The 61,851-nt window shown below is 53.6% G+C and overlaps 1 protein-coding gene across 2 annotated transcripts; it reads right to left on the minus strand.

The window, feature by feature from the left end:
- Window positions 1–4,311: 4,311 nt before the first annotated feature.
- On the minus strand, window positions 4,312–51,544 carry CTNNBIP1 (catenin beta interacting protein 1). 2 transcript variants are annotated; one of them, XM_059135468.1, is made up of 6 exons: window positions 51,313–51,544; window positions 30,419–30,503; window positions 28,638–28,774; window positions 25,709–25,827; window positions 25,118–25,208; window positions 4,312–6,684 (listed from the first exon to the last, which is right to left on the minus strand). In XM_059135468.1, exons 4-6 carry the CDS (start codon window positions 25,802–25,804, stop codon window positions 6,626–6,628), a joined length of 246 nt encoding a protein of 81 aa, XP_058991451.1. In that variant the 5' UTR covers window positions 25,805–25,827; window positions 28,638–28,774; window positions 30,419–30,503; window positions 51,313–51,544; the 3' UTR covers window positions 4,312–6,625. The 2 variants fall into 2 exon arrangements, with proteins under 2 accessions (XP_058991451.1, XP_058991450.1); XM_059135467.1 differs by lacking the exon at window positions 28,638–28,774 and having other exon boundaries at window positions 51,313–51,542.
- Window positions 51,545–61,851: the final 10,307 nt, after the last annotated feature.

Below are 61,851 nucleotides of genomic sequence, written 5' to 3' on the forward strand. Positions count from 1 at the left end.
TGGGGGCCTTGGGGCTCAGCGGTTCCCCTGTCCTTCCTGTTTGCTCCGAAGCAGAGCTGGCTGCAGTGGGAAGGAGCCTCTGGCTGTGATGGGTTTTTTTTAACCACTTGATCATGATCAAGGATTTAATTTTATCCCCTTCTCTGGCTGGCTCGGATTCTATTTGGAGTTTAAGCACGAGCCAGTGAGCAGGAGGGTCCCTGGAAGACAGGACTCCCACTCCCAGCCTCGGCAAGGCCCCTCCTCGCCCGTCCGATAAGACAAGGTCCATCTGGGGGACCCCGGCAGCCCCGCAGGTTGGTGCGAAGGCTGCTGGACGGCTGCAGCTCCCCTCCCCCCACCCGCCTCACAAAGCTGCTCAGCAGAGGGAGAGGTCCTGGGTGGGGGGGAGCAGGAGGTAGCTCTTCCCTCAGCCTCTATCAAGGGCTCATCTCAGCTCTTTCTTATTTATCAAAAGAGTGTTTAACAGGGGTGCCTGGGTGACTCAGTCGGTTTCCCGTACTCTTGGTTTCAGCTCAGGTCATGATCTCAGGGTCATGGGATCGAGCCCCACATGGTGGGGCTCTGTGCTCGAGGGGAATCTGCTTGGAATCCTCTTTCTCCTCCATCTCCCTCTGTGCCTCCCCCTGCTTGTCCTCGTGTGTGTGTGTGTGTGTGTGTGTGTGTGTGTGTGTGTCTAATAAATAAGTCTAAAAAAAAAAAAACAAAAACCCACACAAAGCAGCATTTAACAAGCACTTGATTGGACCTGGGGCCAGGTTCCTCCCCTCCAGGTGGAACACTCATAGGCCTTGCTTTGAATGACTTCTAAGTAGAGAGGACAGGGGTTGGAGGGAGACACCGGTCACATGACTTAATCGCGCCCTTACGTGCCGACCACCCACTGTGGGCAGGTCTCTGCTAAACTCGTCACTCACATTGTATCATAACCGTCAGCCACAGGCTTATGGGATAGATGTTCTCGTTCCTGTTTTTCCGTAAGTTAGGAAACTAACTTACGTGCCCCAAGTCACGCCGCTGCCAGGTGGCAGGGCCAGTTCTTGATCCCAGCAGCCAGCCTCCAGAGGTCTCACTGTCTTCCTGGCCCCCCGCTGCATGGACATAGAGACTTACACTGTGGGATTGAACAGTATAAACCAGGTCAAGAGAGAATCATGTTTATCTAGGGCTTTACTGGATTCAAAACTATTTTTGGGTAGAATCTGTCAAAGGTACAATGGGTTTTATTATTATTCCCATTCTACAGATGAGAAAATTAAGGCTGAGACCTGCCCACGAGTACAGAGGTCACAGTAGGGAGGCAGGGCTCCTAGCTTCGCCTGCAGTCCCCTAATTCTGAGCTCTTTCAGTGACCTCACATGGGGACAGGTGTCTTTTGAGGCTGGACTGCCGGATGCTGGCCAGGGGCCGTGACCAGGAGGAGGCGGGGAGAAGTGGAAGAGGAACCTGTTCTAGAAAAACCAGCTCAGCCTGGAGAACTGCCAGGCCCCCATGTGAGGCATCAGAGTGGACAAAAAGTAAAGAACAGGAGTTTTGATGGCCGGCTCTGGGCAGCAGCCGGGGCACCGCGAGTTGCTGGGAGGCCAGCGTCACACCCGGGCTGGAAAGGCAGCGGCTTCCCCCCCAGAGCTGAGGGCCGGCCTGAGGCCCCAGCACCTGCCAAATATTTCACAACCTGAGGTAGCCGGACACAACGGGACTTGGGGAACAAGGGCAAACCCCAGATTGGTCCTGGGGTCCCCGAGAGGCCACCGGGCAACCCGGTGATGTGGGGTTTACTCTCCCTCCCCCGCTTCCCAGTCAGAGTAGTGGCTGCAAGCATGGAGTCTGGGGTCAGACAACCGGGTCCAAGTTCTGACTGAAGCACGCTGACTGTTCGCAGACTAGGTAACCCCCACGTCCTCATCTGTGAAATGAGGAGAGCACCGCACTTCCCTCACGCACGACTGAAGGCGCTGTATGTGGAGCGTATGTTCCCGCACCCAGGTGGCACCCAACACGCGTTTCCTGTGTTACTAGAACGGGGACGAGGCAGTCACCTGCATAAAAGATGTTTGTGAAAACCCACCTCCCTCAAGGGCCAGCGCCAAGGAGGAGGAAAGGCTCAGAGATTCTGGGTCTGAAGTCACCTTCCCGGGGCGGTGTATGTGGGGTGGGGCTCCCGCAGGTGTGCAAACAGGGAGGCCGCCTGTTGCACACTCTGCGGCTTCCCTGGGGACTCAGGAAGAGGCCCCGGGCAGGGCAGGGTGTGGCTCAGCTCCTGTCACCAGCTCCCTGAGCCCCCTTGCCTAACTGGACTGGCAGGTCCCTCCGGGAAGCCATCCGCGAGGCAGCAGCTCCGATGTCAAGGACGAAAGTGAAGACAAAGCCTGGCTGCTCTTCAACAAGCAGTTCACTGCCCCTACCCTTGGGGAGGCCTTTCTTTCAATGAGGACTAGCAGCCATGGTCAGCCCCAAACCTCCCCACCAAATCTCCTAAACACCCAGTTATTGCCCCAGGAAAGGGAGTTCCTTCATTGGACAGAGAATTGTTTCTTCACCACAGCCTCAGGTCGGTCTGGGACGATTTCATCTTCTGGGAAAGCGGTGGGTGCCATGGGTAACAGGCCGACTGAGAGGGCAGGCGGGGCAGATGGGTAGTGATGGGGTCCCCTGGGGACACCCCCACCTTCGAGCTCCCGGCCCTGGAAGCTGGCTCCTGCCCCCAACCACCGAGCCAGGTGCCACGGAGGGATCAGTTTCCCTGCTACAAAGGGTCCCGTTCAAAGGCTAGTGCGGTCCGGATTCTCCCAGCTGCCAGGCACCTGCAGGGACAGGCAAAAACAGCCCTTCATTCCCAACCGCCCTTCCCCCAGGGCTGGGAAACACCAACAAAAGGCAGGGTGCCCTGTCCGCCCCCTTCTCAGCCCATCCCTGGCCTCCCCCAGACTCAGCCTGGCCCCCAGCTGGTCTCAGTCCCCAGCAGTCCGAGTGCCACCTGTTGTCACTTCTGGTTACCGGCTGTCTGGGCTGAGGGACCCTCAAAGACTCAGCGTTGCCCCCAGTGTCTTCCCTTGGTCTGCTGAGGTGTCCCGACTCCTCTTTCTTGGTAGCCTAATTCCCATAAGATAACCCTGCAGGGATGCCTCCCTCCCTCCCGGTTTCAGTTCCAGGTTTGCTGCAGGGGGCTGGGTGGTGGCACCAGAGCCAGCCAGTCCCTCCCTCTGCTCGGTGGCTCAGCTTAGAAGAGCAGATTGGCTCCGAGGTTAACTCCCCAACCATGCAGCTCAGAACACAAATAATTTACCTAACGTGAACCCTTGATGTGTCTTGGTGATGTCTGGCTAATACAACTATCTTTTTTTGGTCTATTTCTCAAGACCCTCCTTCCTGGAAAGGGAAGTTACAGGGAAAAGCAGGCCAACTCAATGTAGAGATGAATGTAAGTTACCTGAAGGTGGAATGGGCTGTCTTGTGAGGTAGTGAGTCCTCCATCCTAGGGGGGCATTCAAGCAAAGGTTAGATAAGCCTTTTTTAGAGCTGTTTCAGAGGTGACACTGCATGGGCTGCCAGGCAACCTCCAACACCTCTCCCAGCACTGAGAGTGAACGATGTGGATTATGCCATCCGTCCTCATATTCTATGAACCCCACGGTGTTTAGTACCCAGTGAAACTCTTTGAAAAGGAAGTAGAAGCAGTGAGTCCATGTAAACAGCAAAAAAAAAAAAAAAAAAAAAAAAAAAAAAAAAAAAAAAAGTCCTAAAATGGGATGATGAAGGGTGGAAATGAAAGATTCTAGAAAATGCTTCCAAAGCAAAAATTCCTAAAGGAGAAATGATTTCAGCTTCTAAACTTGAAAATACAGCTGAATACCAGCAAATCTCCCATTTCTGGGGTGACGGAAGGACCGGATAGCTTGTTTGGACTTGTGTTGCAAGCAGCCTGAGACCACTGCCATCACACAGGATGCCGGTGTGTAGGGTAGAAAGGAGCACCTTCTAGGGTGCTCGGCATCTGCTCTGGAACAGAGAGAGGGCGAGGTCACCTCTGAAGACTACTGACCTGTCCAATCTAGGATGATATTTAGAATCTCCAGGTCCAAAAGGGGTCTCAGCCTTCTGTGGCCCTGCCAGCTAGGCTGGGGAGACCTTGGAATTCTTCCAAAGCCTGAGTTCTGCTCCAGGTCGCAATTAAACCAGCAAACATGGTGTTTTCAACCCTCCTTGCGGTGCCTCCTTGAGGAGAGAGGGCCCAGCTTCAGAGCCCATGTGACGTGGGGAAAGCAGTAAGTGCACCCAGTTCTGAGGGACATAACTCAGCTCACACACCAAGCTATTAAAAATCTTTATTGTTAATTTTTTTTCTCCAACAGATATATTTTTCATTGAAATATGGAGCCACAGCAACACCTTCACTTCTCCCGTTCAGACAGATCTCGGCCATCGCTGTTTTAAGTGGCAGGCCCGTGACCTTGACGAGGGCAGGCTGGGGCAGAGTACACACCACTGGCCAGGACATGGACCCTTTACGGGAGCTACAGGTACGAAGAGGGGGCAGATGGCAACACGCCATTGATGCCTGCTGGCAGATGTCACAGCCTGGGAGAGGGCACTGGGAAAAAGCTCCCCTTTCCCCAGGGGCTCAGCTGGGGCTGCAGGCCACGGAGCTGGGAGTGTGTTTGCGGATGCGCACACGCGCCACGGCTCCTGCAAGAAGATGCCGTCAGGCCCCTGCTGGAGTCCCCACGGTCCTTGTTCCCTGGGGACCAACAGTCTTTGCAGGGTAACCTAACCAGGTCAGCTGACCAGGGCCAGGGGCCCACGTGTGGAGGTCAGGGTCATGGATACTATGACACGCAAGTCCTCCTGGGGCAAGGCCCAGACGATGCTCAGAGCACAGCACGACCGCCCACATGGTCCTGAGGCAGCTCCTGTGATCCAGGACAGCCCTAGCCCTGAGAAGGGGGAGATTTCGCTCCTAGGGTCTTCTCCTGGCTCGGGATACCTGGGGCAAAAAGAGGGCCTCAGCCATTTACTGTCTCGGAGGAGGGTGGAGGCCCCCGTCCCTGAGGCCTGCATCGTTCTCCGCCTCCCCTCCTGGGTTCCGCTCTGGTGAGAGATACAGGGAGAAGGGCAGGCTAGCCCCAAGCGCACGGGGAGGACAGGGGGGGAAGACCCGGGGCTTCTTCCAGCCCTTCACATACGGCTGCTCGGCAACGTGTTTCTGGGGACCTGGCTTGAGGGCCAGCGGGGTGGGACCCGCTCAGTGATGGCGCAGCCAGCTGTCTCAGGTGGCACTTCATAAATAAACGGTGACTCTGTCCATTCCAGGCTGACATGGAGAGAGACCCTTTTGGAGGCGGTGCAGTGAGGGGCACCGGCCTGGGATCCGAGAACTCCGAGGGCTGGCTAGGCCCTACTGCCCAGCGGCCCACACCTTGGGAGCCTGGCTAGCGGAGGTCAGGGCTGGGGGTTTAGAGCCAAAGGTCTCCCCGGCTTTGTGGGCCAAGCTTTGCGAGGTTCTGGGCTCCCAGGCAGAAACCTCTGCTGCACTGTGGAGTCTCAGGGCTGGGAGCAGCTCCTGCCCTTTACAGGAGAAGCCCCAGCCGTCCAGAGCGGTGCCCCTCAGCTGAGCACCGGCAGCCCCAAGAGGCCCAGATGGGGATGAACAACTCCCCACCCCCACCCCCGTGGGGAGCTGGCTGCTTGCCAAGCCATGGAAGCGATGCCCGTAAATCCTGCCTGGTGGTCACCTCTAAGCTCTAGCCTGTGCCTTCAGGACGGCACAAACCTCCTCGGGGGCTCTGCTTTCCAGCTGTAGACCCTGTATGAGGTCTTGGGGGACCCCTGGCCAGGGCAGCCAGGTGCGGTCATTAAAGCAAACACACTCTCCCGGTGGATCCCCCACGGGGCGGGGGCAGCCCGTGGCAACGGGAGTCATGGATGAGCCAATGAGAAACCAAACACACATCTCAAAAGCCAATCAAAGGCAAACACAAACAAAACTTGGGGAAGCAGCAGCAAGCTTTGTGTAATAAATATTGCAGAGCGCACTTGGTTTCTTTCTTTCTTTTCTTTCTTTTTTTTTTTTTTTTTTCCTTTTCAAGTCAAATATAACAACCAATGTCCCGAACCCTGTTTTCAGCATTCAAAAGAGAGAAGCTGTTGCTATCAGCAGAACACCTGCAGCCAATCAAAGAAAAAAACCATTTCCCACTAGCCGGCCAATCAAAATCCTTTTCCAGTTTAAGCAGCCAATCAGGACTCTTCACATTCCTAAAAAGTGACCTAAATAAAGCACCAGATCTCGGAGAGCTTCCTGGGAAGCCATACACCGAGGCGCAAATTAAAAAAAAAAAAAAAAAAAAAAAAAAAGTCAGAAATAAAAATAAAAGGTGTCTGTTGGTCAAGATTTAAAAATAAAAGGGTTTCTTTCTGCAGCCAATCAGGAGTCCGTCCCTTCAAGCCAATTGTAACTGCACCACCGGTGGCTCCCTCGATGCCAGCCCTGCTGAGTGACTGTGGGGCGGGGCGGGGTGGGGGTGTAAGGGCAGGGGGAACCGGGAAGGTCATCTGCCGCCACTCAGCTGGTCGAGGTCCTCACAGATCTTCTGGCAGCTTCCAGGGTGTTCCAAGGGGTTCACCGCTATTGCCTCCGGTCCTCCGTCTCCGACCTGGAAAACGCCATCACCACATCCTCGGCACCTGCAGATGGGGGCGGGGAGGGAAGAACCGTCAGACCCGGCACTGCAAGGCGGCTGGGGCCGTTACAGCCTTGTCGGCCCTAGTGTGGTCCTCCCTAGTCCCCAGTGCTTCCACGGCAGCCCACCTCCTCTCTGGGCCTTCCGGATAGCCTGGACATGCAGGCAACCTGCCCTAGGTGGCAGGAGGCTGTCGGGGTGAGGCTGGCTCAGGGCCACCCACTGACAGGCTGCATGACAAGAACCCAGGGCTGCTGGTCCTCGAGCGGAGCTCTGCTCATATCCCTTGCTCCAAGGTCACCAAAGTCAGGGGCACGAGGAACCTCCATCTTTCTTGTCAAGGCTTGTGTCTTGATCCCTTTGGACCATTAGGACTTCCAACAGCCAGCCCGCTTTGCCCAAACCCAGCACCTGCTCAAAGGAGCACAGCCGGGCCCATTTCCAGCCTGCAGCCAGCCTGGCTCCCACCGAGATAGATAATGGCCTGCATCTTTATTATTGTTATTTTTAATCATGGATTTGAGATTCTGGTCCAGACGCTCATGAAATCACTTCCTTTGTCTTGTTTTCCGTAAGACAGGCTCTGATATGCAGCCAGAGAAGGCGAGAGGGAGGAGGGAAAGAGCTCAAAACACTGACCGGCCCAGCCTCCCAAAGCCCCGGGTGCAGAAGAGCCTGCAGGCCCCGCCCCGCTCACAGGCCCTGGCCCTCCCTGGGGCCTGCTTCTGTCTCCCCTCACTCTCTCTCTGTCTCTCTTTCTTTATACAGTATTTGTTTTTAAGAAAAAAAAATTTATTTCCAAGTCATTTCTGCCCCCAAGGCGGGGCTCAAACTCACAACCCCAAGATCGAGTCCCGCGCTCTACCCACTGGGCCAGCCAGGCAACCTTCCCCTTTTTCTAACGCAGAGTTCTTGGTCACGCCCTGAACAAGAATCGGTGGCCTGCGGCCTTTCTGCCATACTTCCCTTCTGCACCGCAGGAGGCATTCTCCCCAGCAGGGGAGGATGGCAAGAGCAGACCCAGGAAAGGCCACAGAAGAGGGGGCCAGTGTGCTTGGCCCCCCGCATGTGAAACAGTTTGGGAAGGGCCGCATCCTGCCCCGGCCCCAGGTGAGGAGTGGGCTGGTTTCCTCCACACCATAAAGGGGGCCTCCGCCTCCTCCTAACTGCCCTACCACACCAAGAGCTGGCGGAGGTACCCAGCAGTGGGTGCTGCAGAAGGAAGGCTCGTCCACAAGGACATAACATCAGAGATGGCTTTCACTCTGGCCACCAGAGTGCTGCCAAGGGAACCGCCCAACCCCGCCCAACCCCCACTAGCAGCCCACCAGCACAACTTCCCTTCTTGAAAATTCCTCAAATTATCTGACTTCTTGGGATGGGGGGGGTCCTTTGCTTGGGAAGCCCTACAAATCCTTCCCCTATCTTCTTGGGAACATTCTGTTCTCACCTCGGTCCTAGGACCACGAAATATCACTGCAGGCAGAATTTTCCTAGCAACCACAGATTCCAAGATGACATCATACCCTGCCGGCAGCTGAGCTGGTCACCTACCAGATGCCGGCTCTTCCTGGGCGGGCGCCGCCTGCCCAGCTCGCTAATCAGAAGGGTCTGGCGCGGGCTGGGGAAGGGGGGTGGTGGGCCATGAGCAGGAGCAGCCCACCTGCTTCTTTCCTTGCCTGCTCCGTGGGCTCTCCCGCAGGGACCTTAGGCCTCTATACTGAGCTGCAGGCACAAAAATAGCATTGGCTGCTCTGAGAGGGAATAGTGCGCCTGCAGAGGGAACAGACCAGGGGCTGCGACTCCCCACACCACAGCCTGCCTGGCCTGTGTACCGGGGCTACACTCTGAGTCAGGGAAGGAAGCGACCTCCTCTCACACAGAGACTCTGAGGACTCCAGCTTAGGGAGACACCTGAAGTGGAAGATCTGCCAGAGCCCCCCGGTGCCACAGTGCCAGCTGGTCTCCTGTTCCCGGCAGGGGTGGGGAAACCGGGAGCTTTCATTTTTAGAGCCTCCCACTCTGCTGCTGGAGCCGGGGCGGAAAGGGCCCACAGAGCTGCTGCCCATCCTTGGGCCTGCTCCGTTCCCAATGGACTTGCCTTTTCCAGCCCTTGCCAAGAGGGGACAGGCCCTTCCAGGGCATGGTCTGACCCGTCCTTATCATCAGCTGGCCCGCACTTGTCATTCCACCAGGGCCTGACTGGGAACCGTGCAGGCCTCTGGGCAAGGATGTTGCTTTTCTCTCTCCTCTTCTCCATGCAGTTTGGGCCGGCAGCCTAACGGGGAGGGGGCACTGCTCAGTGAGCTGCGGTAACTGAGCTCTAACCGTTTTCGAGCTGGGGGCCTCAGGCTGGTCCCGACAGTCCCTCCTTCTTCTTTAAAGTCCAGTATGTGGCAGCTCCCTTGGGTGCTGTCCCTGCTGGCCATCACAAGGCTCAGAACAGGAAGGCCCAGCCCACTGCCTCTAGGCTGTCAGCTAGTTTCCGGGCCCATTTTACAGATGACACTGCATCCATCCCATTGTTAGCTCTGCTGGCACCGCCCGGGCTCCAGCTCCGAGCTACCACCCAGCCCTTCCCACCTGAGGCAGGTGAGCGCGGGAGGAGAAGCTGAGCAGCCTTTTTTTTTTTTTTTTTTTTAAAGATTTTATTCATTTATTTGACAGAGATCACAAGTAGGCAGAGAGGCAGTCAGAGAGAGGAGGAAGCAGGCTCCCTGCTGAGCAGAGAGTCCGATGCGGGGCTCGATCCCAGGATCCTGGGATCATGACCTGAGCCGAAGGCAGAGGCTTTAACCCACTGAGCCACCCAGGTGCCCCTGAGCAGCCTCTCTTGTTCAACACTGTCTGACCCGCCGAAACATAAAGATAGGCATCATGAGAAAAGATCACACACACACACACACACACACACACACACGTGCGTGTACACATGCACGCACGTGTCTCTTACAAATACAGATATTCATAACACCTGTGATATGCAAAAATACTCAACAAAGTACTAGCAAACGACACAGCAACAAACAAACAGGATTCCATACTCTGAACAAGTGAGATTTATCCCAGAAATACAAGGGTGTTTTAACACCTGAAAATCAACTAATGTAACACAGACTAACGATAGGAAAAAAGGAAGAAAAACCATGCAACTGTCTGAACAAGCAGAGAAAACACATCTGACAAAATTTAACAGCCCTTCATGAAAACATGCTCAACACACTAGTAACAGACGCGAGCTTCCTCAGTCTGATGACGGGCATTTACTAAAAACCCACAGCTGTTATCATACTTAATGGTGAAAGACTGGAAGCTATCCCGTTGGAGATTAGGAAGAAAAGGATGTCCTCTCCTGCCATTTCTGTTCAATGTTGTGTTGAAAGTTCAATTCAGGGCAATCAGGCAAGAAAAAGAAGTAAAGGCATCCAAATTAGAAAGGGGAAGAAGTAAGCTCAATTTGCGGACGATACGGATGTTGTATATAGAAAATCCTAAGGAATCCACTAAAAAACTATTAGAACAAATAAAATTGCAGGACACCAGATCAATATACAAATACCATTTGTATATTTCTATACATTAGTGATGAATAATCTGCAAATGAAATTAAGAAAACAATTTCATTTACGATAGCATCAAAAAATAATAAAACACCTAGGAACGAATTTAACAAATGGAGTATGGAATTTGTACTTGGGAAAGCGCAAAATGTCACTGTTCAAAAACATCCCTGAGAGAAATTTGACACTGAAAGAAATCCTGCGCTCTTCACAGAAATTGACAAGCTGCTCCTAAAATTTGTAGGTTACTGCAAAGGATCCAGAATAGGCAAAATCCTCTTGAGAAGGACCCACACTTTTGGATTTTGCTACAGCAAACAAGACACCGTGGGACCGGCTAAGGAGAGACGTGTAGGCGGCGGAACAGAACAAAGCGTTCGGAAAGAAACCCTCCCACTTAGGTCAGTTACGTTTTGACAGAGGTATCAAGACATACAGAGTGGGAAAGAAGTGGACCGAGGGTTCTGGGGCAACCGGATCGTCCCATGTCAAGGTGAAGCCGGCCCCTTACCTTGCACCGTATACAGAAATTCCCTCAAAAGGCACCAACGACCCACATGTAAGTGCTACGATTATAAAACTCTTACCAGAAAACACGGGAGTAAACCTTCGTGACTAGGAAATGATTTCTCAGGCATGACACCCTAAGCATAAGAAATAAGGGAAAAAATTGGGCGCCTGGGTGGCTCAGTGGGTTAAGAAATAAGGGAAAAAATAAACTGGGCTTTCTCAAATTTAGAGACATTTATGCTTCAAAGGTTACTACCAAAAAGGTGAAAAGGTCGGGGGCGCCTGGCTGGCTCGGTCAGAGGAGCCTGTGACTCTTGATCTCAGGGTGCTGAGTTCGAGCCCCACACTGGGTTTAGAGATTACATAAATAAATAAACCTTAAAAAAAAAGGCCTTAAAAATAAAATTAAAACAAATTACAATGAGAAGACTTACTATTTAAAAAAATGGGGGGTGCCTGGGTGGCTCAGTGGGTTAAGCTGCTGCCTTCGGCTCAGGTCATGATCTCAGGGTCCTGGGATCGAGTCCCGCATCGAGCTCTACGCTCAGCAGGGAGCCTGCTTCCCTCTCTCTCTCTGCCTGCCTCTCTGTCTACTTGTTATCTCTCTCTGTCAAATAAATAAATTAAATCTTAAAAAAAAAAAAAGTGGAAAGGCGGGGCACCTGGGTGGCTCAGTGGGTTAAAGCCTCTGCCTTCAGCTCAGGTCATGATCTCAGGGTCCTGGGACTGAGTCCCACATCGGGATCTCTCTCGGGGGGCCTGCTTCCCCCCTCCCTCTTCCTGCCTCTCTGCCTACTTGTGATCTCTCTCTCTGTCAAGTAAATAAAATCTTAAAGATAAAAAGAGTTCCTAGGGAAAAAAAAATGGAAAGGCAACCAATAGACTGGGAGAAAATATTTGCAAGTCATACGTCTGTTCAGGGACCAGTACCTAGAATACATAAATAACACAGCTCCATAATAATAAAAAGTCAACTCAATTTTTAAAACGGGCAAAGAACTTGAATAGAGATTTCTCCAAAGATGTAAGTAAGAATGGTCGGCAAGCCCGAGAAAAGATGCTCTAGATCATTAGTCACTATGGAAATGCAAATCGAAGCTACAATGAGACACCACTTCACACCCACTAGCATGGCTGGAATCAAAAAGTGACAATGACAGGAGTTAGGGAGGAGGAAGAGAGGCTGGAACCCTCATACATCGCTGGGGGAACGCCAAATGGTGCTCCCAAGCCCACTCTACCCTCAGCCTTCCCCACCTCGGTGACAGGCCTGCCATCCTCTAGCTGCTCAAAAACCCCAGGAGGGGAGTAACTGCCTGATGCCCCACCCCCACCCCCGTCCTGTGTGCACACGCACCCTCGTGTGCACACACACACATACCCTCTGCGTACAGCACATCAGCAAATCTACTGGCTCTACTTCTTTTATTTTTTTTTTTAAGATTTTATTTATTTGAGAGAGAGAGAGACAGAGACAGAGAGAGAGCAGGGTGGGGAAGAGGGGGAGGGAGAGAGAATCCCAAGCAGGCTCCACACCGAGCATGGAGCCCACACAGGGCTCGATCTCACAACCCCCAGACCACAACCCTGGCCAAAATCAAGAGCCAGACACCCAACAGACTGAGCTACCTGGATGCCCCTCTTGTTTTTTTTTTTTTTTTTTTTAAAGATTTTTTATTTATTTATTTGACAGAGAGAGATGACAAGCAGGCAGAGAGGCAGGCAGAGAGAGGGGAGGAAGCAGGCTCCCTGCTGAGCAGAGAGCCCGACGCGGGGCTCGATCCCAGGACCCTGGGATCATGACCCGAGCCGAAGGCAGCGGCTTAACTCACTGAGCCACCCAGGCGCCCCATCCCTCTTGTTTTTTTTAAAGTGTTTTTGTTTCCATTTTGTTTAGTTACTGCTAGACCAACGTGGGACTCATACAACCCTGAGATTAAGAGTCATGTGCTCTTCCAACTGAGGCAGCCAGGTGTCTGACGTTGGCTCTACTTTTTATTAATTAATTAATTGATTAATTAATTTATAAGAGAAAGAGAGAGCATGAGTGAGAGCACAGCAGAGGTGGGGGAGGCGGGAGAGCAAAGGGAGAGGGAGAGAGAATCTTTTTTTTTTTTAAATGTATTTTTTTTTTTTTTTCATAGAGAGAAATCACAAGTAGATGGAGAGGCAGACAGAGAGAGAGAGGGGAAGCAGGCTCCCTGCTGAGCAGAGAGCCCGATGCGGGACTCGACCCCAGGACCCCGAGACCATGACCTGAGCCGAAGGCAGCGGCTTAACCCACTGAGCCACCCAGGTGCCCCAGAGGGAGAGAGAATCTTAAGCAGACTCTGTGCTCAGCAGAGCCCAACACGGGGTTCAATCTCATGACCCCAAGGTCACAACCTGAGAAATCAAGAGTCGGATGCTCAACCACTGCAGTCTGAACCAGCCTGGCGCCCCGGCTCTACTCTTCAACTAGATCCTGAAAACACCACTATTTCTCCACCACCACCCAGGCCAGGCTACCACCATCCCTCGCTAGCTTCCTGTACCTGTTTCTGGATCTCCCTACTCTGGCCCCTGATTGTCCATTGTCCACACAGCAGTCAGAAAGAAGTTCTTAAAAACATAAGTCAGACCCTGCCACTTCTTTGCTCAAAACTCTCCAAAGGTTTCTTAATGTAAGATTTCTCATTGCACTCAAAGCAAACTGAACTCTATGCCTGACCTGCGAGACCCAACATGCTCTGGCCTCTGGTGGCCTCTTCATCTCTTTTTATACGCACTCCCTCCTCACTCCACTCCAGCCCCATGGGCTTCCTGGGCTCTGTCCTTCAGGCACAAGTAACTTTGGTACCTCAGGACCTTTGCACTTGCTGTTTCCTTTGCCTCAGTGCTCTTCCCCAAGTTCGTGTCACAGCTCTTGCACTTCATGCCAGTGCTGGGGAAAATCAGTTCCTCAGGCCCTCCCTGACCACAGCTTCTAAAACAGTGCCCTGTGCCAGTCCCTCGGGGGGCTGTAACCTGCTTCAGCGTGACCTATGGAGTTATATATTGTGATCTGACTCCCCATTAGAAAACACATTCTATGAACTGGGGACTTTATCCTTTTCATTCACAAATTCGCAGCACCTGGAGAGTTCCTGGGACGCAAGATGAATCCTCACTTAATACATGAGGAGCCTGATGTTCAGATTGGCGAAGCAACTTGGTGAGTCAGTGGCCCAGGGAGGAAGTGCGTGCCTCCGTGCCTTCCCCTCTCCCACACACCGCCATTCCTCCTCAGGGGAAGCCAATAACTGAGCTGCTCCAGAGCAGCTCTGGTCTCCCAGAGCATGTGGCGGCCCAGGCTTTCCCACAGAGACTGGAGCCATCCCTCTGCCCCTATCAGAATGGAACCAAGACCGAGGATTTGGGCGCCTGGGTGGCTCAGTGGGTTAAGCCGCTGCCTTCGGCTCAGGTCATGATCTCAGGGTCCTGGGATCGAGTCCCGCATCGGGCTCTCTGCTCAGCAGGGAGCCTGCTTCCTCCTCTCTCTGCCTGCCTCTCTGCTTACTTGTAATTTCTCTCTGTCAAATGAATAAATAAAATCTTTAAAAAAAAAAAAAAAAAAAAAAAAAAAAAAAAAGACCGAGGATTTAAAAACCACCACCAAAACAGCTCTGGGAGAGTTGGAGAGAATTCAGCATGGAACCCACGGCACCATCCCAGGAGGACAGCGGAGCCCAGGCCCCTGCCTCCTACCCCCAGCGCGCTGCCTGGCCTAGAGCCCTGGCAGATATCTCCCTAGTCCCCTGGTTCACCTAGTGTGGAAACGGGGCCCAGGTGCGTGTGAGAACACAGCTCTCCGAACCAGGCAGGGCACCATCCCACGCCCCACGCCAGCTCTGTCCCTTTAACAGAGTGCGGTCAAGTGACCGGGCAGAGAGAAATGACAACTATGCAGCTTAGAAAAGAGAAGTTGGCCCCCCGCCGGGGCAGGAGACAGACAATGGGTTCACTGGTCTGTTTGCAAGCTCAGGATGAACGCGAGCAGCAGAATCCAAAGCCCAGAACAGGCTCCACACACCAGCACCTGCACCACCGGCAGCCGTGTCCTGGCTTAGGGAGGGCACCTGCACCGGCCCTCAAGAAGCACGCCTCCCTATGGGGGCAGGGGGCCGGGGACCCGGGGCCGCATGGTATGGAGAACACCCCAGGGGCACACACATAACCACCAGTGTCTGGACAATTCCTCTTGCTATTTGAGGCTCTAACATAAAGTCTTCCAAAGGTCTTCTCATCAATATGTAAGCACTTCAATATGCTTCCTGAATTGCCAGAACACTGTCCTGGCAGCCATCAGCTTCCAGCAGGCTCGGTGCTCACGACCACAAAGAACAGCAAAGAGGAGCACGGAGGTAGGCGCAGCCCCGAGGCTGACATGGAAAGGGTGTACGTGGCCTATGGCACAATCCCGGCTGGAGAGATCCTAGCAGAGCCCCTCACCCTTTTCCAGGCAAGGAGGAGCTTAAAATGCAGCGACCCTGGAGCACAAGCTTCTGGGCAGCTGAGCACAGCTCAGGACCCCACCCGCCCTCTCCAGGAGAGACCCTGCGAGCGAGAGGCAGGCACAGGGCAGCGGGGAGAGGGACAAGGCCTCCCAGGCAGCTCTGATGTGCTGATCCCGCAGTTTGTGCCCGCATTCCCCCGAAGTGCCCGGCTGCAGGGGCACAGACGGAGCCCGAGAGCTCTTCTGGCTCCGGATGCTGCAAAGGCCGCTCAGAAAAGGCACTCAAAGGTGGTCGGGGAGGGAGACAGCTCTCAGGGCAGATCCTGCCTTGAAATCAACACAGGGTACGGGAAGCTTGGTCCAGCTCCCAGAGGCGGCCGGCCCCAGGCCTCACCGTCCAGGCTGCAGCCCTGCACAGATGTCACTGGAATAAAGAGGGACTCCCAGGAACGGCATCCATCTCTGGCAGGGGTGTCCCCATCACCCAACCTGGAGCCATGAGCTCCTGCAGGCCCCGCCTCCCACAAGTGAGGGGCGGGGTCTCTGAAACCCCTGCGGCCCATCGCCACAGCTTCCTGGGACTACCCAGAATCCAGGATTCCAGGATCAGGGAGCTCCTGATCTCCGAAGGGGCCTCACATCTTCCTTGTGAGAGTGAGCAGCTGGGCACTGGAAAACTCTAGAAATGGAACCCAAAACCTCAGAGGATTCAAATTCCCATGGCTGCTGGACACCAGAGATGACAAAGGAAGCTGGCTTCCAAGAAGGGCTTCCAGATAGTCCCGGGCCTCTGACCTGTCAAGCCCTGGCCACCCTCCCCACGCACAGCTGGCGGTCTAGAGAGGAAACGTGGCCACAAGCTCCAAAGGCCCAGGGCAATTCCTGCCTCCTCGCTCTGCTCCTTCTCTGATTTTCGGAGGCGGTCCTTCCTCCTGAGCCCCAGGAGCTTGCTGAGGATAGGAACTAGGGTCCGCTACCCAGCTACCCAAGATGGCAGTGGTTCAGCAACTGGCTCCTGGGAGATGAGCTAGGCAGCAAGGCTTCTGGAAAAACAGGTCCCAGACCCTCCTCCAAGGCGGGAAGTTTCCATGGGGATGGGGCTCCAGCACCGCCCTGGGCTAGGCCTCCTCCCAGACAAACCCGCTGGGCGGCAGACACTGTTTTTAGCAGCCCGGGGGGTTCTATACCTCTCTGAGCTGGGGCCCAAGGTTCCCAGGGGATGGCTTTTACCTAGAGACAGCACGATGCTGGTTGCCATGGGGACAGTGGCCACAGATCCAAGGTCCCTGCAGCCAAACCAGGCTCCAGGCTGACAACCACATCACCAGGCATTCAGGCCGCCCGAAGGTGAGCACATGGCACCAGACGTGGGGCGGGCTCCTAGCAAATGCGCTGGGCCTCCTGACCAGCCAGTGAGGGCCTCCCTGGGCTTAGGCTCCCTCGGTGGACCCTGGCACCCCAGCACCCGGGCCTGGGTCTGACCCTGCCTACCTGGGCAACGTGTGTGCACACCCACCTCCGTTTTCTCATCTGTGAATGCGACGGATCCCACCTAGCCCGCCCCCCTGACCGGCGGGGAAGACTCGGCAGCAAAAACCATCATAAACGGCTTCGGGGTGGGGGTGGGAGTGTCACAGCTTGGAGTTCTAGTACACCTGCTCTGTTCTGGTCCCAGGCAAGCTCCCTCAAAACCACCTCACGCCTTCCCGCCCTCCCATGCCCATACCCAACACAGACGCTCCCTACCTCTGGGCTTGTCTTCCCAAACGAGGTACTTGTTTCCCTCAGATTCTTCGGTTCCCCCCCCACCCACCACCAAAAATAATGTAAGCTCTCCTAGAGCAGAGAGCTTGGCTGTATGCAGAAGACACAGAATTCGGGAGAAGTGGGTGGGAGTGGCCAAGAATGACCAGGTCTTCATTTAAAACCCGGGTATATTCTCAGATTCAAGAGGGCATCAGAATCACCCCTGGGAGAGGGGGGCTATTTCAAATGCAGATTCCCAGGCTCGCCTGGCTGGCATTCTGATTCAGTAGAGCTGGGTGGGGGGCAGGAGTCTGCATTTTTAACAAATTATCCGTGGTGATTCAGGGGTGGTGGTCTGTGGCCCGTACGCTGAGAGCTCAATGCCACAGACTGGCCCTTGACCCCCACCCCAGCTCCGAGCGGGTGTCCCTTGCCCACCAGCATTCTGAATGGGACCTCTGTCCTCCCACTTCCATCTCCTCACTGATCCCAGACCCTCGGCAATCCGGCTCCCAGCCGGGGCTCCGCAGATACTGTTTTAAGAAAGTCACCACGGACCCTTTTATGATCAGCCCGGGGGGACCCTGATAATGACCCTGCTGCCCCTCCCCTCCTTCCAGAGCGGTACTAGGTCCCCCGCTGCCTTCAGCGCCGGCTCCCTGCTGAGCAGAGGGCCTGATGTGGGACTTGATCCTGGGACTCCAGGATCATGACCTGAGCCGAAAGCAGTTGCTTAACCAACTGAGCCAGCCGGGTGCCCTGGGATGCCTTTTTCTTACTGTGACCTGGGTTATCACATACCCAATCCTTCGAATTGACTTTTCAGTCTGATTCCTGATCTTTTGGGTTCAATTTTATTATTACTAGGTTACAGGTAATTCTCATCTAAGTGTTGATTAAAGTTTAAAAAAAAAAACAAAAAAACCCTCTTGTTCCATAAACTGGAATTCTCCCGAGTCCTGACTGCCATTACAGCCCAGAGCCTGTCATCGCCGGGAGACTCTGGGAGAAGCCTGGGAGCCCCCCTGGGAGAAGGGAGGACGCAGAAGGCCCAGCAGACGGTCCCCGCTTGTACAGGACTTGACTCCCGGAAGCCCGGTCTGCACAAGGATTCAGGAAAACTCCAGCTCTGTGCTCGAAGCTGGACTAGGTGCTGCATGTGTCACTGGGAACACAGCACAGATCTGGGTCCCAAAGGGCTCCTGATAATGTGACAGCAGCTACCCTGCAGAAAAGGCTGCAGGGAGCTCCGCGGCGAGAGGAGAGGCCCCGGCTGAGCCCGGAAGGAGCCAGAGAGGGCTGCGCGGAGGAAGTGCGAGAGCAGAAGCTGGAGGGCATGGGACGCGGCTCCAGGAAGAAGGCTGGCCGTGGAACGGGGCCCCACGGTGCCAGCATCTCACCCGGGGCTCGAGAGGGCCATGAAGGGGGGAATGAGCAGAGGAGGGCAGCCCCTTGGTCAGCCGTGAAGCCTGCGTGGTGGTGGGCCCTCCCCGGTGTCACAGGCTTCCCCCGGGTGTGCCTGGGACCACAACTATTTTAACAAGGTTCCCAGTGTAACCCTGAGACCAAATGACCTATTTTAGGCTCCCTGGCAGCATACCTTGAGCAGCAGCTTTGGCTTCCAGGGTGGAAAGCCAGAAGAGCCCTGGGACAGCCCAGCTGGCTCCAGGCTGGGGACGTTCCCTGGAAAGTCTCTTGGAGAAAGAGCATGATCAGACCGAGGCTGGAACAGACCTGAGCTGCCAGCGTGCCAGCACTGTGGCTCCTGGGGCCAAGATGGGGAGCGGTGGCAGGCCAGGGGAGGTCCTGGGAGGCCCCGGGGCAGGGCAGGGACAGAAGCCTTCTTCACAAAAGGGGCCACATCTAGACCAGTGCTGGGACACCTAAACAAGAGCCTATCCACGGCGCCGCACGAGGACGAGAGTTCTGCAAGCGCCTTGTCCTGGGGAGGCTCAGCAGAGTGCCAGTGGGGGCTGGGGACTGGCCCTCGCTGGGCACGCCATCCCCTAGCCAGAGTGTGCAGAGAACCAGCACATTCATAGGCACCTCGGGGGAAGGGCCCAGGATTAAAAGGCAGCAAAAAACGCCAAATGACTTCTGCATCTTAATTGATATATTAATTGCCTAAATCACCCCTGTTCCTCAGATAAAACTCAGTACTGCTGAAAAAAGCACATGAACTTAAAGCCACTCCTAGAATTCATCTTAAAATAAATGAAGAGGAAGGGTTACGAGCAAGGATGGATGCTGGGTGCTGGCCACACCCGAGTTCCCGCCCCCATGGCTGGGCGCCCAGCACTAGACCAACCCTCTCCAGGCCTGTCCCCTCCTCTCTGAGGCGGGGCAGTGACAGCACCTGCCTCAGGACGGTCACTCACTGGGGTCACACTTGTGTGCTACCTACAAGGGAGCCGGCACACAGGAGGAGCTCAGTAAGTGGGTGCTGCTACTGTGATCAGCAGCAGAAAGGAGAAGGAAACACACAAAGGGGAAAGGACCAGTTCGCGAATTATGGCACAGCCGGGGGCTGCACGTTAAGCAATCACTAAAATGTTTTCTTCAAAACTGTTTTAAAATACTATAAAATAGGGGACACCTGGGTGGCTCAGGTGGTGAAGCACCTGCCTTCGACTCGGTCATGATCCCGGGGTCCTTGGCTGGAGCCCCACATTGGGCTCCCCGCTCAGCAGAGAGCCTGCTTCTCCCTCTGCCTGCTACTCTGCCTACTTGTGCTCTCTCTCTCCTTAATAAATAAATAAAATTTGTAAAAAAAAATACTATAATATCATCGGGGCGCCTGGATGGCTTCGTCAGCTGAAGCGTCATGATCCCAGGGTCCTGGATTCAAGCCCTGCATCAGTCTCCCTGCTCAGTGGGGGGCCTACTTCTCCCTCTGCCTCTGCTGCTCCCCCTGCTTGTTCTCTTTAACTCAAATGAACAAAATCTTTTAAAAAATACTATAAAATTAATCATAAGTAAAACATGCATGTTAAAATGGATATTAAATGTTTATACTGTATGGTTCCAAATTTATGATGAAAATATGAGCCTATTTTTTTAAAAAAGATTTTATTTATTTGTCAGAAAGAGAGAGCGAGCGAGCCAGCATGAGCAAGTGCACGAGCTGGGAATCCGCAGGCTCCCTGCTGAGCAAAGAGCCCGGTGCAGAGCCCGATCCCAGGACCCTAGGATTATGACCTGAGCCAAAGGCAGACACTTAATGGACTGAGCCACCCAGGCGCCCCAGAATGTATTTTAAAGCTACAAGCGAGATGTCTGGCTGCCCTTAATACCTCCCTAAAAGGGGAAGGAAGTGAACATGGAGACAGGGAGCTGACGGAGCAAAACCAGGGAGGGCAGAGCTGCTGCCATCACTGGTCACCGCTGAGGCCGAGAGACCTGGGTCTTCACCCCAGCTTCGGTGACCTTGTAGTTTTGGGTGCACCCGGCTGCCCGATACAAGCCTGTGTTTAAAAGGCTGATGGGTTCTTGACCAGGAGGTAACAGTGCTCGGAGCCAAGTGGTCGGATTCAGTCCGTCCAGCTTTTCTGCTGCTTCTCCCTTTCCCCGCTTTCTACAATGACTGTGCATTATCTTATGACCAGGAAAGAAGATCAACACAAAGTAGCACCAGCGATAAGAATGAACTCAGCATCCATCAAGCTTGCTTTTTGGAAGCTGCAGCTCTCGACCCCCCACACCTCCAGCTGGCTTTCTCAGCGAGGCGACTGTCCCAGAGAGGTACTGATCTCCTCTGGCTCAGAGGCAATCCTGCCTGGCTGTCAGGTCTGCTGGGCCACCCTGGGGGAGCAGGAGACAGTGCTCAGAGAATTGAGCACTTGCCTTTCTGGGGGACAGTGGCCCCTCGGACCCACAGCCTGGTCCATTCATTTGTCCAAGCGTGCCCTGGGCCTTGTGGGGGCCCAGCCCCAGAAATACGAAGGGGGAAGCCATAAGCCCAGGCTGAAGAGGCTCAGAGTTGCTCAAGAAAAGACCAGGAGGGGCGCCTGGGTGGCTCAGTGGATTAAGCCGCTGCCTTCGGCTCAGGTCATGATCTCAGTGTCCTGGGATCGAGCCCCACATCGGGCTCTTTGCTCAACGGGAGCCTGCTTCCTCCAATTTCTCTGCCTGACTCTCCGCCTACTTGTGATCTTTCTCTCTGTCAAATAAATTAATAAAATCTTAAAAAAAAAAAAAAAAAAAAAAAGAAAAGACCAGGAGACAGTGTTGGGAGAAGCACGGCTGGGGCGCATGTGAGTGATGGTAACCACAGGAGGGCCTGGCCCAGCCTGTGAGATGCAGGGGACGGCTGCGGGTCAGGGCTGAGCTCCTGGCAGCCCAGAGGCAAATGCAGAGACACAAGGACCAGCCCCAGACAGGAGCTGAAAGCCATTTGCTAGGGCTGTTTACAGGGCATGAGGTCACCATGTCCGGGGATCTTGCTGATCACATTAGGGGGCCAGATTTCAACCACAGGGCAGTAGGGAGCCACTGAACGATTTTAAGTCAGGGAAAGACCTGCTGAAGTAGGGGTAGGAAGTACACTGGAGAGGCAAGGTAAGAAGTCAAGATGCCAGGAACTGTCTGCGGGGATCAGAACATGAATACAGGCTCTAAACACAGTGAGGGTTCAAACCAGGCCGGAGAGGACAGAAGCTCTGAGGAGCGAAAGGCAGAAGAATCACAAGGACTTGGTAACTTACTAGACACTTGGGTCTCCAAAGAGGAGTCCCCGGCGCACTGGGTGTTTGGTGACATGTCTGGCACTGAGAACACAGGCGCAGGAACAGATCCGTGGGGAGAGCATGAACCCGGATCTGAGTGTGGCTTGTCTGGGGCGAGATGGTCAGGAGGAGTCACGTGTAAAGTTCTGGGGGTCAGGAGAGGGTCTGGGCTGAGGGTGTATATTTGGAGGACATCGACCAGAGCCCGTGAGACCCGCGGGCGGGGGTGTGACAGATGGGAGGGCCGAAGGTGGAAGGCATCATCAGTGTGGTGTGGGAAAAGGAGCACTCGCGGACAGCGAGCGGAGGAGGCAGAAGATGAGGCCGGGGGAGACGGAGAGACACAAAGAGGTGTACTGCTGAGGACCAGGGAGGGAAAGGAGTTCTTCCAGAAGGAGGCTGTCAGGGGAGGTTTCAGACCGGCAGAGGCCAGGCTGGCCCACGGCTCAGCGCGGGCTAGGGAGCCCCTACAGTGCAGGCCCACGCACCAGCCCGGACCCAGCAAATACCGCACCCACGTTCACAGTTCACGGAAGGAAGACCAGGAGGCCTGGGCGTGGGGTGAGGGGCGCCCAGCCCATTTTCCTCTCAGGGGGGGGGCGCGGTTAGGCAGGGCCAGCAGGGCTCCCAGTACCAGACCCCTCCATCCCCAGAAAGGAAGCATGTGCAAGTCTAAAGATGGCAGACCAGGGTGCCTGGATGGCTCAGTCAGTTAAGCAGCTACCTTTGGCTCGGGTCATGATCCTGGGGTCCATAGATCGAGTCCCACATCGGGCTCCCTGCCCAGTGGAGAACCTGCTTCTCCCTCTCCCTCTGCCTGCTGCTCTGCCTACTTGAGCGCTGTCAAATAAATAAATAAAATCTTTTTAAAAAGTTAAAAAAAAAAAAAATGGCAGACCCATGCCAAGCTCTGTCCCGTTGGAGGGTGGCCTCAGGCCCACAGAGAGGAGCTCCCGGAGTTCGGGCCCTTGCAGGACAGTGCTGGGCATCTGCTGAGACACAGTGCCACCTTGTGGCAGGAGGTGCTCACAGCAGATTTCTACCAGCCTGTCTAGCCCATCACGCCGGTGCTCCTAGGTCTTTATGGGACCCCGTGCACTGGAAGCAATGATCTGAGACTTTCACCACTTGGGCAGCCCCTGGGCCCCTGCCAGCAGCATCCCTGTGGCATCAGCTAAGGTCGGCCTTGCCGACAGATAAGGAAGGCAGGCGAGCATGTTAGCCAAGACAGTTTTGGCCCCACAGTGAGGGCAGCGATGCAAGGCTTTGCTCTTGGGGTCGTGCCCCCAGTGACAGGAGAGACTGTGCCGACTGCAGTTTTGTCGTGCATTCGTCTGCAGTGTCCTTAGGCACACAAAGTTAATGCCGGGCTCATGAAGCTCTCCCAGGAGCAGCTGCCCATTCACCGCCTAACCAGTCCACAGGAATCCTTGGGACCATCTGCAGCAGTGTGTCGTGTCTTCCTATGCGGCTTAGCTCAGGGGTGACTGTGGGGACTGAGACCAGCATGCAGGGGGCCCCAACAGCAGAGAACCAACCCCAGCCACTAAGCCGGGTCCTGGTGCAGCTCTGGAAGCCTGCAACCTGGGGAGACGTAGCTGAGGCCTGCCCACAACTCAGAAGGTCCCAATTCTGGGGTCATGCCCACATGCCGTGGCTCACTCCCGACTGCTTAGCAGTTTAAGGTCATTATCATGACCTTAACTCCACACAGTTAATAGTTCATTTTTATTTTCGACTGCTGGTTCAGCTAGGTGAAACAGAGAGTTCTCTTCATGCTCTTTTAAACTTGCCCTTACTGCAGAAGCAATGTATGTACAAGGTTAAATAATGTTTTCCAAAAACGTGTGACTTGGAAAGTTAATGTCCCTTATGTAGTTCTACTCTCTATTAAAACTTCCTATTAACAGCCTGGTCTATGTTCGTTCAGCTTGCTTTCCTACACACATACATGAGTGAGTGCGTGTGTGTGGTAGAGGGTGTTTTCTACAAAGACATACAGCTCCACAACTTATGATTTTTTGCTTTAACAGCATCTTTCTGGAGGCATCCTTATCGCCCAGCCCTACTTCTGGTTAATTCAGTGACTTAAAACTGGGGTGGGAGAAAAGGCAATATCCTAGGGACCCAGCAGCTTGAGGGTCGCAGGGAAATATGATTCAGCATCCAGTGGGGTGGGGTGGGGGTGGGGGCTGGAAACACGGATCAGCCAGGGATGAGAAAGGCTCTCTCCCAGAAACAAAACCCCAGGAGGGGCTGACTCTACCCCGGCTGTCAGTACAGAACAGGCTGCGGGGTGAGTGAGTGTGACCCAGGCAGGCTGTTCCGGGAGCTGCCAGAGCCACGGGGACGCCCTGTACGTTTCTGCTGAGTTGGGTGCACAGGCCAGGTGACAGCCGGCGTCAGAGCTGGGGAGCCGGGCCCTGCGCCAGAGCTGAGGCCTGTGCTCTCCAGGAGAGCAAGGGCAGTTTCAAGACAAGCGGCCTCGTATGCTACACCTGCTCTCCTCCTGGGCCCCACGGATCAGCCACAGGCCCCTCGGCGCTCCGCTGCTGGGAGCCGGCTCACACAGACACCCCATAGGCTGCCCATTTCATGGTCAGTAACATCAATGAGGCAAAAAAAAAAGGAAAGGACTAGATGGAAGTGCCAGTGAGGATGCTGTGGGATCCAGGGTCAGAGGAAGCCTTCCAGAATGGGAGAGCCCAGCCTCCTGCTGCTCTGGAGTAGACGGTGACAAGCCCTGGCCTGAAGCACGGCAGCAGGTCGTCCTGAGTCCTCTGGGGACGGGCAGTAAGACCAGGACGATCCCTCACTCATCCGAACCCATTTCCTTGCCTGTGATGTAATATCACCAGTACCTTCCCACAATTAAATGAATGATGTGTGGCCGGCATTTAGCAGGCACCCGCCAGACGAGGAATACCGGAGCATCGCCTGCTACCATTATTATGATCGGGGGAGAGCACCAGAACGGAAACGACTCCCCTGGGCAGACGGAGGCCTTGGGGTAGAGCCCTTGGGGCCTCTTGCCTGGGTACAGCTGGGAACACACAAGCCCAGGACAGGTCCGAGCCCAGGAGGCGGTTTCACGCTCTCCCTGCATCAGGTACTGCGTGGGCGGGGGTCAAGCCAAAGACGGAAGAAATGCAAAAACCCAGAGCCTCTGCAGTCCCAGGGACTCCCAGATGCCTCCATTTTTCAGCTCCTCCGAGGCTAAAAAGAGGGGATCCCAGCATTACCCGATGGGGTCCTCGGCTCCCACCTGGGGAAAGAAATGGGCCCAGGGCCCGGGGCCTGGGGCTCAGCTCCGTGGAAGGGAGGCTGCTCCGGACCCTCCACGTGGACCCCGGAGCTAAGTTTCCCCCAGGAACCACAGCTTGGCGCCTCTGGGGGAGGCGTGGCGGGCGCGCAGGGACTCACCCTGGTCGATGGAGTGCTGGGGCAGCTGGCTGAGCTGGCTGTTCACCACCCCCGCGTAGGTGCGCAGGAACTCTTCCTCGCTGGCCGTCAGCTGCACGGGCGAGAAGGCCACGGTGAAGGGCGGCCCGCCTCTTCTCATCCCTGGGCCCCTGTTCCTGAGTCCTGACCCTTGGGTTCCAGAGCAAGTGCCCCCTCCCCCTTGCCGGATGCCAGGCCCATGGTCCCCCAGGATCAGATCTGAGACTGCGTTTCCGTGCAGCACGGGGCCTGCCCAGGGAGCCCATCCCTTTCTTCCTGAACAAGGAGGCCCTCTCGGGGCCCTTTCTGCCCAGCACCCCGTGGGCAGCTCCTGGGAAGACGGGCAAAGTGTCAGGTCAGGGCCCATAGGGGCTCACATACCCCCCGGGCCCCAGCTCGGCATAGGGATGGGAAGACCACCCCAGAGTACCCCCAGAACTGGACGGGACTGGCCACAGAGCCCGACCCCAAGGCCAGCAGCCCCACTCCCAGAGCAGCGCGGTCACAGCAGGTGGCGGCCGCCCTTGTCAGGCACCCTCCCGAGGAGGGCTGCCGCAGCCCGAAGGCACTCACATTCGATCCCATCTTCCTCAGCATGAGCAGCACTCGAACCTTCTGCTGAATGTACGTCTCCTCCGGGCTCTTCCCGGGCGCCCCCTCGCGGTTCATCCCCTGGCCAGCCCTGGGGGCTCCTGCAGAGCGGGGAGAGGCGCTGAAGCAGGGGGTCGGAATGGGCTGCACCGGATCCAGACTGGGTGCTTGGCAGGGGCCACCGGGAGGCCCACGGGGCTTCGGGGTCTCGCTTCTGAGAGCCCAGAGCAGGTGGGGAGCTGCACGTTCCTCCCTCACCCCTACTGGCCCCAGGCAGCCGGACCAAGCGGCTCGATCCCGGTGCAGGCACTGGTGGCCAGCACTCTCTGCGAGGAGCTGTTGGGCCCAGGGACGCTGAGCTGACCCAGAACTTCTGGCCAGCTTGACCTTCCAGCCACTCCCTCAGCAAGAAGCCTGCGATGAGCCCCAAGAGATATGCTGAAGGAAGCCCAAAGTGTCCCAGGTTCTCAAGCATGCAACTTCCACAAAGAGCAAAAGCGACACGGCCAGAGGCAGGCGGCTGGCACTTCTGGCTGGAGAAACCGTGAGATTGGGACGGAGCCCCAAACACGAAGGCAGCCTCCTCCGCGGAAGCTCCTGACGAATTCAAGAGGCTGGCGCCTGGGCCGGGCTCCAAGGAGTCCCTTGATGGGGACAGGCCAGCCGGGGCCATGGGGCACGGATACCCACCTGAGCTCATGGCCGTCACCCTCACACGCCCACCCCCCGTCCGAGGGCAGCGCCTGTGGGCTGCGGCTGTGTCCAGAGACCGCAGGGCCCCAAGCTGCAGAAAGGTCCCAGGAGAGAAGTCCCAGGGTTTCCCCCCCAGGAGGAGCCGGCAGAGAGGAAGCGGGCGTGGAGGGTTTGGGTTACATACTTGTAACCCCTGGATGAGTCAGAAATAACGCAGCAGCTGGTGGGGGCGGAGCCTCGGCAGCTCTGGTGCCAAGGGGCTGCACTTGGAGGACCGAGGGAACCTGGCTTGAGAGCCAAGGACACTCCTCACGCCGCCCATCCCTCCGGGGCCAGCAAGCCCCGGACCGGCGGGCTCTCCCAGGCCGGCCTGCTCTCTGTGCGGGGACAGACTCCAAGATGTGCCAGAGCCCCGCAGGTCCCCGTCAGCTGCTCAGTCCCCGTAAGCTCACAGGGGCTCTGGTCCCAAAAGTCCCCACAGTGGGCTAAAAAGCCGTCAAGCTGGGGCTTCCGCAGAGCTGTAGACCTGACGTAGCTTGTCTCCTCCCGGGGCCTGCCTTCCCCACCTCCCTTCCCAGCCACACTCCCTACGGTCTTCTCACCCGCCACCTCCTCTGGGCTCAGAAAAAAGCCGAATGAACACTGACAACCGGGAAAGAGGGGTAAGCCACCTCCAGAAGGGCGCTGGGGGAGGCAGCCCCGCCATCCCCAGCGTAGCAGACAACCCTACCTCCCTAGCACAGCTGAGTGGGAAAGTCCAGTCGTGAGACTTCACGGACCCTCCTCACTTCTTTCCACTCTCCTCCCCACACAAGGACCCACGAGGCCTGCATGGGCCGCCCAGCCTCCTGCTCCACATGCCTCCCCACGCGCCCTGCCCTCCTGACCCCAGTCTATTTCTAGAACATACCAAGAAGCTCTTTTCCCCGGCAGCCTTTGCACTGGGTGTCCCCTGAGCCCGGGCTGGCTTCTTCTCATCCTTCAACGTGCTTAAAAACTCCTTTCTGGGAAACTTCTCTGACAGCATAACTGAAGCAGGTTCTGTGTCCCCCCCCCCCCCCCCCACAACCCCTACACCTTCCAGGTCACAAAGCCCAGGCTCATCCCAATTTTCTGAGCGGGTCTTGCTAGAATATTTGCTTCTCATCTCTCCCCTGCCCGACTAGAGGGCCGGCCCGCCTGGCTCAGCCCATCCCCACAGCCCAGCACTGGGGCTGGGAGGCACTTAACAGAGACCACCCGGCTGGCTGAGCCGAAAATGAGGACTGCCTGTGGTGTCCAGGCGTCTTCCTCACTATGACACCCACACTGACTTAGGGCCAAATGTCACAGAATTGAAGGGTGGGCCTTAGGCTACCCTACACATCCTATTCCCCAGAGGACTTCGGAAACACCCCCACAAAGCCCTCAAACTGGGAATCAGGGCTTCCGGGAGTAAAAGTCTTCCACTCCCATCCTGTGTCCAAGGGCCAAAGGCCAGCTTGCTCCCTCCTTGTGAAAGGCCGCACTGAAGACTGGTGACCGGCCACTAGGTGTCGCCACACACAAAAGAACCAGAATTCCAGCAAGATTCCCCACCCACCCCCACCCTAACTTCCCAACAGGCCCATCTGGTTCAAGCCCTTATTCTGATCCTAAGTCACAAACCACACCCCAGTCCCAGGTCCCAGAGCAAGATCTAGTCATCCTTCAGGGGCTGGGCCCTACTCAGACAAGGATATGTATCTGGTTTGGGGGTACATCCCAGGACCTAGGGGTCCTGGCTTCCCCGTGGGTGGGGACCCCTTCCTCACTGTCCTTTTCCGACCAGCCGAGCTTCCTCCGACAGAGATGTGGGCTCAGAACCAGGAGAAGTGTGTGAGCCTGACCAGGAGCCCGAGTGTGCGCATCATTCTACATTGTCTAGTTTTACAGAATTTTGTGCTGTGCAACAATCCTGGCACCCTATACAGATGGCAGTCATTCTACTGTCTTCCACTGGAGCCTCACTGTCCCGAGGCCCTCCCACACTCAAACTGTGGTTACGGGGGTGGGGGGAGTTTACACCACCCAGCCACGGGCCTAGAGTGTCATGGGGCCCGAACGGGTCTTTGGGGCCAGGTTACTTCCACTTCAGCTTCCAAGGCAGACTCGTCATTTCTAAGAATTCTGGTTTTCTAGCTTTCTTCGAGTTTTACTTTGAGCTACTTCTGCCCTGCTGCCTGACAAGTAGAAATACCTGGGGGCTGGATCTGGGGCAGAATGTAGGAGCCACGAGCACACAGGCCTGCCCCACACTTCAATCCCAAATAGAGGACGGCATCAAGACTGGTTCACACGGTTCCATTCTAGACAGAATCTGCATCAGGAGTGTCACTGTGAAGAAAATTAATACTGAAGAGAGGAACCCATAATCAACCCAAACAACACATACGCTGCAATTGCTGATACGCTACAAGTCTGTTAAAGCGTGTTTGGGTTTGGTGCCTATCCCAACAAACATGCTATTACATTGTCATCACCATTCTGACCGGTATCAGATCAACTTCATTTGAAAGTCCATACTCCCCCTATAAGGGATGAAGAACTGGGCGCCTGTGACATGTGTCTGAATTACGGAAACCCAAACTGCGAGTCATTTGGACAGAGTAGTTGTGGAACCCTGAGCCGTGAGCAGGCAAAGGTCACGGGTGATTCTCGGTTATGGTCTCCCAGATGCTCCGGAAACATGCCAACATCTAAAAAGGTGGTGCTTCCATTCTGAGTCCTGAGAAAATGTTTCGGTGTTAACTGCCCAAGTCAGAGGCAGACCTGCTCCCTCTCCTAGCTACCACTGTGGGAGCTAAGCAGGGACAAATGGAGACGAGCCAGAAAACGGAACACAGAAACAGGAAACCATCAGCTACTCAAATGAATGGTGAGGGCAGAGGCCCATGGCTAGATGCCGCTGTAGATAGCCGCGCGTTATGCCAAAAGTGGAGATAAGTCCGGGACTTACATCTGACTGGGACAAATGTAATAAAGGGAAAACCAAGGTACATATGTTCAGTACAGACACACAGACACATCCCCACCACACCCCCTACGTTCCTGTTGGTTCTGAGCCCACAGCTCTGTGGGAGGAAGGCTGACTGGGATGGGGATCCCGCCCACTGGAAGGCGGCCATACAAAGTGACAAAGTGGCCCATGGCCTAAGCGGCCACACTGCGTTCCATGGGGGACACAGAGGCCACACGTGATAGCATGTTCCTGCCCTGCCCTGCAGGGACCTGGCCTCTCCCAGCACACACGCTCTGGCCTGGAAGCAGTGGCTGTCACTTTAGAAGAGCTGCGGCACAGGAGGAACCCCAAAGCAGAACCGCCCAGCATCCCGCGCCGCCATCAGGCCCATTCTGATAAGCAGCTTCGAACGCTGGCCTCCTCTGGACGGGCACAAGTGGCTCTGAATACAAACACAGTCACCTGTGTGCATTCTCATGTATGAACTTGAAGCTCATGCTGTTCGAATGCCCGCATTTATAAAACTGGAGTATACACTTATACCCGGGGTGGTGTTACACCTGCTCGGAAAACAGCGAGTCACCTCAGGCTGGGGCGAGACAGCACGAGCTTCCTTGACACACACAATCCGCCTCTGCCCCATGGGTCCCAGCACTTGTCTTCTGTTCTACCCATTTTTTAAAAAAAAGCTGCAATATATTTTGAATGCTCACATTAACAAAGGTACGTTTACACACAGGCAAGGTAAAACAACATAGAACTGTGCGATTCACAGAACTTGCACAAAATATTAATTCAGAGAATGCACACATCTTAGCCTAAAAGAAATGCGCCGAGCCACGGCGCTGACGGGAAGAGCGTGCGCGGCAGGAGAAACGAGCAGTAGAGCAGTAGAGCAGGAGTATCGGTGGGAGAAGGAAGCGGCAGCAGCTCCCGGAGCCCCGCAGCCCAGACCCAACACGCACTCCCCAGCACCACCCTGGGGCCTGCTACCAGAAGTCCTTCCCCTGGCTCCTTACCTGCCTCCGGAAATTAACTTCAGGCAAACAGCTCCTCAACTGTGATGGGCGGGCTGTGGCCGGGGAGAAATAGGAAGGTGGGGCCCTGTGGAAACACAGAACATGGGTCATGGGAGGAGCCGGGAGGGCCCTCGGGGCTGCCAGAGTCCGAGCTGGAACCCCGCCCCACGCCGATGGACCCACAACACCGGTGGGAAGCTCCTGGCAGCGGGCTCCGCCGTGGTCCAGAAATACCTGTGTGTCTGGCCAGCCCGGGGAACCTGCACCAACACCTCTGGGATCAGGTGCTGACTGCAGCACGGCCCGCCTGTCATTTCCGGCTGAAGCAGGCCACCACACCCCCTCCAGCCCCGGGTTAGTCACCGTGTCCAACGGAGAGTGAGTCACTCAGGCAGCTGACGGGCGAGCCCGGCACCTGCACGGGAAGGCATCCCGCCTGTCGCGCACAGCCTGAGCCGGGCACCGGGCCACCGTGCTCCACCCTGCTCTGTGCTCAGACGCGCACTGCTGTTTGTCCTATGCCTGGGAACATCTGTGGCTGGACGTGTAAACATAAGCCAACTGCCCCCATCCACATAAAACACTGCGGGTCAGTGACAACCTGCCGGCCTGCCCACGTGTCTCCGGGCCCCTAAAACGCCTCTCGCAGGGATCAAAGAACGCTGTCGCACAATCTCATTGTTGAGGTCCTGTGTGGGAGCCCAGCAGAGGTGGGTAGGGGGGCACCCAGCCCCCTCCTCTGCTGTTGCGCACTGATCTCGGGGCCCCTGGTTACAGGCAGATGCCCAACTCAACCCCGCTGTGAGCACGAGGTCTGAGGATGACACTTCGAGAAACCTGTTCTGGGGCACCTGGGTGGCTCAGTTGTTAAGCTTCTGCCTTTGGCTCAGGTCATGATCCCAGGGTCCTGGGATAGAACTCCACATCAGGCTCCTTGCTTGGCGGGAAGCCTATTTCTCCCTTTCCCACTCTCTCTGCTTGTGTTCCCTCTCTTGCTGTGTCTCTCTCTACCAAATAAATAAATAAAATCTTAGGGGGAAAAAAAAGAAAAGAAAACCAATAAAAACCTGTTTTGCAGGAGGTAGGGGGCCGAGGACAGCTAGGAAACCCCTCTTTCACTGTCTTTCGGAAAAGAAAGATGGTCACTCACGGGGTGGGGAACGTGGTTCCCAGAGAAAGTGAGATTTCAAAAGCCTGCCCTACAGGTAGATGCTGCTGGAACCCTCTGGGTCTCTGGTCTGTGTATCTCTTCAAGCAGCAACGACTCTTGGAGGAAGGAACAGTCACCCACCCCTGCCACTCCCACCACCCTCGGACTGCGGGAACAGCTACCCCCAGGGGAACAGGCATCTTTACTGATTAGTTGCTCTTTTATTCCTCTAGATATCAAAGCACCGAAATACCAAGGCTCCCTGGGGAACCTTCCACCCAAGTCCCCACAGTCCTTCAAAAAGAGATGAGAAGGGGCAGCCTTCTCCACTTCTGAAAGCTTTAATTTCTTCAACTACCACAACAGCCAATTAGCCTCCTACTGTCTACCGGACTCAGGTCCTTCCAAGCAGCAGAGAGGACCTTTGTATTAGTGACTTGAAGGGGAAGGCAGTGCTGTTCCTGATGGGATTGTCCAGGGATTTGCGACCAGCTGTTTTTTTTGCCATTTTATGATCAGGTCAATGTTCCCATTTTACAGAGGAGAAAACTGAGGCTCAAAGTCCTGGTGGTCCTCAAGCCAGTGGAAGACGGTTCTGCTTTGCTGCCCATCAGTTGTGCATCCGGGGTTGGTCACTTGATTTTGCCCTCTGTAAAAATGGAATAGTGACCCCTACCATGTCTTCCCTCACTGGATACAATGGGATCAGGGCAGGCCTCATGAGTGGAGGCCCAGAAGGCCCCATCCTTGGGTTAGAGCTCTGCTATCACAGTTTTGAACCGCTTAATCATTTCTGAACAAGGGGCCCTGTGCCGGGCCCTGCAAATTATAAAGCTGGTCCAGAATGAGAAAAAGAATGCCTCTCAAACTGCCATGGGTCCTGGAACCTGAAGTAGATGTGATCCAGATTCAAGAAGGATTTCCTAAAACCTTTCTTGGGGTACACAACCCCGTGTCAGGCTCAGGGAATAGGAGATGCCAACGTGGGGCTGTGACACGGAGCCTGCCTTCCAGGAAGTGCCCAAGTGGCTAAGGAGACCACACTACACGAAGCAAATGCAGAACAGCACAAACAGTACCTAAGGATGAGCCAAAGAGATAGGTCGGGTGAAGACATGAACGCCGCCAGGGTCCCATGCACGGACTGCGCCATGCCCCGCCCCTTCCCCAGAGCAGCTCAGCAGCAGCGGGACAGGCCGGGCGCAGTAAGTGACAGAAAGAGGAATGGGCAAAGCTCTGCGAGCACACAGAGGAGCAGCTCAGGAGAGAGGAAACTGCTGGGAGGTCTTGAAGGATGAGCAGGAGTTTGCTGGCAGAAGGGGAGGAGAAGGACCCTGGAGCCCAGGGACATTCTCTGAACAATTACTGAGCGTCTATTACATGCCAGGCCCTGTGGGAGGCATCGGACGCGCAGCTGGGCAGAGCAGCCGTGGTCTGCCTGAGATGAGGGCTCCCGGAGTCACGGCCAGGTAAGCACACCCGCAGACATGGGCACAGATGACACGAAGGGCAAGTGCAAGGTTCCCTGAGGACCCGCAGCGGGGCGCCTGACCCGGCTCTGAGGGGGATGTGTCCGGGGGAGAAGACTGAGACTCTGGAAATCCTGGAAGAGGAAGGAGGTGTCGTGTGAGAGGTGTCGGCGTGAGCTGGTACTGGACCCCAGGGGTCTCTGAGAGGGGTGGGCAGAGGCACCGAAGCAGGGGTGCATACATAAGGTCTGAGCTTCTCAAGACCACCATGAAGACCCTGGGGCAGAGCTGGCGGGGGGGGGGGGAGCCCCACCAGATCAGGAGGGAGGTGGGGCTGAGGACAGGCTGAGGAGCTAGGACTGGACTCCACAGGCCATGGAGAAGCCCACGGGGGCTGGCAAGTAGGGCAGAACTGTCCTTCACATAGAGTTGTTCCCACAGTGGACGTCGGCAAAGCATTCTGGAGACAGAGTCAGAACGTGGGGAGCAGCCAGGTCTGGGAGACCCTACCCTGACAGGGTGGTGAGGACAGAGCAACTGCCGTAAAGGTGAAGCGCTGGCATACTGGTGGCCCCATTACCAGCAGGTGGCCCTGGGGAAGTCACCGACCAAAAAGTGTATTCGGCACCGAAGGTGTGTTGGGATGTATCAGCGAAAAAACAGTAGAAAATGCCTACATACCCTGATGAGGGGGGAGAGCAAACAAAATAAAAACCAAACAATGCGGCATAAATACAGTGTGGGTGGCAGAAGGTGACCGACGGGTGCTAGGATCAAAACCGAGCTGGGTGAGGGGGCCAGGAATGCGGGGTGGCCGTGTGGGCCTTCCTGAGCACAGACTGGAACGGGGTGACGGAGTGAGCCGTGGGAGCCCAGAGCAGAGCTGGATGGAGGCCCCAGGGTGCGGTGAGCTGGAAGATGAGCAAGGAAGGCCACAGGAAGGGAACGTGCACAGGGACAAGGGGTGCGGACAGTGAGGCCTCTGGGAAACCCAGCCTGGACCCGTCAGATGGGGCAGCAAGCAGAGGTGTAGCCTGGCCTGACCTGGGTGTTGGCAGGAGCGCTCCGGCTCAGAGAGGTGGCCGGGGGCTGAGCGCAGAAGCAGGGAGGCCGTGGTGGGAATCCAGGCGAAAGGAGCAGACGGGCCGGGACATCAGGAGGGCCCGCTGGCACGGCACACAGGTGCGCGGGACGGGGACGCCCAGGTGTGGGGGTTAAGCACCGGAAGGCAGCACTCCTGTCAACCACGACGGGAGAGATGCAGGAGGAACAGTTTTGGAAAAGGACCAAGGGTTGAATTTCAGATAGCTTAGAGCCTTCCCATTAATAAGACCTCAGTCTCCTTATCTGTAGAATGCAGACGATAATGGCACCTTCCTATCAGGGCTGTGAAAATGAGATTAACAGAGAGAGAGCACAGAGAGGCATAGTTAGTAACTGGCATCCAGCAAAGGCTCAATAAACACTAGTTACTCTAATGATAAGATCACACGGTGATAAGAGATGATGTAAGTGATATTTTGGTTATAGATGGGGGTGGTGGTGGGAATAAGACTAAACAGTAAACTCAAGGGCTTAAAACACCCAGCTTGCTTTCCTGCCTCTTCCCTCCCAGTTCACCCGTCGGCCCCCAACTGGCTCAAAGGAACTGATAAGGGGTGAAGAGCTACGGGGTCGGGGGAGGGCAGGACCGCACCTCCATGTTTCACCCGCCGCCCTGAATCCCTGGCGGTGCCTTAAAGCAGTTTCCCAACCTGGGCACCACGGGGATTTTGGAATATTGTAGGCTAATGGGCAGCGTCCCTGGGCTGTACCCAGTAGGTGCCAGCAGCAGCTCCTCCTGGACTGGGACAACCAAAAATGTCTCCAGACATTGCCGTGTGTTCTCTGGGAGGCAAAATCAGCCTGGGTTGAGAACTCCTCTAAAGAAATCGTTGATACACACTCTAAACTGTTGGCCAAGTGCCGCGCTCACCCCTTCACGTACAGGAATCACTGAGGCCTCAGAACAAACGTCCTTGCAAGATTGAACAAATGAGGACATGCTGACGCAGAGGTCGCCCAGTGACCCCTCAGCCAGCCCCTCCTACTCCGCACCCAGGCAGCATTCGGACCCAGATCGTCCAAGTCCTGAACCACTGTGTGACGCTGCTGTCCCAGGGAGCCTGTAAATGGATAGAAAGCGCTCAGGGCCAGGGAGAGGGAGGCGGGACCGAGCCCCGAGCCCCGGCTGCAGCTCCCACCGTCAGCGACCTCAAAACTGAGGCACTGCAGAAAATTTCCACAAGCTCTGCTCTCAGTAATTAAGCCGCAACCTCCTGCACTCTGGGGCCCCATGAGCAACTGCCTTAATTAATAAATTCCACACTGCAGCCTCCACTATCCAAAGCCAGGCTCCGCGTTCTCAAGGCGCGCTCCACCAGCATGAGCACAACAGGTCTAATAGCAGCTCTGGCGAGTCAGAGAGCCTGTAGGACGCAGCCGCGCGTTCTCCCGGGATGAGCCTGGGGTAAGGAGTTCCTCCAGCGCTGGCCAACCCGCGTTCAACCCTGGTCCGAAGCTCCTTCCTGCTCTGGGAAGCCAGGCAGAACAACAGTGATAATTACTGCTGTTGCTGGAGCCTTCTCCAAGGGCCAGGCACGCGCCAGTCACACTCATCACAGGGCCTTGTTCAATTTTAGTCCCACAACAAGCCTGCAAGGTAAGAATTATTCCCATTGGACAGATAAGACAGCTGCGACTCGGGGATGGTAAGTGACCTGCCCAAGGCCACGGAGCTGAGAAGTGACGGGGCCTGCATCCTATCAAGGCCCTCCTGGCTCAGGAGTTGGGAGAAGCCTCAGCCATTTTAACTGAAATTAAAATGAAAATCCACTTTACAGAAAAAAAATAGAAAAGGAAAAAAAATGGCCAGAGCCCCAAACTCCTGCCAGTGAGAAAAGAAGATAATGAGCCTAAGGCAGCTAAACACAGTGAATGATCCTTGATGGGATTGGAGTTGGGGGGGTGCATACTGGGCAATTAGGGAAGCTTTACTAGGGAGTATTGATTAGATAATGGTATTGTATCAATGCTGTGTGTCCTGCTGAATGGGATTTTATCCCGGGTGCTCTGGAAAACACCCGGGGCCTTAAGCAGGACAGGCTGGAGTACTAAGGGTAAAACATCTCAGTGCTTGCAGCTTACTCTCAAACGTTTCAGGGGGAAAAGGTGTGTGCGCGTAAGTGTGTGTGCGTGTGCACAGGGAGTGTGTGAGCAGCTATGGCAAAGGGTTAATGCTGCTGACACTAGGTAAAGGGCATACATAGTTCACTATTTCAACTTCTCTGCAAATTTGAAAATGAAAAGTCAGAAAAACACTGAAAAGCCACGGGGAAAGGGCCCCTCCTTGCTCCTCAGAGACCCCCCACCACCACCTGTGGGAAGCTGTGCACAGCCCGACCTAAAAACCCCACTGCGGGGGAGCATCTCTGAGGCTTGAACACGGATGAGCCCCGCTCGTCTCTGGCAGCAGCGCTGGGGGCGCAGGAGTGCGTGCAAACTCCTGGGGTCCAAAGTCACCCCCCAAACACCTCCCACGTCAGAGCTGCAACCCGCCCATCACAGCAAGGGAAACGAAGCTGTCACATCAGCCCTTGGGTGAAGGTTCCTGCAGCGTGAAAATCAAATCCCCAGGACCAGATTCCAGACGAGCCAACAGCTAGTAGAGCGCGGCCACCCTGCCCTGCTGTCCGGTCCGGCCCTGCTGTCCCGACAACCATGGGGAAGGCAGCCGCACAGAAGGGCGAGGTTAAGCTGGGAAGGGGGCGCCTGGAAGCATTGGGAGGGCCTCCAGGATAAGACTCCCCTTCAGAGCAAAGCCGGCAGGCACACGGCATCTAAGGGAACACCTGAGGGTGCCTCTCATGTCACATAAGCCAAAGGGCTCTAGGGGGGGCCTCGGTGGCTTAGCCAGTTAAACCTGTCTCCTGATTGCCGGCTCAGGTCAGGATCTCAGGATCCAGGGCTGGAGCCCCGTGCTGGGCTCTGCACTCAGCGGGGGAGTCTGCTGGAGAGTCTCTCTCCCTCTCCCTCTGCTGCTCCCCTACTCTCTACCCCAAATAAATTTTCAACAACAAAAAAGGGCTGCAGGACAGGCACAGACCTGCCCCGAGAGGGCTCCCCGGGACCTGCATGCTGGACAGGAGGCGAGAAGAAAGGGGCTCCCCCACACCCTGGCCTGGGCAGGGCCAGGTGGCCAGACCCCTGCTGTCCACCACATCCCTGAGTGGTGGGGGTGCTCAGTCGGGGGCATGTTTTGATGTCGGAAGAGTTTCTGGTCGTCGTAACAGGGAGGATGCTAGTGGGAAGGAGCCGGGGATGCTGCTGAACCCCTAGGATGTCTGTGGTAACCTGGGCCTCCACTACCCTTCAGGGGCCGCCTGAGAGGTACCAGCTGCACCGCGCTCCTTCAACGCCTCTGGGCCTTAGCAGCTGCGGGTCCCTTGGCCTAGAACGCCCTTCCCTACTTACTGTTCTCTGCTCTGTACCACTTTCCTTGGGCTGCCCTGAGCCCTGCGTTCCCACCTGTGCAAATTTCCCGTCTCAAGGTGCCGGCTGACATCAGCACCCCCACCCCTCCAGGGTGTCTGCACATCTCCTCCACCTCCAAGCTGGAAGTTGTCTGCGGCCAGGCCCCAGGCAGCCTTATTCTCAGAGACATTAAAATGAACCCACACTGGGGCGCCCGGGTGGCTCAGTGGGTTAAAGTCTCTGCCTTCAGCTCAGGTCATGATCCCAGGGTCCTGGGATGGAGTCCGGCATCATCGCATCAACGGGCTTTCTGCTCGGCAGGGAGCCTGCTTCCCCACCTCTCTCTGCCTGCCTCTCTGCCTGTCAAATAAATAAATAAATAAATAAATAAATCTTAAAAAAAAAAAAGAACCCACACATCTCATTAAATGTAATTCCTCCCTAACTCATAGAGGAAGCTGATACACTGGATGGTGGTGGGCGGGGGTGGGGGTGGGGTGGGGGGCGGTGGACAGGGCTGCCAGTCACATCTGGGGCTCTGTTACGTGAATGAACAGATTCGGGGAGCCTGTTAGAGTCACCTGGGAACCACAAAGGAGCCCCTGCCTCCATGGTGTCGCACAGAGAATCTGAGACATGGAGGAGTGGAAGGGGCCTGTCTCTATGGACTGTGGAATGTTGCCAAGGCTGCGCTGATATGAGGCATCTGTTTAGAACTTCCGGCTTAAAAAACTGTTTTCCTATGATTTTGGCAAAAAAAAAAAAAAAAAGGCCCTCAGATATTGCTCTCTTCATGTCCTGATTTGGGTGAGACACCCCCCCACACACTTTTCACAGCTAAGAAGCAGTACCTGGCAGGCCTGCCCTGCACCCCTCGCCGCCGTCCAGCTGAGAACAATGCAAACAGGAAGGGGACAGTGAGCAGGAGGAAGTCTCCCCAGCTGCACGGGGACACTCCCGATCCTGGCTAAGTTGTGAGGCTGACGGAGGGACACGCAGGTGGTGGTGGTGAACTCCCTACACAACAGGGGAATCAGGACAGAAGGAAAAAGGCTTCTTTTGACCTGATTTTAAAAGATTCTTTTTTCTTCCTGGAGAACAGCTGGAGCCCTGAGACCCGGCCCAGCCAGAGCCCGAGACCCAAAGTCAGGAACCAGCGCGCCTACAAAACCCAGCTCCAGATCTTCCTGGGACTCAGTCTGATTCGTGACCCTCGGCCGCTGGCAGGTTCCAGGGAGTGGGTAATGCAGACTTCAGAGCGCTTGTCTATTTATAAGTGAATGGAGGAGCTAGAAGCTTCGGCTCTTGAAAAAGCACACTCTGTCCCCAGTCCGTCCCAGGCTGCGTGACCCTGACCGCGGGCTGAGCACCTGGTGGTATCCAGAGCCACCGCGTGCAAGCTGGTGACAGAAGGACCCCTTTTCTCTCCTGTGACCTAGATACGACACCTGGGATGCCCCCCACTTGCTGGCGCCCCTGCTCCCCTCCACCAAGGAAAAACTCACTTGGCATTGCTGGGCAGTCTTCTGAGGGAGAGAGCTGAGGCCCACTGCGGGCCTCGTGGGAAGGAGCCTCGCCAGAAGGTTTCACAGACCTAGTGTCGCCTCCAGAGAAGGAGGCCAGAATGGAAATCTCAGCCCATGAAGTCCTGTCAACCCCACTGGCCGCAGCTACGTCAATTTCTGCAGGGTCACCATTTAACATTTTTTAATTAAACTGGGAAATTTAAAAGATTTTTTTTTTTTTTTAAAGAGGAAGGGGAAAGATGCCCAGTGCTATTTCTTTATCAGCAGCTGCATGAGGAACCTTCCCTCAGAAACCTATGGACGCGTTCACGCCACCCTCGTGATGGCAGGGACAAGCCTCGTTCTCAAAGGCAGGCCCAAGCACAGCCCTGGCCCTCCCCTCCCCTCCCCCACGCTGGTCTCCCCAGCTCTTCTCCCTGTGCCTCAGCCCCCCTCCATCCCTTCCCTCCATTAAAGTCTCTTATAATTGGTTCAAATAAGTAAGCGTCCTGAATGGGTTCACTGCATCCCCTCAGAATCCCAGGGCCAGGAAGGCCTCCAACTTCCTGTTGCAAGAATTAGGTCATTAAATCAATGGGGTCGCCTGCCGGGCGAGGGCTTGGTCCCCTGGTTGTGTCCCCAGAGGCAGCAGGCTGGCTGCCTCCTGGCCTCCAGAGCCAGCAGGCCCTCACGGACCCAGCTCTAGGATCTGGCTGGGAGGCTCGGTCAGAAGCAGGGTCTCCCGGGTGAATATCCTTCCCATAGACTCTTATGAAAATAAGTTGTAAGGGGGCGCCTGGGTGGCTCAGTGGGTGAAGCATCTGCCTTCAGCTTAGGTCATGATCTCAGAGTCCTGGAATCAAGCCCCACATGGGGCTCCCTGCTCAGCGGGGAGCCTGCTTCTCCCACCCCCCCCCACCCCCGCCGTGTGCTCTCTCTCTCTCTGTCTTTCCCCGCTCTCGAAAATAAATAAACTTTAAAATCTTAAAAAAAAAAACAAACAAGAAGCTTTAGGATCACTGCCTTCTCTTTCCTGTAAGCTTTCAACATACAGGTATGTGTTAATTTGCATAAGACATAGGTATGTTTGTTTACCTCAAAACCATACTCACCCGTCGCTACAATCTGCAAGGATCCATTCTACCCACAGGCTCCATAAGCCACACTGTTTGTTTGGATAACTGCTTCTGCTCTAGGACACAGGCAGTGCCCTGCCCCCTCCTTTCCCTCCAGCTACCTCTGAACAAAAAAATAATCCAAGGAAGGAGGAAACCTCCCCCTAAGAGGCTGCGAAGACTGAGTTTCCTCCCTCTCTAAATGTTTAACAAGCTGATAATCAAAACCAAAAATGTTTTAAACAAAGACAACTCCAGAATCCACATGTGTTTATTCTATTAGCTGGGGGGGGGTGTTGGTAATATGAAGATGAGTATACCCCGGGGGTCACAAAACTCCAGCCTGAGGGCAAACGTGGTGGTGGCTGGAGAGGTGAGGGACCACGGTCAGGAAAACACCTGTGCTCCCAGGGGGCGGGGAAAACACAGCACCTAACACAGCAGAAATCTGGCCACGGTCACCTAGCTCCGGGCCACCACAGAGACACTCAGAACAGTGGACCAAAATGGACTGGAGGCTGCCAGGGGCCCATGTGAAGCCTGAGAAAGAAACCGTCCCATTCCCAATGGGTGTAGGCACCAACACCCAGACCAGGCACACCCAGATAATCCAGTTCAGCAGCCAAATCCCCATCATCCATTTGTAATGACATCCTTCATTCCCAAAGCCACGAAACCATTAGTCACCAAGCCACGGAGGGGGAGCAGAAGCTCCCAGCAAAACTGGCTTGTTACCACTCCCCTGGCAAAAAAAAAAAAAAAAAAAAAAAAAAGCTCCTGGTTTTACAAGCCAGATACCCACCCAAGACTGTCCCATTTCATAAAATGAGACGCAGGAGTCTTTTACCAGCCCGTGTGCACGTAACGCCAGCGGAGCTTGACCTCCTGCAAAAACTCACAGCGGTGAAGAAAAAGCTTCGAGCAAGGTTCGCAGACAGAGAGGCTAATGGCGCTACAGACTAGTGTGATGGTATTCTCGACGCTGCGGCTTTCAGTCTCAGAGAACCAAACTTCCTTGCAAATTTACTTGAAGCACATAATGCAGTATGGAAACAAAACAAGGATACCAGCACCAATGCGCACTGGTCCTTAAATGCTTCTAGAAAAGCCATGTACGTCTGCCAGAAAGAGACTAGGTCATAAAAATGTCCAACTCCAAAAAAGAGTAACACCCAAAGAAGAGGTTCCTAAGAGAAAGGGAAATAGACCACTGAGCGTGCTGGAAGGGAAGAAGAAAGAAGCCAGAAACCCAGGACGGTAGCCCAGGATGCCAAGGGAAAGCCAGGCAAAGCCTACGGAACCAGACCAAAATAGACTTCAGATGGAACAAACTTGGGGGTTTTTTCTCCTCACCTTTTTATTATGACAAATGTCAAAGCCATGGAAAAGCTGAAAGATTGGTACAGGGAACACCCCAATACGTGCCCTGAGAGTCACCGCTTGCTAACGTTTTGCCACGTTTGTCTCATGTCTCTCCATATTGTGGGCATATGGGGATGTGCAGCCCGTTCTTCTTCCAGAGCTATTTGAAAGTAAGCTGTGGGCATCACAATCCTTTGCTAAACGTCTCATCACTGTCTCCTAAGGCCATCCTCCCACATACAACAGGGACACTACTTGTACCCCCAAGGAGTTTCATACTGACCCAGAAATATTCCATGATATATACCCTTGTCCCAGTTTCCCAGTCCCCCCTCCGCAGCCATCACTGGTTTTTGTTGTTGTTATTGTTTTTAAGATTTTATTTTTAAGTCATCCCAACACCCAACATGCGGCTTGAACTCCTGACCGTGAGACCCTGGCCGTCACTGGTTTCCAACCCAGGATCCAATGGAGGATCTCAAGTGCATTGGGTCCCCATAATCTTTCCTGTCCCTTAGCCTGGAATGGTTCACCAGCTTTTTGTTGTCTATCACGACATGAACAATTTTTAGAGTCCAGGAACACTGTCTCTAGGACATCCCACAATCAGGATTTGCCTAACTGCTCTCTAGAATTAGAATAAGGCTAACTGTGGGGCACCTGGGTGGCTCTGTTGGTTAAGCGTCTGCCTTCGGCTAACCTCATGATCCCAGGGTCCTGGGATTGAGCCCCACATTGCCTCCCTACTCAGCGAGGAGCCTGTTTCCCCCTCTCCTGCCTCCCAGCTTGTGCTCTCTTTGTTCTGCACATGTGTAGAACGTCTCTGGTTAAGATGTACAGGACACGGGCTGACGGTGGTCTCTCCTAGGGCAGAGATGCCAGGAAGGAAGGCAGGATAGCCTCTTGAATTCTATACTGTGCTTTAAATAAAATTTTAAAGTCTTCAAAAAAATAAAATAAAATAAAATAAAATACCACCAATCAAAAGAATCCCATGGAACCATTAAAATGAGTAAAATAGTTCTAAGTGACCTGAGATAGAACGTAACCTCTCCATGCATCCGTTTACTCGTCTGCAAACTGTGGACAATAACAGTACTTAGTTCCCAGGATTTGTGGGAGAAGTACACAAGTAATGTAAATAAAGCACTTTTTAAACAATAGCCAGCACACAGGGGGCATCTAGCATGTGACTCCTGATCTCAGGGTTATGAGTTCAAGCCCCACACGGGGTGTGGAGCCTATTTAAAAAAATAAAAATAAAAATAAAAATAAAAGCAACACTACCCAGCACACAGGAAGTGCTCGAGAGGTATTAGCTGAATGATGACAACGACGATGGTGTTGGTAGAGAATGAATTCCTGTATTTACGGTGACATGAAAAAAAAACAGATGCAGAACCCTGCGTACGATGCGTGGAAACAACCAGTGTGTGTCAGGTGTGAGTGTGCAATCACAAGTGTTCATGACGCGTGTGCACACGTGTAGAACGTCTCTGGTTAAGATGTACAGGACACGGGCTGACGGTGGTCTCTCCTAGGGCAGAGATGCCAGGAAGGAAGGCAGTATAGCCTCTTGAATTCTATATTGTGCTTCGATGACCCAGGCCCAAAGAAATGAATGCTACTTTCTAAAGGAAGGGGAATGGGGTCAGAAGACAAGAGTGAGAGAGCGCTCTTCCCCTGGGTGGTCCCGCTGGTCCAGGAAGTGCTTGGTGGGGAGCATTCAGGCTCTTCGGCCACGGCTCTTGGGCCTAACAACCCTCTTCTCTCCCCTAGAGACAGACCGTGCACAGCCGACACCTGCAGCAAACGCGAGGTGACGGTACACGCGGGTGTACTCTCGGGTGGAGAGGCAGCTTCCCCCTCGGGGCTGCAGAAGGATCTACTTGCCCAGCCCACGCCACTCCTGCTGGACGTGTAGGCCCCACCACGTCCTCTACTCATCGTGCCGACCCCGCTCCAGAAGGCTGCGCCGTGCAGCAAAGCAGAGCCAGGGCCCTGGGGAGACACCCCACAGCCGACCTGCTAACTTGTAGGCCCCACCAAGTCCTCCTAAAAATCACCAGCACCCCATCTTCCTGCAACGCCAGCGATCAGCTGGAGGAATGCCACGTGCCTTGAGAGGCCACCAGGCAGTGGCAACAGCAGGACAGACAGACAGAGGGTCAGGGGGTGAGGGGGATGACACACTGCCTCAGTTGGGAAGTGGAACACACGGTCAGCAACGGCCCGCACGCATGTCTGAGATCATGGCTTACCCGAGCTGACCCTACCATCTCTGTAAATACAACTGGATCATTCGGGGGCTCAGAACCACTTTACCTGCCAAAACCCCCCAAATCATCTTTGCAGTATTCACACCGTCATGGCTATAAATCAGCCTTCTTCCACCCCACCCCCACCCCCAGGGAAGAAACGGAATCACAAAGAGCAAAAATCATTCAAATGTTCTCTACCTGAACAGAATAGAAGGAAACTGGAAGGTCCAAAACATTTCAGTTCATATTCCTGCAGCAGAACATTCTGTGAGAGGCGAGGGTCAGGAGGGGACTGTGCAGAGCCAGGGCTGCCTGGAGCAGGAGGCTGCGAGCCTTGGTCTGGGGGCGGGGGTTGCTGTCAAGGCTAACCCATGACCTTGGAAACGGGGTCTCCGGTTTGCCTGGTGATCTAGCAGGAAGAACAAGGGTAGGGCCCACGTCAGGAAAGGTGTTTGAACCCACAGGGATCCTGACTCCCACAGGAAGCTTCACTTGCAGAATCCAGGCCTGCGAGATGACGAGGCAGTAACTTCATCTGTCTTGGAGCTGTTACTCAGCTCAGGGGCACGGACCGCAGGAGTCCAGCAGCAGGAAGCATGTGGGTGGATACTCAGGAGATACTCCGGCCTGAGAGAAGCTTACTTGGAGCTGGTCTCCGAAAGCCTCCCACCCGGCTCTCCACGTGGCAGAGGACATGGAAGTGGGTCACTTTCTCCTGGCGGAACCAGCGTCACTGTGGGCTCCAAGCACACTGAAAGAAGTCGGGGACACTGAGTGACCTGGCCTTCTTGCCGGGCCGGCTGTTTCCTCCTGATCGGGCGCAGAATGGTGATCGGCCCCCGGACTGAAAGGGTGGCGAATGAGTGTCAGGAAGGCCGTGACATGTCAGGGGCTGGGTGAAAGTGACGTCACCCCGGAGCATGCTGTGCTGGGTCTTCCTCCCACTCTGAATACGGGCAGCGGCTGCCCCTGCCGGCTCTTTGTCCTCTCCACCCAGCCCTGCCGGAGGGACAGAGGAAGAACACTGGGTGCTTTCCCATGACCTGCGGGGCCTCCCTGACCTCGCTCTTTGAAGGGATCCTGAGGCCTGATGCAGGGAAGACTTGGGGAAGAAATAACCCTCGCCACCCCCCCCACTGTGTACAAATCGACCCCACACAGGTGTCTACAGGCACCAGTTCGGGAGCCCCGTGGGCCTGCCGGAGAGCACCAAGCAGCTCACCCCAGAGCCCACCTGCTGCCATATGCTTGCTTTCCCGAAGGAGACCGGACAGGCAGGAGAGCCCAGGTCTAGTGGTCATTTCTAAAGAAAGGCACCAGATTGGTGGCATAAATTTAAAAAAAAAAAAAAAAATTGGGAGGAGCCCATGATCATTCCTTCCTGACTTGAACTCAAGTAACAAAGAGTTGAGGCTTTAAGTGGAAATGAGCTCTTACTGCCCACACCAAGTGCAGCTTTTATTACATATGACACAAAAGGGCTCTAAGCTATTAACTCTTCCCCTGCCCTTCTGGGAAGCCAAACACACTCTCCTACACCTTAATGCCCACCTAGGGTAGGTACCCAGGGGAGCCCATGTGTACACCCGGAAATTATATTCTGACTCCTGAGAGTTCAAAACACTCACCAACACATTCTCTCTTTAGTCCAACGACTCCATCCAGATAATAAGCCTCTTGGCCTTAGACTGTAAGCTTTGCATGGGGAAGAACTATTTTAACCCTGCTCGTCACCGTACTTCCGTGCCTACCATGGAGTCCAGGCTGTAATCAAGTTCTGTAAATATTTATTAACTGAATCAGTGAATCATTAGAAGGAAGAACGTATGAAAGATGGCCATCACTTCTTGGCATCTCTGTATCCTTGGCTTATCTCATAAAGACATCAGAGCCAGTATTAGGCACCAAGCCCTTCATCCCCCCTCTCTGTCTTGCCCTCACCGCCCTCGATCATGTTGTGAGGCATACAGACCTGCGTACAGAAGCTTATACAACACAACCAGGAAAAATGGAGAAACAGTCATGACCCTCAATCCTTAAGAAACTCCAGAAGGAGGAAAACAATGTTTTGGTGCAGCCGTGTCCACCACGCAAGGACACCTCTCCCTCTTGGGACTGTTGTCTTTCCCTTTTAACAAGGCTTCATGGAGGATCAGGGCATAATGGGTCTTTAATAACCGAGTATAACAGCAATTGGTGCCCAGCGCCCTTTCATAAAAGAAGTTCAAAAGCACTTTGGCTCAAACATCACAATGCCCCTGGGAGCTATGAAGGTACAAGTATCATTATCCCCATTTACAGTTGGGGAAAGTAAGGTAAAGGGAGGTTAATTAGCATGCCCAAGGCCAGCTGAGACAGGGAAAGGGTGCAGGATTTGCAGCTAAGTCTGGCCGCCCTAACACTGTCACCCACGCGGGGCTCAAGAGAGATTTTTCTCTTCTCTACTGTTCCTGCTGAGAAGCAGTATCTAACATGGGGCTCCGAGCTCGTGACCAGGAGACACACTGCCCGGGTTTGAATCCTGACTCTGTTCCTGACTAGCTTGATCTCTAACCAATTACTTAGTCTTTGCAGGCTTCAGCGTCTGAATGTGCAAATTAGCACTAATGGTGTAGATCTCTGAAATCGGGGTGAGGGTTGAACGAGACGATGTATGTAAAATGCCATGTTCATTCATTTTCTCAATGAACACTATGACTCTCATTGAAAAAAAATGATTACTTGACAAAAGGGTTGCACCCACTCTGGGCTTAGTTTTTACAAGGCTACAGATGACATACGACTAACAGGCATTTTGGATTCTGCCAATGAAATGTCCCAGGAGCCTGAGAATGACTTGCAACACCAAGTTTAGACTCCCACAGGCTTGTGTTGGCCTCTCAAGGTTAGCAGAGCAAGAGGCATCGTGAACACCAACCGACAAGGGGGATGCCTGAATGGGAAGCTGGCCAACAGCACCCCGTCTAACAAGGCCAGCTCTGGATTCCTGACCAGTGGAGCCTCTAGGTTCTAAATGCCATTTCTCTGAGTGCTCTCCTGAGCTTCCAAACTGCTCACAGCCCAGACAGAACACAGCCAGCGCCTTCTAGGTACCACCACGCTCCTGATCAAACAGGAGGGGTTCATGGAAGACAGTGTGGCCAGACGGCTCTGACCCAGGGGCCTGGAGGAGAAGCGGTGGTGGGGTGGGGGACAGCAGCTACCCAGTCAATCTCAGGATACCCCCAACAAAGATGCTGACACATACATGTGTGGCCATCCCTGACGCTCACATGAAGACCAGCAGCAAAACTCTATTATTTCGGTGTCACTGCCAAGGTAAGAAGCTTTAACTCGGGGCGCCTGCGTGGCTCAGTCAGTTAGGCATTTAGATGCCTTCAGGTCATGGTCTCAGGGTCCTGGAATCTGGGGGAGCATGCTTCTCTCCCTCCCTCTGCCTACTGCTCCCCCTACTTGTGCTCTCTAAAAAAATTAATAAAATCTTAAAAAATAAAGTGGGACAGGTATTAATTTTTTAAAAAAGAAGCTTTAACTCATACAGAGAGGAGCAAAGAACATACAACGTGCCGTGGTATAAGGCAAGACGTTAAGAGCTGGCAATGCACGTTCATTCAACTTAAGAAACTGATTATCCTCATTCTTGGGGTTGGGGGGGCAGTAAAGAAGGTCAAAGGAATCTGCAGGACACACACACTCACACCTGGGCCTTTGTTAGCCAGCAGATGGCTCCCGTATCTCCTGGGCACCTAGGCCAGCGAAACGGGGAACCTGATGGGAATGAAGTCAACACTGCTAGCCTGTTGGCCTCCAAAAGCCTTCCCAGGACAAGGAGGGCCCACTCACTGCTGCTCCTAGCAACCCGCTCTTTCTCCTAGCATGGCCCCTCAGGGAGGAGTTCTCATGCAGTGACTTTCCACTGTTCAGAATTGATGAGTAAGATCCAAATTCCTCACCGGGGCCACAGATCCAGCCCCTGTCAACTCCTTGGTCACATGCTCCAGCCCCACTGGGCTCATAGCTCCTGCTGTCCTCTGTGCGTACCAGCCGGGTCCCCGCTCAAAGTCACCTCCTGAGAGCGAGCTAGAGTTCTATCCTGACCCCCATCCCGGTTATCTCCATCTTAGTGCCCTGTTTCATTTCCCCCCATATCTCTTTTCGCCATCCTGCATTGTTTTGTTCTTATCTATCTACTGTTTGTCTCTGTCACCAGAAGATAATCTTCATTAGACCACGGGTCCTGGTGAGATCTTGCCCTTGGCTATACCCCCAGCACCTACCACAGGGCCTGGCATAAAGTAGGTGTTTAATACGTCATTCCATTCCACAAATATTTACTGAGTGCCTACAAAGTTTAGACACTGGACTACAACAACAGACAAAAAAAAAAAGAAAAGAAAAGAAACCTCTGCCCTCAAAGAGCTTCGGTGGCGAATAAGAAACAGATAAGTAACAATGAAATGATAACTATTACTTCCACCAACCACATACTAAGTGTTTGGTGCTGTTCTAAGCATCTGATAGGTATTACCTAATTTAATCCTTCCAACAACTTCCTGAAGGATTAATATTTTCTGCATGGGGAAACCGAGGCATGGGGAGGTTAAGTTACTTGCTGAAGGTCACGCAGCTCGTAAGGGCAGAAATTAAGATAGTGTTGGTACAAAGTGCATGCTCTGATCTTTGCTGAGTGTTGAATAAGGACTTGGTCAGCACCCCCGCAGCTGTTCTCTGTAGGCAGGGCTGGAAAGAGAGCGAATCTGCGAATCTATCGAGGGAGGGCTGCCCTGCTCTTTGAGCCCAGTGAGGTGGGGAAGGCTGGCTTTCCCACTGTACTGCACCCTGGATGAGGAGGGATCTGCAGGAAGTGTGGTTTGATGATAAGACAGGGACAGGATTCCTGGCTTCTAGTTTTAGGTGCTGAGACACCCAGGCAAGTCAACTAATATCCGATGAGTTTATTTTTTGTGCAGGACACTGCTCTTGACGTCGGGAGCTATGCAAAGATGAATCCACCAGAGATCCTAGCCTCAGAAAGCTGAGAGTCAGGCAGGTACACTTGGAGCTGAAACAGAAGTAGAAATTGGCAGATGCCATTAAAAAATGTACAGACTCTATGGGATTTCGGGAGTTACATAGCCTCTAGGGGCCACAGATCCCCAGCCAGAAAAGAGAGGGCTGGCCTACACAACCCCCCAAGGTCTTCTGCCTCTGACATGTTCTGACAGCACACTCTTGGAGCAGCACAGAGATCAAGTTTTATTCTGGTTAATAGTTCAAGTGCATGGCCACTGACTGGTCGTCTCATCTACCATGAGAACAGTCCCAATTTCCTTGGGCAACATCTCACAGCATCGGCAGGGCAATAAAAATTCTCTCATTTAAATAATGCAGCCAAATATGGGGTCGAAGCCCACTGTGTTCTGTGCTCCTCCATCTCTAACTGGTTTTTAAGCCCAGAAACCCTCTTCTATCGAGGAGGAGGTGACCCTTCCGGTAACGCACTGTTGCAACGTGGAGCCCACTCCCATTCACCTTGTTCTCGTCTGTATCCCTGGGTCCAGCACAGCGCCTGCCTGATTCAAAACAGGGGCTGAGCAAGGTGAGCTGAGCTAAACCTGCCTATGATCTAGAAATTATCTGCTATACATATAAATCTGAGTCGGTGTTTCCTGACATTTTGCTTTCCAGCTCTCAGCCTCTCCTGGGGGGGGGGGGGGGAAGGGAGGTGCAGGCTCTTCACTTTTACCCTTTTACCACCACCAGCTTGGTCCCCGGAGCCACCTCCGCCTCTTGCCTGTAAGCTGCAGTCATCTACCTGCCCACTGCTATCCCCGCTTCTCCCTTTGTGCCTTACAATCCAGTCTCTATACGGCAGCCAGAACCATCTTTGAAAACTTAGATCTTATCACCTCTCTGCTTAAAATCCTCTAACAGCTTCTAACTGCACTTGGAATAAGATCCAAACTGGTTCTTCATAGCAGCACTTAATGCCACTGGAATTATGTTGATATTTGTTTACTCCTTCCTCTTTAGAGTGTCAGCTTCGGGAGGGCAGGGGCTGGGTCCGTTTTCACCACCTGGAGCCTGGGTGCTGGACATGGTGCCTGTCCTACAGAGAGCGCTCACCACTGAACGGATGAGTCTCCATCTCACAGAGGTAACTTGCATTTTACAAGGTTCCTCACTAACTCCACCAGAAAACCACAAATGACACCCTAAAGTTCTACAGCCAGCACCTTTTTTATGATTCAAAGTCCTGCTTTAAATCAGAGGAAACTGGCATCTCTGGACACTTTAATGGCCCGAAAGATGAGTATCATTTAGGGTCTAAATCCTGGACCAAGAGTCCAGTAGTTCCAGCACGGAGCTAAGATCCAAAGCACTTGGAAATAAAACCGCCTCCAGGTCCCATGCAGACATAACCCGTGCCTCGATTTACCCAAAACCAGGAACAAGAGCCCAGTAGTTGCAGCAGCGAGCTAAGATCCAAGACACTTGGGAACAAAACTTTAGGACAAACTCTGACTTGCCTCCAGGTCCCACACCGACACACCCTGTGCCTCAATTTACCCAGCAGCCGGCCAGGCACACTTCCCTAAGTTCTTTGAGTGACAGGAGACAAAATAATTAACAGCTCCAGCATACTTAGATTCTCAGATAGGAGGTGCTGCAAGCCACACATCTCATTATTCATAAAACTCTTGATTTGCTGCCAACGCAAACCTCCTCCTCGGCCTTCCCAGGGGCTAACCTGACAGCAGGTACTGCTCAGACAAGTTCAGTGCAGGAGAGAGGAAGGCATGCGGGGCCTAACAGAGGGTGGGTGTCCAGACCTATCTAGGTACCTGGGTTACCACGTTCAAGGATAAGGAAGGTGGTTGGGTGGGGGTGACGAGAAGGAGGTGACAAGTGCAGTTTGGAGCTCCCGGTGGTTCATTTGGATCCACACCTGCCATACAGGTGGCACATGTGCCTGCAGTGTGCGCCTTCCAGGAGCAGTCACCGGGAGCGGTGGAATGGGGAAGCGACCGTTCAATCACACGAGAGGGAGGAAGGGCGGCCCCGGGGCCAGACCTTGGCAGCATTTACTTTGGGGACAGACGGAGGGGCTCTGCACGGAAAGGTCGAGATGCTGAGCGCGGGGAGCAGGTGAGGGGGGAGTCGGGAGGGCACGGGACCTGGAGTGCTGACAGACGGTGACAACCGCGCCGACGCGGCGGCGAACAACGGGGCGGGCGGCTCGGACACCTGTGGAGGCGACCCCTGGGCGAAGGGGAGGAAGGCTGGAGGGTGGTCTGTGGCGGTGTCCGCGGCGGCGAGCGGCGGGAGGCGGGAGGCGGCGGCCACCAGGCGGGGCGCGGAGGCCGGGCCCAGACCAGGGCGCCGCGCCGGGGGCCAGCCAGTGGGTCCGAGAGGGTTCGGGGGCGCCCTCCTCGGCCCCTCCCCGGGAGACAAAGGGCCGGCGGCTCCCCAGAGCCCCCGCGCGGCGCTGTGGGCGCGGGGACGGCCTCGGCGCTTACCTGGGCCGCCAGACCCGGCCGGGCCGGCGGGGGCTGCGGGTCCGTGCACCGCGCGCGGCGGCCTGTTCCGGGGCGCGCTCAGCCCGAGCAGCCGCGGCGGCGGCGGCGGCAGCAGCAGCAGAGGCGGCGGCGGCGGCGGCGGCGGCGGCGGCGGCGGCGGCGGCGGCAGCAGCAGCAGCAACAGCAGCAGCGGGAGCGGCCGCCTGAGCCTCCGCCTCCCGCTCCGTGAGTCACCGCGGCGGGGTGGGAGGGAGGCGCCAGGCCGCCGGGGGAGGGACCGGCGGAGGGGGCGGCATCTGGCTCCGCGCGGGCGGCGGAGGCGCGGCCACCGCAACGCCCGGGGTGGGGTGGGGGGGGCGGGGTGTGTCGGGAGTGGGAGGTTAGAAGGGCCGGGCGCCAGGGGAGGGACGTGAGGGTGGGGCGGGGCTGCGGGGCCGTGGGGCGCCCATTGGTTAACTTGGCCTATGGGGCGGGGCCTTCTGCATACGGGGCGGGTGCCGAGTGGAGCGCGGAGACGTTCATTGGGCTCCTCGGGAGAAGGTGGGGCCAGAGATCCCGGGGCGGGGCCACGAGATGGGCGGGTGGAACAGGGTCGCGGGTAGTGGCCGAGCCGCGCTCTGAGCAAAGGGGTGGAGCGGAGCGGGGGCGGGGCGGGTGGGCAGGGGAAGAGGGGCGGGGGCTCGGAGGAGGCGGCGGTCTGAGGGCGGAGCCCGGATTAAGGATGGTGCTGGCTCTGCGGTGAAGCGACTCTGCCTGTGCCTTAGCGGCTCCAGGAGCCAGAGATCCGGTAAAAATAATGGCCTCTCCCACGCACGAGTCTGTGTTTAGAAATGGGAGCGGTCAGACAGGGCGGAATCCTCGGCGAGGCCGGTTTCTCCGGGACCCCTGAAAAATCTGAAGCGGACGAGGTTGCAAAACATTGAGAGGCGTGGTCTTCCTGCGCGGTGGAAGTGGAGCACCCCTACGTTAGGGGCAGCTGGGCCTGATCTTGAATTGGAGGCCTGTCTGACCTGGGATCCACGGAGCCCAGAAAGCTCAGGGATGGGCCTGCGTGGGTCCGTTAAACGTAAACTATCATGAATCGTGGTGGGGAGAACATCTTCCTTAGGGAGAAAGGGTCCACGATTAAAATGTTTCTGTATCTGCTAGATGGCTCTGTCTGGAGAGAGTACAGGGTTAGGGTTAGAAACAGCCCTTTGGGGGCGCCTGGGTGGCTCAGTGGTTAGGCCGCTGCCTTCGGCTCAGGTCATGATCTCAGGGTCCTGGGATCGAGTCCCGCATCGGGCTCTCTGCTCAGCAGGGAGCCTGCTTCCTCCTCTCTCTCTCTCTGCCTGCCTCTCTGCCTACTTGTGATTTCTCTCTGTCAAATAAATAAATAAATAAATCTTAAAAAAAAAAAAAAAAAAAAGAAACAGCCCTTTGGGGGCAGAATATGAATTGCTTTGAACACCCACTTTCCCTTTTTTTTTTTTTTTAAGATTTTATTTATTTATTTGACAGAGATCACAAGTAGACTGAGAGGCAGGCAGAGAGAGAGAGAGAGGGAAGCAGGCTCCCCGCTGAGCAGAGAGCCGGATGCGGGACTCGATCCCAGGACCCTGAGATCATGACCTGAGCCGAAGGCAGCGGCTTAACCCACTGAGCCACCCAGGCGCCCCCCACTTTCCCTTTTAAAGGGACACGTGTCTTTAATAAGAGTGGCCTCATCTGCAACATTTTAACAGTTAACGTGGTGTTACACTAACCACACTTCAGAAGCCTCTTGCCTTCGCCGCGTTCCCAGCGCTTCCTTTAGCCTCTTTTCCGCCCCATCCTCTTCCACTCCCCTCACATTTCTTCCCCATCCTTGTGCGAGAAGAAACGGATATATATTTTTTTACTTTACTGTGCTTACATTTTGTAATGTCTATATTACTCTTTTTGAGTTAATAACTCTTTTAGTTACAATTGAGGAACATTTTAATTTTATTAACATTAGGTAGACTTTAATTAGAATTAAAGGCATGAGATTATGAATTCAAAGGACAGAAATAGGTCGTAGTCATGTCCCTTTCCCCATTAGTATCCAGTCTACTATGCCCACCGCCAAGGCTCAACCCATATTTGCCCATACAGTGTGCCAGCTGATCCTTCTAGTTTCCCAGAGCACACCAACGCAAAAAAATGTACGCATTCAAATTATTTTTATGTAAATATTGATTTTTAAATAAATCAATTAAAACTGAACAAGTTGCTTGGTATTCAAGGCATAATGTATAAATGAATTTTTTAAAAAGATTTTATTTATTTATTTGACGGAGAAAGACACCACAAGAGAGGGAACACAAGCAGGGGGAAGTGGGAGAGGGAGAAGCAGGCTTCCCGAGGAGCAGGGAGCCCAATGTGGCCCTTGATCCCAGGATCTTGGAATCATGACCTGAGCCAAAGGCAGACGGTTAATGACTGAGTCACCCAGGCACCCTTAAATGCATTTTTTTTAAAGATTTTATTTATTTATTTTACACAGAGAGATCACAAGTAGGCAGAGACACAGGCAGAGAGAGAGGAGGAAGCAGGCCCCCCGCTGAGCAGAGAGCCCGATGTGGGACTTGATCCCAGGACCCTGAGATCATGACCTGAGCCGAAGGCAGCGGCCCAACCCACTGAGCCACTCAGGCGCCCCCCTAAATGCATTTTTTAAAAAATATTTTATTGGGGCGCCTGGGTGGCTCAGTAGGCTAAAGCCTCTGCCTTCGGCTCGGGTCGGGATCAAGCCCCGCATCAGGCTCTCTGCTCAGCAGGGAGCCTACTTCCCTTCTCTCTCTCTGCCTGTCTCTCTGCCTACTTGTGATCTTTCAAATAAATAAATAAAATCTTAAAAAATATATTTATTTGTTGTGGTGCCTGGATGGTTAAGCGTCTGTCTTCAGCTCAGGTCATGATCTTGGGGTCCTGGGATAGAGCCCTGAGGCAGGCTCCCTGCCCAGCTGGGGGTTTCTCCCTCTCCTTCTGTCCCATCCCCTACCCCCTCACTTGTGCTCTCTCAAATAAATAAATAAAACCTTTAAAAAATAAAATAAAAAATAAGAGACATATGCTTGTGGCACCTGGGTGGCTCAGTTGGTTGGGTGTCTGCCTTGGGCTAAGGTCATGGTCCCAAGTCCTGGGATTGAGTCCCACATTAGGCTCCTCGCTCATTGGGGAGCTTGCTTCTACCTCTCCCCCATGCTCTTGCTCTCCCTCTCTCTCTGTCTCTCTCAAATAAATAAGCTTAAAAAAATAAAAGATATATGCTTAACAATAAAGGTGGGAAAGGAATGCATGAAACGAAAATGTGTTCATATGAGGCGTGCTTGGGTGGCTCAGTGGGTTAGGCTGCTGCCTTCGGCTCGGGTCATGATCTCAGGGTCCTGGGATCCAGTCCTGCATTGGGCTCTCTGCTCAGCGGGGGACCTGCTTCCCTTCCTCTCTCTGCCTTCCTCTCTGCTTACTTGTCCTACTTGTGATTTCTCTCTGTCAAATAAATAACAAAAATCTTAAAAAAAAAAATGTGTCCATGTGAAATAATGGTGTTTTTCCTTTTTTCAAATTTTTCATAAATCTATTGTTTTAATAGTGCAAAGTTACAGTAAGTTCATCACAGTCCGTCCCTCAGCTACCCTATCAGCTCAGGGCTGGATAATTCTTCCTTTCTAGACAACATTATTACTTCAGGATTAACTTGGGCTCCACCCATCTGTAGAGTCTTAGAAGGTTTAGGATCTAGGGAACATCGGCTAGTTCTGACAGCCTAGCACTGTCTCTTCCCCTTGGGAAACTGCTCCTCCCTCCCCTCGAGCCCCCAGAGGTCCTGATGATGTTATCAATTACAGTATTCTCTCCTCTCCTCTCCACAAAAACAAACAGGGGAGACATGGGACCCAAGCTGGACCCGTCAAGTTCTACATTCTATTTACTACTGGCTAAGAGGCAGAATATGTCCCAAGCTGACCCAATTGGAGTGCTTCCCTAAACTTTCTTTTTTTTCCTTTTTAAAAAGATTTTATTTGTTTATTTGAGAGAGAGAGAGCACGTGCATAAACCAGGGGAGGGGCAGAGGGAGAGAGAGAAGCAGACTCCCTGCTGAGCAGAGACCTTAATCTATCCCAGGGCCCTGGGATCATAACCTGAGCCGAAGGCAGCAACTTAACTAAGCCAGCCAGGCACCCATTCCCTAAAACTTTCTGAATTGGAAATGAAGGGAAGCTCCCTTTCCTATTAGATCAAGAGCTAGAAGGATATGACCTCGAAAATGTTAGTATCATCTTCCACACACGACATGGAAAATTCTGAAAGAATAAGGCAATGTTACAAGGCAGAAAGGGACCAATATTTGGAAGGAGGGAAGGGGAATGGGTAGACAAGAAGAGAAACCTCTAACATCCACAGTTTCAGTAGACCTTACACCTACTCTGTTCACACCAGCTTACACTTAATAGGTCCCTAAATCAAGTCAGCATCCCCCACCTTGGATAATTGCCACCACACACCCCACAGTTGCTTGCATCAGAAGCTTTCCGTCCCCTTGACACGCTGTCTCCTCTGTCCCTCATACCCAGTCCATGTCGCTTCTGCCCCCAAACCCCTTCTTGAATCCCCCCACTTTCTACCACCTCCACTTCTCTTAACCCATCCTCAGCTCTTATCACGACTCCAACAATAACTTCCAAGTGCTCTCTCCTTCATTCATTTATTTGATAGAGAGGGAGCACACAAGCAGGGGGAGGGGCAGAAGGAGAGGGAGAAGCAGGCTCCCCACTGACCAGGGAGCCTGACACGGGGCTCGATCCCAGGGCCCTGGGATCATAACCCGAGCTGAAGGCAGATGCTTAACCAAATGAGCCACCCAGGCACCCCCACCGGCCTTCTTAAGATGTTCTGATCTTGCCAGTCCTCTGCTATTCAATGACTTCTCTCCATTTCCTTGATGAAGTTCAAACTTTTGAGCGTGGCTCCAAGGCCCTGCATCGTCTGGCTCCAGCCTCATCCTGAACCACTTTGGCTGAATGGGCTCCAGCCCCACGTAGACTTTCTCCCTAATCCTTGATCACAGGGTACTTTGTGCTTCATGAACTCCAGCAGTGTGGTTCCCTTTGCCTCGGTGGTTCTTCTCCACTTCTCCTTTATTCACCTGACTGAATATTTGGTCTTTAAGGAGACATTTCTTAACCTCTGCTCACCCCAGTCCAGCATGGCTATACATTCCAGGAGGGCAAGGACATCATCGCTGCAAACCACTCCCACCTAGCACAATATCTGGCATATGCAGAGGCCCACCGAACACTGTTGTATTCATAAATAAAACCCATGTAGATACCTGGCCCAGGACTGTCCCTTCCATTGGGCAGCCATTCCTCTTGCCTAGCTCCAACCCTGACCCCAATGCCATCAACCCTCCCCTCGCTCTTCATGCATCACATTTGTGATTCTGTATTTTATCCTTTCAGCTTTGGGGAGAGCCTCTCTGTGCTCCCAGACATGTATGTATCTTTACACTTATCCTCTGTGCCAAAGGGATAAGTCTAACAGTCAAAATTTTAGGCCTCGTGGGAAACAACAGCAGAGCCACAGGCTTACAGGGCAGGAGAGCTATTCCCAAGTAGGTTTGCCAAGAGTGGACCTCGAGTGTTACCCCATAAGATGGTCTTCCCGCCTAGGAGTTTAGCAAGTACAAAACAAGGATGGGAGAGAAAGGAAGAGATTTGGCACCAAATCATGACAAGATTTGGTCATAAAGAAAATTGAGAACCCCCATTCTTTTTGTGTTTTGAGAACCACAGTTTAAGTATTAATTCATAACTTCCAGGAAGATAGAAAGTGAGATAATTTGTCTTTTGCTCTGGTCCCGATGTTTGCCTTCCTGTTTACACGTGTTGCAGCTCTTCCTCTTGGGAGCGCAGAGTGATAGGGGGCCAAGGGCACAGCAGGCCGGGAGCGCCACAGACATGCGCCAGTCCCCTGTGTCTCCCTTCGGCAGACGACTTGTCATCTAATTTTACTTTGGAGATAATAAGGAATTATTAAGCACAACGATGAAAGCATTTTGTAGATCAGTGAATCTATATATTTTGTGTCACGAGTGGGCTATGCGCAGCTGTGAACATCGGGCTGCTGCCAGCCTGTCCCCAGAGCTCTGGTTTCCCTCCATCACAGAATCCTGTTCATGTTGCACTTGGGAACAATGGGAAAAAAGTGATTATTCGTTGCTTCGGCTGAGCGTTCTGATAGACCAGCCTGTCCTGTAAGTGTATTTTGTCTGTGCAGAAACATTTCAATCACAGAGTAAAGACAAACCAGCATACGACTCCAAATTGGATCCAAATACTTAGCTTATTAGCCTTTAAGGATACTTGTTACCTTTTCCCCTGCTGGTTATCGTCCAATTAAATATTAAAAAATGACTCTCCTGGGGTGCATGGGTGGCTCAGTCAGGTAAGTGTCTGCCTTTGGTTCAGGTCATGATCTCAGGGTCCTAGGATCGAGCCCCGAATTGGGCTCCCTGCTTTATGTGGAGTTTCCATCTTGCTCTCCCTCTGCTCCTCTCCCCGGCTTGTGCCAACCACCTCTCTCTCTCTCTCTCTCTCTCTCTCTCTCAAAATGAATTTTTTAAAAAATTACCATTCCTAAAAGCAAATAGCCTTCACTCTCTGGGAATAAACAATAAAACAGCTCTTTCCCCCGGCACATACCAGGGCCCTATCAGCAGATGTTGCAATGCTACCCGTATGTTTAGGATGAGACTGAAGAACATTCCTGAGGAGTAGGGTGCCTGGGTGGCTCAGTGCGTTAAAGCCTCTGCCTTCGGCTCAGGTTGTGATCTCAGGGTCCTGGGATGGAGCCCCGCATCGGGCTCTCTGCTCAGCAGGGAGCCTGCTTCCTTTCCTCTCTCTGCCTGCCTCTCTGCCTACTTGTGATCTCTGACTGTCAAATAAATAAATAAATAAAAGAAAAAGAAAAAAGAAAAAAAAGAACATTCCTGAGGGCCAATCCCTCGCCCTGTGGAGGTAGCAGACTGCCCAGCCCTTCATGATTGTGAACAAGTAGAGGGACCTGTTACAGTTAAATACGTGTGGCTTTGCTCCTATTCTGCACTGTCATAAGAGTAGAAATTGTCAAACCTATCTGAGACTATAAACCCTCCGGTTTCACATTTGTATGTTTGCCAGGGAGTTCCTGAAATCCTTTGCTCTTTGGTGACCCCGAAGCCTGGTTCTGGGGTAACGTGACAGACACTTAGAGTTTGCATTTTGGTCCAGCTCGATCTAAATGAACTTTGTGGTTTTCTCTTCTCCACGTCCCCTCCCCTCACTTTCTTCATTACTGTTCTTCCGGGGAATTACTTCCCGTCAGCAGTATTTGCCTCCAGCTGGCGCATCAGATGGGGCTCTTTTTTATGGTTAATAAACACTGAAGGCGGAGGACGGCCCATGTACACCCTGGTGCCAACTAATGAAGGCCTCAGATGAAAGCTTATGCAAAGGGGACAGGCCTGGTGCAAATGCCCTGGGATCCGAGATTACTCACTCTTCTCCCACATGCTGCATAATAGATAGTAATGATTATTAATTATTTAAGCAAAGAACATGAGAGCCAACACAGGCAGGAAAAAAAAAAAAAGGAAGCTGCACTCTAGGATCCTCTGTTGAAACCATTTTAATTACCAAAAGCTATGGAGCCGAGGGAAATAGACCAAGATACTTAATAGCTAAAGAATTTTTTTTAAATTCTTCACCACTTTTTTTTTTCCTTTAAAAGACTCCTTAGCTTACATTTATGCATGTTGCTGGTGAATTGAAGACAACAATGAAATGGCTTCCATAGGCTCTGTTCGGTGATGGAAGTGGGGGGGGCGGTGTCAGGTAAGGATGACTAGAGGAGGCTAAGTCAGGCCTTTGCAGGTGCTAGGGAAGCCTGAGGCTGTGAGTCTCAAGGCTCCCCCGGAGACGTTCATAAGTGGTAAGGACATTGACACCCAAACGTTGAAGCTCCCTCCACCCAGATTTTCTTTCCTTTGTGCTTTCTTTGGACTGAAAGGTTTACTGAACCTGTATGAGATTTTCACTTCAACTTTCAAAGCTCGTGTCATTCCTGGTATGTTTTACTTTTTCTCTGTCAATATCCTGATACCGAGAACAGTTTTTCTCTCACTGGTGAACTGTGACATGATTTAAAAAGCTAAGAACCCGAAAGCTGTGAATACAAAAGGGCATAGGTTTGATTTTATTTTCACAGTCTTGGACTATCTTCACTTGCTTGAAACTCACTGCTCGTCCTCATACTGTCCAAACGTCCCATGTCATCAGTTCCTTGGCTAAGGATATTTCCTCTTATAATCAGAGTTTTCATTTTTTAATTCAGTCCCATTTAGAAATCCAACTCTCATTATTATTATAACCAAACTGGCTCTGTGACTCACAAGAGACTGCTTCCTTTGCAGGTGTTCTTTTGTTTTGTTTTGTCTATTTTTTTTTTTAAGATTTTTATTTATTTATTTGTCAGGGAGAGAGAGAGTGTGAGCACAAGCAGGGAGAACTGCAGGCAGAGGGAGAAGCAGGCTCCCCACCAAGCAAGGAGCCCAATGTGGGAACCGATCCCAGGACCCTAAGATCATAACTGAGCTGAAGGCAGACGCCCAACTTTCTGAGCCACCCAGGCGCCCCTTGATTGTTTATATTGTTTTGTTTTACCTTGTTCCAATATTCCCGGTCTCTTACACTAAGTCCTCACAGGGTATTTCAGTGAAACTGACTCAGATCTTCACCAACATCTGACCTATTCTGTGTCCCCTGATTTTTGTTCAAGCACGGTCTCTGTACTCAGTCACTCATTCAAGAACTATTAGCTGCTTCCCAGGTGCATGTCATCGTGCTCAGCAGGGGATAAAGCAGCATATCAGACAAATATTGTCCTTGCTCTCCTGATGGGTAAGATGAGTGACACAATTGAATAATTTACCGCAACTTTAGTTAAGTGCTAAAAGCTGAAATACAACAGGCTGTGAGACCTATTGAGAATCTAACCTTGCATTAGGGTCAGGGAGAATTTCCTTGGGAATGGAACATTTAAGGTTCTACTTAACCAGGCATTAACTAAGCAGAGGGTGGGGAGGAGAGGTCAGCACACCCTGGGACCCGTCCACGAGAAGGTCATGGGGAGAAAAGAAAGCATGGTGAGATCAAACAACTGAGAGAAGGTTGGGGGTGCTGAAGAGCAGAGTGGTGGGAAAGAGGCCAGGGACTGAGGGTACAGCATTTTATAGTCATGCTAAACATCTGGTCTTTATTCCAAAACATCTGATCTTTATTCCAAAATAAGAACTACTGAGAGGTTTACACAAGGATGTGATATGGTGGGTTTGTATTTTTTTTTTTTAAGATTTTATTTATTTATTTGACAGAGAGAAATCACAAGTAGGCAGAGAGGCAGGCAGAGAGAGAGAGGGAAGCAGGCTTCTCCGCTGAGCAGAGAGCCCGATGCGGGACTCGATCCCAGGACTCTGAGATCATGACCTGAGCCGAAGGCAGCAGCTTAACCCACTGAGCCACCCAGGCGCCCTGGTGGGTTTGTATTTAAATAGAGAACTATGGGGTGCCTGGGTCGCTCAGTAGGTTAAGGATCCGACTCTTGATTTCGGCTCAGGTCGTGATCTCAGGGCCGTGATCTCAGGATCGTGTGACTGAGCCCTGCATTTGGCTATGTGCTGAGCATAGAGCCTGCCAGAGATTCTCTCCCTCTGCCTTCCCCACCACTGACTTGCCTGTGCTCTATCAAATAAACAAATAAATAGAGAACTATGGCTTTCACGTGGAAAATGGACTAAAAATAGAACAACAGTGATGTATTGGGGTGCCTGGATAGCTCAGTCGGTTAAGCCTCTGCCTTCAGCTCAGGTCATGATGCCAGGGTCCTGGATTCGAGCCCCACATCTGGCTCCTGGCTCAGCGGGAAGCCTGCTTCTCCTACCCCCCCGGCTTCTGTCCCCTCTCTTGCTGTGTCTCTCTCTGACAAATAAATAAATAAAATCTTTTTAAAAAATGATGTATCAGTCACCTATTGCTGCCTTAAAAAACCACCTCAAAATTCAATGGCAGAGGGATGCCTGGGTGGCTCAGTTGGTTAAGCAGCTGCCTTTGGCTCAGGTCATGATCCCAGTGTCCTGGGATCGAGTCCCACATCGGGCTCCTTGCTTGGCGAGGAGCCTGCTTCTCCCTCTGCGTCTACCTGCTACTCTGTCTGCCTCTGCTCACTCTCGCTCCTCTCTCTCTGACAAATAAATAAATAAAATCTTAAAAAAAACCCAAAAACTCAATGGCAGAAACAAACACAATTTTTGCTCAGGAGTCTGCAAATTGCCTGGTGTGGGTCTACTTCAGCCTGTGGGTTGACTGACTCTGCTGGTTTGGGTTGGGATCCGCAGGGATTAGCTTCAGGATGGGATTAAGTCTGTTCACTTGTCACCTCATTCTCCTCAGACCGGAGGCTACACGGATCATACTCCTCTCTCTCTCTCTCTTTTTTTTT

Source organism: Mustela lutreola, chromosome 10, assembly GCF_030435805.1.
Source record: "Mustela lutreola isolate mMusLut2 chromosome 10, mMusLut2.pri, whole genome shotgun sequence".
Lineage (NCBI taxonomy): Eukaryota > Metazoa > Chordata > Mammalia > Carnivora > Mustelidae > Mustela > Mustela lutreola.

What these genes read in the sequence shown, in the direction of transcription:
- CTNNBIP1 (XM_059135468.1), bottom strand. Translation starts at nt 25,804, where the DNA reads ATGAACCGCGAGGGGGCGCCCGGGAAGAGCCCGGAGGAGACGTACATT. An exon ending in TGAGGAAGATGGGATCGAAT is followed by an intron (nt 25,209 to 25,708) that starts GTGAGTGCCTTC and finishes TCGCCCGTGCAG; the next exon opens with CTGACGGCCAGCGAGGAAGA. An exon ending in CCAGCACTCCATCGACCAGG is followed by an intron (nt 6,685 to 25,117) that starts GTGAGTCCCTGC and finishes CCCCATCTGCAG; the next exon opens with GTGCCGAGGATGTGGTGATG.